General features: G+C 42.7%; 1 long non-coding RNA gene and 1 pseudogene across 1 annotated transcript; one reads left to right on the top strand and one right to left on the bottom strand.

Moving 5' to 3' along the window:
* Positions 1–4,202: 4,202 nt before the first annotated feature.
* Positions 4,203–5,102, bottom strand: LOC100657925 (V-type proton ATPase subunit G 3-like; annotated as a pseudogene).
* A 22,937-nt stretch (positions 5,103–28,039) lies between these two features.
* Positions 28,040–68,872, top strand: LOC135231265 (uncharacterized). The gene is made up of 3 exons (XR_010321946.1): positions 28,040–41,232; positions 66,345–66,732; positions 67,635–68,872. It is a non-coding gene; the product is annotated as an uncharacterized LOC135231265 (long non-coding RNA).
* The last annotated feature ends 3,217 nt before the right edge of the window (positions 68,873–72,089 follow it).

Raw genomic sequence — 72,089 nt, 5'->3', positions numbered from 1 at the left:
TACCAGAGCTGGGATTCAAACCTAGTTTGGCTCCAGATTTCTTGCTGTTCACCCCAACATTATACAGTCCTAGAGTTGCACAATCACATGTATACATTTTAAATACAATACTGGAGCTTGAATTCAAACAGTTGCATCAGCCAGCTTTATTTCTAAGACCTGTATACTTGAGAGGTTTCCAACCACTAAGTGACGTATAGGAAGGAGTGGTACAGATGACAAACACAAATGTATTCTGGTTGCTTCTGCTTCCTAAACTGTTGTGTCCCCTATTGGCTCCACCAGGTTTGTGAGTGGTTAGCATCCCCAAGAGAGAGCTCTGTTTCATCCAGGTTTTCCCCATAGTGTATTTCTTAGAGTTATTGGTTTCAGGCCATTATTCCAATCTATAAAGTCTTTTTTTATGAGTACCAATTCTGTCATCTGAAGTCTCTTAGCTCTTTTTTTTATCATCTGTAGATATAATCAGCATGTTTCCATTCATGTCACTGATTGACAAATAAAGGAACAGGATGGGGCAAAGACACTGTCTTCAGTTATTGCTATTTAATCAGCCACAGATCCACCCCGCTGTAGACTCTCACCAGTCCATCTCACCCAAAAGGTTGTGATAGGAAGTTCCCTGTTCATCTGGCTGCCTTCCCTCTTAGCTGAACTGCTTTTGTGTCCCCCTCTTCACCTTTCCTCCCAGATCCTATTCCCGCCCCTTACTGGAAGGGGGAGGGTCCTTGGGGACAGGTTCTGAAACCAGAGCTGTTGCCCAGCATTCCACCCATTGTCTTCAAAGCTGGAGGAGCAGAACAAACCTGCCTGAGATTCTCATTAGAGCTCTGTGTTTTGGAAGACTGGGGCCAGCTGCTGCTGTTGCCAAGGCAACCAGTGATGCAGAAAAGGGTAACAAAAGGGTTTCAAGGCTCTTGACCACCCTCAGAAGTCAGGAAGTTGAGGGGAGAGCTAGGGATTGGGCCCAGGAACCTATCGAGAGAACACTGCTATTTAGGAGAGATTGTTCTAAATGTCAGCTTCTAATCCGTCTGTGTCCTGCCAGCTCCGGAGCACAGTCCCCTGCTGTGTAGCACCCACACGTGCTTTTTGAGTGCTAGGTCTTGTCCTCAGAGGTCCACATGGCCCAGCCTCGCCCTTTCCTTTCCACGCCTTTCCCAGTCACACCTCCATGTCTTCAATCCCTTCTTTCCTTTCTCTCAACACTGCTGGGATTCCCTTCCCCTCCTTTCCTAGGTGTGTGAAAACAGCGGCATCATGAGACTTAAAAAATAAATTAATGAAAATGATCATAAGGCCTGGGGAAGGTCTGATGGCTACCACATTGGAAGATCTGCCCTGTGGCCCCAGGACATCCACCTCCCAAGGGCAAAGATCACACCTTTGGCGTGTCCCAACCATGTCTGATACAGGTTACTGCCCATGACTGTATGATGATACATCTGAGAGTTCCCGTACGATAGTTACACACTGGGTAACTTTTGCTGCCACAACCTAGGGAACCAGCAAAAGCAAAACAAAACAAAACAAAACTGAACCAGCTGCTGTTTGTCAGTTCTGATTTATGGAGACCCCAATGTCTGACAGAGTAGAACTGCCCCTCAGGGTTTTCTTGACTGTGCCCTTTTGGAAGCAGATTGCCAGGACTTTCTTCTCTGAGGTGACTCTGGGTGGGTTTGAACTGCCAACCTTTCAGTTGGTAGCCTAATGCTTAAACATTTGTGCCATCCTGGGACTCCTGGGGAACCAGAGGGGGCCTTTTTTACCTTGGGAGACTTTGGGAGACTTGGCAAGCTGCTTTCTTTTCTCCATGGTACCCCTCCGCAACCCTGTTCATGGCAGCACACTGCAAGAAGTTAGACATCATGCAGTGTACAACCACAGCTATTTTTATTTCTGTAAGAGGGAGTCCTCTGTAAGTTTCAGATACATACCTAACTCACGTGCCTGAGTACAGGCTTAAAACATTATATCACTGCATGTAGGTGATCTCTGTTTCATTCCCACCCAATCTACAAGATTTTTCTACTCTCTTGGTTTTGCAATTTTTTTTTTTTTTTGTCAACTTGGTGCTTCTCAAAATATCCTGGTCCTAAGAATGACTGGGAGCATGCATTTAGAATATAGATCCCTGAGGCCCCGTCTCAGACCTACTGAATCAAAACTCTGTGAAGGTTGTTTGGGAGTCTGTTTTGGAAAAATCGCCCTGAGTGGTGCTCATGCTTGGGCAAGCCTAGAGAACATTGGCCCATTGTTGCTGTTTTCCTTCTCAGGCTCAGCCCTTATGGCCTGAGTTCAGGGACACCCTTTCAGCTGCAGAGTATATGTGATCTTGACAGTTCTGCTAACCTGCCAGCAAACTGCTCAGATGGAGGTGTTGCTGGTGTGCAGACCCTGGCCCCCGTACCCCCCTCCAGCTGGCCCAGCTGGCTTTACTTTGCTTCTCTCTCCAGTGTGGTCACACCCAGGGTCATCTCCTAGGCTCCCTGGTCCTGCCATGCTAAGGATACTGCATCAGTGCCTATCAGCTAGCAGCAACCTTAGCCCCAGAGGGAAAGGAGGGGAGAACTTCAACCCTGTGATGCGGATGGCCTGCCAGGTATTGCACACCTCCTGGCTGCAGGCACTGGACAGGAGGGGACAGAGCTTTGACACAAGCTGCCACCTCCTTAGTCACCCACTGTGAGCAAACAAAATAGCGTCCTTCTGTTATGTTGTGGCAGCACCACATACTGGAAAGAGCATAGGGTTTGGGCTCACTAACTCTAGGCAAAAAATCCTGGCTGCCACTTGCTACTAGAGTTTTAAAGCCCTCACTTTCCTTATCTGTAAGCCATAGATAATATTTGACTTCACAGGGTTGTTGTGAAATTAAGTATGTAAAATGTTCACAGTGCTTTGTAGATAGTAGGCACTCAATCATGTCAATTCTCTTTCTGTTTACTTTCTCTCTTCCTGTTCAGCTACAGGCTAATTGATTACATCTCTGCTTCTTTCTGATCTCATTAGAACACTTATGTTGGAAACGGATATTGATAATGGTTGAACATGATGAACGTGACTAATATTACTGAATTGTACATAATGAAAATGTTGAAGTGGCAAATGCTTTGTTACATAGATAATTACCACCATAAAAAACAAAACAGAACAAATGCTTCTGAAAAGATCAATATGCAAAAATTAATTGTATTTTTATGTTAGCTGTAAACAATTAGAGATGATATTTTTTAAAAATTCCATTTGCAGTATTTTCAAAAGACATAAGACTTACAAATAAATTTAACGAAAGATGTGTAAAAACTTGACACTGAAATGCAAAACATGGCTGATAGAAATGAAAGAAAATGCAAATAAATGGAGAGATATACTATGTTTATGGGCTAGAAGACTCAGTGTTAAGGTGTCAAATCTCCACAAATTGATGTATATTTTAACACAATTCCAATCATGATTCCAATAAGCCTTTGTTTTTTGTTTTTAATTCAGTGCCCGTGTGCAAACTATGTCACATTGAAATCAGTAAGTATTCAGTAAATTTAAGATTAACATTTTAAATTTCTTAATATAAACCTGGAGCCATAAGCAACTGGGCAGTATACATATGCCATTTATTGAAGACTATGGCACGCATACCAGATTATGGATAACAACATTGTGGAGAATGGGAATTCCAGAACACTTAATTGTGCACATGAGGAATGTGTACATGGATCAAGAGGCTGTCGTTTGAACAGAACAAGGGGATACTGCATGCTTTAAAGTCAGGACAGGTGTGCATCAGGGTTGTATCCTTTCACCATACCTATTCAATCTGTATGCTGAGCAAATAATATGAGAAGCTGGACTCTATGAAGAAGAACGGGGCATCAGGATTGGGGGAAGACTCATTAACAACCCGCGTTATGCAGATGACACAACCTGGCTTGCTGAAAGTGAAGAAGACTTGAAGCACTTACTAATGACCGTCAAAGACCATAGCCTTCAGTATGGATTACTCCTCAACATAAAGAACACAAAAATCCTCACAAGTGGACCAATAAACAACATCATGACAAATGTAGAAAAGACTGAGGTTGTCAAGGACTTCATTTTACTTGGATCCACATTTCACACCCATGGAAGCAACAGTCAAGAAATCAAAGGATGCATTGCATTGGGCAAATTGGCTGGAAAAGACCTCTTTAAAGTGTTGAAAAACAAGAATGTCACCTTGATGACTAAGATGCACCTGACCCAAGCCATGGTGTTTTCAATTGCCTCATATGCATTCAAAAACTGGATGATGGATAAGGAAGACTGAAGAAGAATTGACGCCTTTGAATTGTGGTGTTGGCGAAGAATATTGAATATACCATGAACTGTCAAAAGAATGGAAAAATCTGTCTTGGAAGATGTACAACCAGAATGCTCCTTAGAAGCAAGGATGGAGAGATTTGTCTCGCATACATTGGACATGTTGTCAGGAGGGATCAGTCCCTGGAGAAGGACATCATGCTTGATAAAGTACAGGGTCAGCGAAAAAGAGGAAGAGCCTCAACGAGATGGATTGACACAGTGGTTGCAACAATGGGCTCAAACATAGCAACAATTGTGAGGATGGGGCAGGACTGGGCAGTGTTTCGTTCTGTTGTGCATAGGGTCACTATGAGTTGGAACTGACTCGACAGCATCTAACAGTAACAACAATGGCGTGCATTTTGTTGGTGGGTCTGTAGTTTACTTGGATTTCTGCTTTCATGTCACAGACCATGCTCAGAAGCTGGTTCATCACACTTCTTGTGCTTGTAGCTCCCATTCAGCTCTTGTATCTTTCCTAGTGTTTGCTCTTCTATTTCATCTGCGAGATTACTCTAAGAGCCCAATATCTTAGACTGTTACAGCCGAAACTCTTTATCTTTCTGCATTCGTTACTGGTCAGTTTCTTTCACTGCTTCTTCCTTAGCTTGTTTCAATCTATTCCCTTTTCTCTTTTTTGCTTCATCTAGCTTGTCCTTGGCCCTTTTTTCTGCTTGAAGGAGCTGGTGGATCCCCTGAAACTGGCTGGTCATGGCAGCCTGATCCAAGCCAGATGGCTTCTGTGAAATCTGGGAAGTGAAGACTCCATTTATCCTGTTAAAAATCACCACATAACTCAGCTTGTTTTGTCAACACTGAATTCTGAAGCCTTTCTGTGTGTTTTTTTAAATAGAAACTGACAAACAGATTCTAAACTTTGTTTGGAAATGTTAAGACCTAGAATAGCCCCTACTTGTCTGTCAGTTTGTCATACTGTCGGGGCTTGCATGTTGCTGTGATACTGGAAGCTATGCCACTGGTATTCAGATGCCAGCAGGGTCACCCATGGAGCACAGGTTTCGGCTGAGCTTCCAGACTAAGATAGACTAGGAAGAAGGACCCGGCAGTCTACTTCTGAAAAGCATTAGCCAGTGAAAACTTTATGAATAGCGGTGGAACATTATCTAATATAGTGCTGGAAGATGAGCCCCCTAGGTTGGAAGGCACTCAAAAGATGATGGGGGAAGAGCTGCCTCCTCAAAGTGGAGTTGACCTTAATGATGTGGGTGGAGTAAAGCTTTCGGGACCTTCATTTGCTGATGTGGCACGACTCAAAGTGAGAAGAAACAGCTGCAAATATCCATTAATAATCAGAACCTGGAATGTATGAAGTATGAATCTAGAAAAATTGGAAATTGTCAGAAATGAAATGGAACACATGAACATCGGTATCCTAGGCATTAGTGAGCTGCAATGGACTGGTACTGGCTATTTTGAATTGGACAATCCTATAGTCTACTAAGCTGGGAATGACAACTTGAAGAGGAATGGTGTTGCATTCATCGTCAAAAAGAACATTTCAAGACCTATCCTGAAGTACAACGCTGTCAGTGATAGGATAATATCCATACGCCTACAAGGAAGACCAGTTAATATGACTATTATTCAAATTTACACACCAACCACTAGGGCCAAAGATGAAGAAACAGAAGATTTTTATCAGCTGCTGCAGTCTGAAATTGATCGAATGTGCAATCAAGATGCATTGATAATTGCTGGTGATTGGAATGCGAAAGTTGGAAACAAAGAAGAAGGATCAGTAGTTCGAAAATATGGCCTTGGTGATAGAAACAATGCCAGAGATTGAATGATAGAATCTTGCAAGACCAATGACTTCTTCATTGCAAATACCTTCTTTCACCAACATAAACGGCGACTATACATGTGGACCTCGCCAGATGGAACACATAGGAATCAAATTGACTACATCTGTGGAAGGAGATGATGGAAAAGCTCGATATCATCAGTCAGAACAAGGCCAGGGGCCGACTGTGGAACAGACCATCAATTGCTCATATGCAAGTTCAGCTGAAACTGAAGAAAATCAGACCAAGACCACGAGAGCCAAAACATAACCTCGAGTATATCCCACCTGAATTCAGAGACCCTCTGAAGAATAGATTTGATGCATTGAATGCTTGTGACCGAAGACCAGATGAGTTGTGGAATGGCATCAAGGACATCGTCCATGAAGAAAGCAAGAGATCACTGAAAAGACAGGAAAGAAAGAAAAGACCAAGATGGATATCAGAGGAGACTCTGAAACTTGCTCTCGAACATCAAGCAGCTAAAGTAAAATGAAGAACTGATGAAGTCAAAGAACTGAACAGAAGATTTCAAAGGGCAGCTTGAGAACACAAAGTAAAGCAGTATAATGATATGTGCAAGAGCTTGAGATGGAAAACCAAAAGGGATGAATACGGTTGGCATTTCTCAAGCTGAAAGAACTGAAGAAAAAATTCAAGCCTCCAGTTGCAATACTGAAGGATTCTATGGGGAAAATATTAAACAATGCAGGAAGCATCAAAAGAAGATGGAAGGAATACACAAAAAGTATTAGTCAATGTTCAACCATTTCAAGAGGTAGCATATGATCAGGAACCAATGGTACTGAAGGAAGAAGTCCAAACTGCTCTGAAAGCACTGGCCAAAAACAAGGCTCCAGGAATTGATGAAATATCAATTGAGATATTTCAACAAATAGATGCAGGGCTGGAGGTGCTCACTCGTCTGTGCCAAGAAATATGGAAGACAGCTTCCTGGCCAAGTGACTGGAAGAGATCCATATTTGCACCTATTCCCAAGAAAGGTGATCCAACTGAATATGGAAATTATAGAACAATATCATTAATATCACACGCAAGCAAAATTCTGCTGAAGACCATTCAAAAATGGCTGCAGCAGTATATTGACAGGGAACTGCCAGAAATTCAGGCTGGTTTCAGAAGAGGATGCGGAACCAGGGATATCATTGCTGATGTCAGATGGATCCTGGCTGAAAGCAGAGAATACCAGAAGGATGTTTACCTGTGTTTTATTGACTATGCAAAGGCATTCGACTGTGTGGATCATAACAAATTACGGATAATATTGCAAAGAATGGGAATTCCAGAACACTTAATTGTGCTCATGAGGAACCTTTACATAGATCAAAAGGCAGCTGTTCGGACAGAACAAGGGGATACTGATTGGTTTAAAGTCAGGAAAGGTGTGTGTCAGAGTTGTATTCTTTCACCATACCTATTCAATCTGTATGCTGAGCAAATAGTATGAGAAGCTGGACTATATGAAGAAGAATGGGACATCAGGATTGGAGGAAGACTCGTTAAGAACCTGCAATTTGCAGATGACACAACCTTGCTTGCTGAAAGTGAAAAGGACTTGAAGCACTTACTGACGAAGATCAAACACCACAGCCTTCAGTATGGATTGCACCTCAACATAAAGAAAACAAAAATCCTCACAACTGGACCAATAAGCAGCATCATGATTAACAGAGAAAAGATTGAAGCTGTCAAGAACTTCATTTTACTTGGATCCACAATCAACAGCCATGGAAGCAGCAGTCAAGAAATCAAAAGACACATTGCATTGGGTAAATCTGCTGCAAAGGACCTCTTTAAAGCGTTGAAGAGCAAAGATGTCACCTTGAAGACTAAGGCCTGACCTAAGCCATGGTATTTTCAATTGCATCATATGCATGTGAAAACTGGACAGTGAATAAGGAAGACCGAAGAATTGATGCCTTCAAATTGTGGTGTTCGCGAAAAATGTTGAATATACCGTGGACTGCCAAAAGAATGAACAAATCTGTCTTAGAAGAAGTACAACCAGAATGCTCCTTAGAAGCAAGGATAACGAGACTGTGTGTTACATACTTTGGACATGTTGTCAGGAGGGATGAGTCCCTGGAGAAGGACATCATGCTTGGCAAAGTACAGGGTCAGTGGAAAAAAGGAGGACCCTCAAGGAGGTGGATTGACACAGTGGCTGCAACGATGAGCTCAAGCATAACAACGATTGTCCGGATGGCTCAGAATTGGGCAGTGTTTTGTTCTGTTGTGCATAGGGTCCCTATGAGTTGGAAGTGACTCAACGACACCTAACAACAACAACAACACAATAATTAAAACAATTTAGAGAAAGGAAAAAAAAAAGTTGGAGGTCTTACACTATCTAACATCAAGATTTACTATAAAGCTTCAATAATTAACACAGTGTGGTATTATCATAAGAATAGACAAATAGGCTAACAGAACAGAATGGAGTCCAGAAATAGACCTACACATATGTAGACTATTAATTTTTTAAAAAAGGCATCAAAACAATTCAATGGGGGAAACGTTAGTCTTTTCAACAAATGGGGCTGGAACAACAGGATAACCACTGGGAAAAAATGATCTTTAACCCCTACTTCACCATACAGGGAAATCCTGGTGGCTTAGTGGTTAAGAGCTACGGCTGCTAATCAAAAAAAAAGGGCAGCAATTTGAATCCACCTGGCACTCCCTGGAAACCATATGGGGCAGTTCTACTTTGTCCTACAAGGTCGCTATGAGTCGGAATCAACTTGATGGCAACGGGTTTTGTTTGGTCACGGTACAGTAAAATTAATTCCAAGATGGATTATAAACAAAAATATAAAAGCAAAAACTTAAAGCTTTTAGAAGAAAATGGGGGAGAAAAAAATGTATTTAATAACTTATTTTTTTTGTTGTCGAGAATAGACATAGGAAAAAGTACACCAATTCAACAGTTTCTACATGTACAATTCAGTGACATTGATTATATTCTTCGAGTTGTGCGACCATTCTCACTCTCTTTTTCTGACTTGTTCCTCCCGCATTGACATACACTCACCGCCCCCTCAGCTTCCTATCTAATTTTTTGAGTTGTTGTTGTCAATTTGAGCCCTGGCGGCGCAGTGGTTAAAACCCTCGACTGCTCACTGAAAGGTTGGTAGTTGGAACCCACCAGCTGCTCCGTGGGAGAACTATGTGGCAGTCTGCTTCTGTGAAGATTTACACCGTTGGAAACCCTATGGGGCAGCTCAACTCTTCTATAGGGTTGCTATGAGTCAGGATCAACTCGATGGCAATGAGTTTGGTTTTTTGATTTGGTTGTCAGTTTTATCCCATATAGACAGATTTTAAAGAGGATAATGCTCAAGACAGACATTCTTTACTGGTTACGCTAAATTACTGTTTGGTTTTAGAAGACTTCAGGGGATATTTTTGGTTTAAGGTTTAAAGATTAGGAGAATGTACTTTTGATCTAGGAGTAAGCAAGGATTTCTTTACTACAGTATGGCAACAATAGCCATAAGATAAATAATTGATAAATCAGACTTCACAAAAATTAAAAACTTCTGCTCATCAAAGACAACACTAAGAAAAGTAATAGGCAAGCCACAGACTAGGAGAAATATTTGTAAGATATTTACCTGATAAAAGTTTTATAGTGAGAATATATAATGTCTACAACTTAAGAAAAAGACAACTTAAAAAAAAATGGGCAAAAGACTTTAACAAGCCCTTCCTAAAGGAGTACACATACAAACCGAAACCAAACCCATTGCCATTGAGTTGATTCAACTCGTAGTGACCCTATAGGACCTGCCCCATAAGGTTTCCAGGGAATGGCTGGTGGATTCAAACTACTGGCCTTTTGGTTAGCAGCTGAACTCTTAGCAACTGCGCCACCAGGGCTCCGTATGTATGTATATATATATCAGCAGCCAATAAATACATGAAAAATTCTCAAATCATTACTCCTTAAGGCAATGAAATAAAAACCATGATGAGATACCACTATACCCACTAGAATGGATAAACTTAAAAAGACTTTGACATCAAATGCTAGAGAGGATGTGGAGCATACATTGCTGGTGGGACTGTAAAATGATGCAATCACTTTGGAAAAAGGTTTGGGATTTTCTTATAAAGTTAAACATATACCTACCCAATGTTACAGGAATTGCATTCCTACATAGTTTGTAAAGGAAAATGAAAACTTATATCTACAAAAAGATTTGATTAAGAACATTCATAGCAGTTTTATTTTTATGATTGCCTCAAACTAGAAGCAACACAAATGTCTACCAGAAAGAGAATAGATAAACAAACTTTGATATATTTGTACAACAGACTACTACATCGCAGTCAAAAGTAGCCCTGGTGGTACAATGGTTAAGCACATGGTTGCTAACCAGAAGACTGGTGGTTAGAACCCACCAGCTGCTCTGTGGGAGAAAAGACCTGGCAATCTGCTCCCATAAAGATTACCATCCAGGAAATCCTATGGGGCAGTTCTACTGTGTCATTTAGGGTCACTATGAGTCAGAATTGACTCGATAGCACACAACAAGAACAACGACATACTACAGTAAAAAGTAACAAACTACAATACATGCAGCGACATGAATAATTTGTGCAGACATCATGCCAAGTGAAAGAAGCCACATATAAAAGAGTTCATGTATGTATGTGTGATTCCATCTTTGTGAAGTTCCAATTTAGGCAAAACTAATCTGTAGCAGCAGAAATCAGATCTGCAGTTGCCTCTGGGTGAGGGCTTGATTATGAAGCAGGAATAAGGGGGGGACTTTCTGGAGTTACAGGAATGTTCTATACATTTTGGTAGGGATGTAGGTTATATCAGTGTATGCATTTGTCAAAACTCATTGATTTGTTCATTTCATTGTGTATAAATTTTACTTTGAAAAATGATAAATGGGTATTGAACTTTAGTTAGTAGATTTACTTTTCTCAGTGGTATGGATTAACAATTCTGAAGCTACTTTTTAAATTTATTTATTGTGCTTTAAGTGAAAGTTTACAAATCAAGTCAGTCTCTCACACAAAAAGTTATACACGCCTTGCTATGTACTCCTAGCTGCTCTCCTCCTAATGAGACAGCACATTCCTTCTCTCTGCACTGTATTCCCCGTGTCCATTCAACCAGCTCCTGTCCGCCTCTTCCTTCTCATGTTGCCTCCAGACAAGAGGTGCCCACATAGTCTTATGTGTTTACTTCAGCCAAGAAGCTCACTCCTCACCGGTATCATTATCTATCTTATAGTCCAGTCCAATCCCTGTCTGAAGAATTGGCTTTGGAAATGGTTTCAGTCTTGGGCTAAGAAAGGGTCCAGGGACCAGGACCTCCAGGGTCCCTCTAATCTCAGCCAGACCATTAAGTCTGGTCTTTTTACGAGAATTTGAGCTCTGCATCCCACTGGTCTCCTGCTCCATCAGGGATTCTCTGTTGTTTTCTCTGTTAGGGCAGTGTTTGCTGGTAGCTGGGCACTGTCTAGTTCTTCTGGTCTCAGGCTGATGTAGTATCTGATTTGTGTGGCCGTTTCTGTCTCTTGGCCTCATCCTTACCATATGTCTTTGGTATTCTTCATTCTTTGCTCCAGGTAGGTTGAGACCAATTGATGCATCTTAGATGGCCGTGAAGCTACTTTTTGTTTACTCTAGGCTCAAGCAAATAAGTAAATGTATTAGTGATAACTGGGAGCCAGGTTTCCCACTGTTGCAGAAAGGAATTAAAAATACGAAAAGAGGAAAAACTAGAATGTAACTTGTGGTGTTGGATTGGAATAGGAGGTGTCAGTATAAACTCATGGTTTTTAATGTCTTTATCTTTATATATACGGAGCCCTCGCAGTGCAGTGTTTAAACACTATGGATGCTAACCAAAAGGTCTGCAGTTCTAATCCACCAGCAGCTTCTTGGAAACCCTATGGGGCAGTTCTACTCTGTCACATAGGATCATTATGGGTCAGAATTAACTCGATGGCAATAGGTTTCGTTTTTTTGTATCTTTATATACATATAAAGATGTGGATATAATTATATATAATTATAGACCTAGAAATAAATATAAATATAGGTGCATGTGTATGTGTATTCCTAGTTCCATCCACTGAGAGGTCCTAGAAGCAATGAACATTGGGAAGAATGTACATACCAGCCCCCAAATTTTGGTTCTAAATACCATTCTCTTCTAAAAGGAATCAAGGGTCCTTGGAGAAAGGCCATTTCCAGGACAGGGTAGAAAAAGCATAAGATGAGCCTAGAACATTTTGATTTAGAAAGTTGAATTGAGGCAGAAAGTAAAGGAGACCTCAAAAAGATGGAGTCATAGCAAACGAACATGGGAGCCACTGTTCAGATCTGGGATAAAATGAGTGTCAAAACAAATAATGATATTAATAGATCGTAACTTACTGAATAAAATTAAAATCAGTGAATCTTTAATTATACAAATAAATAAATGAATAAACAAGTAAATGGAGGAAAGGGGAAAGGCTTTCCTCATAGGAAAATGCAAACTAATAAATATAGAGGTAGTGATGAAATTAGAGAATCATCAATGAATGCTAAAACTACTGGGTAAAAGTTTGATGAGTAAGAGGATATTTACATAATCTCAAAGTATTAATTACTTATTAATTATGAAGGGAAAATAGTAACTTTAAGGTAGAGAAAGCTGGTGACCATCACCTTAACCAAGTGATCAAAGAGAATATCACCAACATTGGGATAAACCTACACTCATGTGCCTCCTGATATGACTCACTGAGAAGGACACAACATCACATCTGAGGTAGTCTTGTACCTGTTACTTCTCTAATAAACCTCACCATCATGACAATGGTCTGTGAGTTCTGTGTGGCCATTCCAATGAATTACTGAACCCAGTAAAGAGTGCTGTGGGAGGTACAGTTGGTGTCAGAATTGGTAAAGATGGCAGAGAGAGGAGGTGTGACTGACCACTGCCTCACAGGAATCAGCCTAGGAATCATATCTTGATTCTTTTTCCCCTTGTGAAGTTAGAGAAGGTCAGACACTGCCCCTGTGCCGTTTTTATATAACATGAATCTAATCATGAGGAAACATGATATGAAACCAAACTGAGGGACATTTACAAAATAACTGGCCTGTATTCTTCAAAAGTGCCATTGTCAACAAAGACAAAGAAAGGCTGAAGAACCGTTGCAGGTGAAGGTGACTATTATAGTTTTCTATTGCTGTTCAACCAAATCCCAAATTTAGTGGTGTAAAAACATTTCCTTGTGCTCTTAGCTTCTGTAAGTCAGAAGTGGTGTGTTTCTGTTCTATAACCCAGGACCTCAGCCAGGAAGACTCAAGTGGCTGGAGGTTACTCGAATGGTTGAGGACTGGAATCACATAGAGGCTTCTTCACTTGCATGCCCAATGCCTAGACTGGGATGACTCAAAAACTGGGCTCAGCTGGGACTCTCGACGAGAGTGCTTATATGTGGCCTTTCTGTGAGGCTTGGGGTTTCAAAAATCATGGAAGCCTCAGGGTAGCTCAGGACTTCCAAGAGCAAGTATTCCAGTAAGCCAGGCAGAAGCTGCATGGCCTTTTATCACTTAACCTTGGAAATCACACAGTGCTCTACTGGCCAAAGCATGGGGGGACATAGGCCCACCTCTCAACTGAAGGAGTGTAATAATTCTGCCACAGAGACTAAAGAGACATGACAACTAAATGTAATGCATGAAGCTGAGTTGACTCCTGGACCAAGAAATAAAATTGCTATAAAGGATATTACTGGGATTATTAAATTGGAATATAGGCTATGGATTAAGTAATATTATTGTATCAATGTTGAGTTTCCTGATTTTGATAGTTGTACTGTGGCTATGAAGTAGAAAATAATATACCAATACCTATATCTATATTTTTTCCTACATGCACACAGACGATATATAGAGAGAATGACAAGGCAAATGGGCCAAAATGTAAACAATTAGTGAATCGGGGTAAAGGGTACATGGGAGTTTCTTAAACTACTCCTGCAAAGTTTCTGTAAATTCGAAATTAATCAAAATTAAGCTATCAAAAGAAACAAACAAACAAAAAGGCAAAGAAAGCCACCTTAAATTCCTTGAAGTTGGTTGGAGCCAAGTTAATGTACCAAATGTTCTGGTCTGCTCTTCTCACTACCCTAATTGGAGTTGGGAATCCTTTGGGCATGCACTGGGTAGGCCTCCTCATTGGGTGTACCAGCCTGTTATGGTCACTGCGTGGACATTGTAAAATGTGAAGTCTTCTCCAGTTGTCATCTTTTGTTTCTGCCTATCCAGTGTCCATTCTCCCTCCCTAGGACAACTGTTCATTAACTTTGCTTCGAAAATTCCTCCCTTCCTTAGGCACTAATTTTTTTTTTTTACTGAGTATAATCTTGGTGACCATAAATCAAGATGACCTGAGCTAGGCCATGATCATAAGCTTTTGTCCTGAGATTTGAATCAGAGCGATACAGGACTGAAAAAATAGATGCAGCTCATTCCTCTTGATGTCCTAGAGAACCTCGATTATATCTTTGGCATTTTTCTAGTTCCTATTCTATCCAAGGAATTGGAATAGAAACCTATTCCTATTCTATCCAGGGGAGCCCTGGTGGTGTAGTGATTAAGAGCTACAAAGAGCTATGGCTGCTAACCAAAAGGTCAGCAGTTCGAATCCACCAGCAGCTCCTTGGAAACCCTATGGACCAGTTCTACTCTGTCCTATAGGGTTGCTCTGAGTTGGAATCGACTCGACAGCAATGGGTAATGGGTAATTCTATCCAAAGGAAGGAGCCCTGGTGGTACAGTGGCTAAGCACACAGATGCTAACTGAGAGGTCTGTGGTTCAAACACACCAGCTGCTCTGTGGGAGAAAAGACCCAGCTGTCTGCCCCCATAAAGATTTCAGCCTATGCAGGAAGATCGGAACACTTATGCACTGTTGGCAGGAATGCAAAATGATACAACCATTTTGGAAAATGATATGGTGCTTCCTTAGAAAGCTAGAAATAGAAATGCCATATGATCCAGCAATCCCACTCCTAGGAATATATCCTAGAGAAATAAGAGTTGTCACATGAATAGACATCTGCACACCCATGTTCATTGAAGCATTGTTCACAGTAGCAAAAAGATGAAAACAACCTAGATGCCCGTCAACAGACGAATGGATAAACAAACTATGGTACAAACACACAATGGAATATTGCACAATGATAAAGAACAATGATGAACCTGTGAAGCATCTCATAACATGGATAAATCTGGAGGGCATTGTGCTGAGTGAAATACGTCAATCACAAAAGGACAAATATTATATGAGACCACTACTGTAAAAACTCATGAAAACGTTACGAGGGAGGGGAGGGGTGGGGATGGAAAAACACTAAATAGACAGTAGATAGATAAGTGGTAACTTTGGTGAAGGGTAAGAGAGTACACAACACTGGGGAAGCCAGCACAACTTGTATAAGGCAAGGTCATAGAAGCTCCATAGACACATTCAAACTCCCTGAGGGGCCAAATTGCTGGGCTGAGGGCTGTGGGGACCATGGTCTTGGAGAATATCTAGCTCAACAGGCATAACATAGTGTATAAAGAAAATGTTCTGCATTCTACTTTGGTGAGTAGTGTCTGGAGTCTTAAAAGCCTGTGAGTGGACATCTAAGATACTCCATTGGTCTCGCCCTTTCAGGAGCAAGGGAGAATGAAGAAAACTAAAGATACAGGGGAAAGATTAGTCCAAAGGACTAATGGACCATATCTACCACGGCCTCCAACAGACTGAGTCCAGTACAGCTAGATGGTGCCCGGCTACCACCACTGACTGCTCTGAGAAGGATCACAATAGGGGGTCCTGGACAGAGCTGGAGAAAAATGTAGAACAAAATTCTAACTCACAAAAAAAGGCTAGACTTACTGGCCTGACAGAGACTGGAGAAATCCGAGAGTATGGCCCCCAAACGCCCTTATAGCTCAGTAATGAAGTGACTCCTGAGGTTCACCCTTCATCCAAAGATTAGACAGGCCCATAAAACAAATGAGACTAAAGGGGCACAACAACCCAGGAGCAAGGACTAGAAGGCAGAAGATGTAAATCTTCATCTAAAGAACAATTAAAAAAAAAAAAGAGACATTTCAGCCTAGGAAACCCTGTAGGGCAGTTTGACTTTGTCCAACAGGGTCGCTATGAGTCGGAATCAACGCGACAGCACACGATAACAGTTCTATCCAAAGTGTACTTCTTAAGTTTTCTCTGACTCTGTGAGCTCCCCCATGGCCTTCCAATAACCTTTCATGGTTTCTGTTTCTTGTGACCCAGGAATCATCACGGACACATTAAACTAACATTTAGCTACTCTTCCCTTACCTGAAGGTAGCTTCAATTCCAGAAACCAAGGAAAAAAAAGGTCTCTTATTTCTCCCTTTCAGAGCCCTAGGAGGACTTTGGAGAGCTGTTGTCTCTGTCTATATCTCTGGCCCACAAAGCTGGGCAGGGTGAAAGGAACGTACTTCATTTCCCTTTTTCTTTCTCTGATCTTCCAACAGCAGCAGTAGTGGGTCTTAGGGTCTGCTTTTAGTTAGAGACTTCTAACCTGGAGGGGGTAATTTTTCCTATGACCCTCATAATGGGGTAGGTGATGCCCCAGATTGGGAGTGGGATGGAATAATATCTGAGGGTTTGGGGAAGGGAAAGGCCTATGTGCTGGGAAGACGACAGTACATGTCTGACTTATTGGCTGGCCTACTGGTTCCAGTAATGGCCCTGGGGTCTGGCTCTTGTGCCCAGCCCGTTAAGGCAGCACTTCTGCCCTTCAGTGTCTCATCTGAGTACGACTGGATGTCCTGGGGAAGGCGTGAAGTGAGGTTCTCACGTGTGTTCATGAATAAATCCATCCCAGTTTTGTAGTCTTTGAAACTGAGGGGCTCTGATTTGTGATTAAGGGGGCTGAGGGGCTGGTGGAAGGACAAAGAATAACGGAGGACACTTAATGCCTCAGATCACAATTGTTATTTAGGAATTTATAATTTGGTTTCCTGTTATTTGCATAAAATCGGATATTTTATTACATGTATTTTGTATTTATTTAGCTTGGTTTGCTTGGTTCATATACACGCCCTTTACTTCCGTGGAAATACTGAGGAACAAAGTTTGTGTGTGTGTGTGTGTGTGTGTGTGTGAGAGAGAGAGAAAGAGATGCAGAGACCAAGAGACAAACAGAGGAAAAAAAGACAAAATAAGAGACATTAAGGGACAGAGAGAGAGAGTGACCGTGATGGAGGCAGAGGGACAGATTGTGTCAGACAGGAGAGGAAGGGGGTGATATGCACATGGGTAGGAGACTTCTGTTTGGGCATGAAGAGGGTATGTAGGTTTTTGGTGTGTCCCCATCTGTGAGTGGGACCCTGTGCCTCAGAGGCGTGAGCACATAAAGAGGCCTCTCCATGTATAGGTGTGTGCACAACTGGGGAGGGATATATGGGGGAGAGTAGTAGTTGAGGGCCTGCGGTCTTGCCTCTGTGGGGGTGTGAGTGTGTGCACACTACTGTGCAAGCATTGTATGAGTGCTTGGGGTGTGCACGTGTATATGAGGGTGTGTGAGGGTACACTTGTATGTATGAGTGCTTGTGAGTGTGTATGTGTGCACATGTGTGTATGAGTGTGTGCATGCTGCTGTGCAAGCGTGTATATGTGTGTGAGTGTGCATGTGTGTATGTGGATGTGAGGGTGCACCTGTGTAAATGTGTGTGAGCATGTGTATGTGTGCTTGTAAGTGTGTGTGTGCACACATGTGTATGAGTGTGTATGTGTCCTCCTGTGCAAGCATGTGTATGAATGCTGGTGTGTGTGAGTGTGCATGCATGAGGGTGCACTTGTGTAAATGTGTGTGAGTGTGTGCAGGAGTGCTTGTGAGTGTGAGAATATGTGAGCATATGCACACATGCATGGATGTATGAGTGTGTGTGCATAGATATGTGTGCAAGTGTGTATGTGAGTGCTTGTGAATACATGAGAGTGTATACATATATGAGTGCTTGTGAATGTGAGTCTGAGAATGTGTGTATGTGTGAGAGTGTATGTGAGTGCTTGTGAGTGTGTGTGCATGTGAGAACGTACAGAAGGTACAGGCTTAGGCTGTTTTTTGTTCACCTGAGTTCAAGATCCCGATACGGCAGGCTCACTCCTGGCTGAGAACAGCCAGGATTAAAAGGCAACAGCAGGAGAAACCGGGACAGGCTTTCTGAAAAGGCCGAAGTAAACCCCCACTGGCAATGTTCATGTTTCAAAGAAAACACTGCGGAGGGGTCTGCTGCTCTGTAGCTCTCTCTCTCCTTAGCTCCCTGTCCGCCCCTCTCCCCTCCCCACTCTCTTCTTGGAGGGGAAATGGAAACAAATGTCTGGAGAGAGGCCAAGAGCAAAGTAAGCTGTCTGGAGGATATTGTGGCCTCTTTGCAGGAAAGGTTTTAAAGGAGAAAAAACAGGGAAGGAGGGAGAGGGAGCAAAGCAAGTTGAGGGGGTTAAAGAGTAGGCCTGGGGGACCTGGCGGGGCGGCAGGCTGTGCAGCAGGCAGCAAAGTCCACTGAGAGGGGTGTGCCTAGTTTATGCTCTGAACTGCCTGCCCTTGTACCTGCTCTCTGAGAAGGTTTTTCCTGCAGATAAGGAGGGAGAGACCACCTTCTCTGCCCTGGTCCCCACCCTCTCACCCCTTCCCCCAGCTCATTTTTGAGTTGATAGGGTGGAGAAAACATTCTGCAAAGCAAGGGCTTGGCTTGGAGACAACTGGTGAAACCAGGAGGAGCCTCTCCTCTAACCCTGGCTACAACCCCTCCTGACAAAGGCTGGCAGGGAGGCCATCACTTCCCTCAAGCTAGGCAGCCAGCCTCAGGGACCTGAGCCAGGAGCTCAGTTGGAGGGTGTCAGATGTCCAAAGGTGCATTGTGAAGAAATGTTAGGATAATCCTGCCTCTCATTAGTGAGACACATTTACCTTTTCCAAGCTACTTAACTCTCCATATCTCTTCGATCTTCACCACTACCTTGCAAGGTAGGGTCTGATTTTCAGGCCCAGAGGTATCTCCTGTGACTCCACAGATGCCATCTCTCTACACTCTTCTCTGCTTTGGGGGTCACCATAATGCACTCACCCAGGTCAGGGAGCTGGCTTCTGTTAATTTAACAAAGTAGTTTGATCAACTATGAGAAAACCAGGGTGGTTTCCCCTTTAAGGAATTATGTGCAAAAGACAGCATATGAATCATCTGCCCCCATAAATTTACAAGGGAGGTGAGTAAAAACAACCTTGGAAGGTTAAACCTACACCAGAGGAAAATAAAAAAATCCTTTCTCTTGAGCTTTGGAATGCATTAAGTGGTTGCGCTTTCCCACTATTTTAGGAGTGCAGCCATCTTGTGGGATAATGTAACCAAGCAGGAACGTTGTCTATTTTGGGTTATTTATGTTTTCCTCCCTCAGTTGGAAACTCCAGTGGTGTAGTGGTTAAGAGTTAAGGCTGCTAACCAAAAGGTCAGCAGTTTGAATCCACCAGGCACTCCTTGAAAACCCTGTGTGGCAGTTCTACTCTGTCTTATACAGTTGCTGTGAGTAGGAATCGACTCTATGGCAGTGGGTTTGGTTTGGTTTTGGTTTTCACTCAGTGCAAATATTCAAGAATGATCTGCCTACTAAAAGGGAAGTCACTTACTGAGTACCAGTCTGTCGCTGGGCCCTAGGGCTACAATAAGACCCAGTCCTTGCCCTCAAGGAGTTCACCGTGGTGAAGCAGAGACCACTGCTGTGTCAGGGTAAGTCTGGGTGCCAGGGACTCAGGAATAGTGAGAGCCACATTTGCATTGGGTTTACTACCTGCTTCATGCACACCCACTCATCTAATCTTATTGTCATCTCATTTTACAAATGAGGAAACTGAGGCACAGAGAATTTAAGTACCTCTCGCAAAGTCATATAGCTAGTAATCTTGATTTGAGCCAAGTCATGCTCCTAACCACTGCCCAATATGGTCTTTTGAAATGGGAGGGGGGAGTCAGAGAAGGCTTTTCAAAGAAAGTAACATCCAAAAAAACATCCAAGCGAGGTCTAAAATCAGAAATACTGGGGAGAAGGAAGGCATGGAGAAAAGGGCCACCAGACTTGCAACCTTGGGAGGTAGTGGGCACCTGCACCCCGGCGCTGTAGGGTATGTGAGACAAGCTTGGACACACAAGGAAGTGCCTGCACTTCCACCGAGGTTGGCTGTGTGTCTATGGACATGCCTCCGAGAGTCTAATAAGCCATGTCCTTTATGGCCACAGGACGTTTATGACTGTCCATAAAACAGCAAGTGCACGGTGAACCAGCAGGACGGGCACACCCCTGTGCACTTTGGATCCTGAAAAATGCCCTGAATCATTAGCCACTCCTCTCCGGGCACCATGGAGGGTAAAGCTTTGCAGGAGCAAGTGGGATTCAAAGGTCCATCTAGATGGTGTGACCTCGGGCAAGTCACTTTATCTGTGCCTCAGTTTCCTCATCGGTGACATAGAGATAACAGTTTTTACCTTACAGCGTTGCTGAGAGGATTAAATGCATTAATATGGGAGCAGGGCTTGTCGTGTGGTATGTTTCCTCTAAATGTTGGGTATTATTGTCATGACTGTGGTTGTAACAAGGGTCAGAACCCAGGGATCCAGTCTTGGTTCTGACTCTTATCTAGCTGTGTGTTACCTCTCATAACCTCTCTGCACCTCAGTTCTTTCATAGGCCCTCTCCCGACCCTAATGCTGAAACAGTGATGGCCCCGGAGAAATATGCATTTGCTGGCCCTAGAGTGAGGCCAAGGAGGTGGGTAAGTGTGTTGCCCAATCGACTAAACTCCTGAGGTTTCATAACCTTATTCTTCTTCCTAGGCTGGATTTGCAGCAAGCGTGGGCAGCCCTGGAGCTCTTCCTCATCAGATAATTAAATTCCTTGTGTATTTATCAGGCACAAGAACACCCTTTGCCGCCTACACCAAAAGGAGTAGCTATATTTGTCCTCAGCCTTCTACAGGTCATTTACCCTAGAGCTGGATCAAGGCACATTTATCTTCAGGTGAATGGCACAGGTTGGGCATGAGTGCTGCAGTAAGTCCCAGGGGTGCTCGCAGGCAGGATGTTGCACAAAGTCAGCATCTTATGCCAGTGATGGGAGTCTCTGAGGTACCAGAAAGGCCGGGTTTGCTGATGTGAGCAATTTAATGGACCTCAGAGGCATGAACCAAGCCTAGCCCCCAGAAGTTGCTGGGTCCTCAAATAACAATACCCACTTCATAGAGCTATAGTGAAACTTGCATGAGCTAATGCACATAAAACTCTTAGCACACATCCCAGCACACAGTAAAAAAACACAGTAAGCACCCAATAAACTGTATTATGCACCGACCTCCTTTATGGGATGAACCATGAACACCCTTATCAGTTTTCTCTTCTTTCCAACCAGAAAGACTTGACTATACCAACAAATAGCTATATATTCCTCTGGCCTATAGATCCTTTCCCACTCTGCTTGCTAGGAATCGACTCGATGGCACTGGGTTTCTGGGTTTAGAAAACACCAGTAACACAGTGAATACATCTCAGTGGTATAAAAGATCCCTAATTCAAAAGAGGACTGGGTCAGAGTTACTAGTCTCATTTTACTCTTTGGCTAAACTATTCACTTGCTTGTTGTCTGGTTTCTTTTTCCTTTTGTCTAGTTTCTGCCAGGGGCCTGACCTCAGGTTCTGTGCTGGTTTAAATAAGTTTTGTAAGGGAGGCTGAATTACTTAGTGGACAAAGTTGTTGTGATTGTCCTCGACAATGTATTTAATCTCTCTGAATTTTAGATTCTTCGTGTTGTAATGCAGGCACAAAAAAACTAATCAGCTCCAGACTTTGTGGGCATAAAAAAACCATGAGTGCTCCATAAGCACATACCAGGAGGAGGCATAAGGAAACGTTTTAGTGCTTGCCCGGAGGAGGGATGGATGGAACTGGGGAGCATGTGCTCCGGCCTCCAGGAACCAATCCCAACAGAGAAGCAAAGAGTGACCCTTTCTAGTGTCAGGGGATGGGTCGTAAAGAGTTTTGTAGCTTTGAGATACTGATCTGTTTAAGAATCAGGCTAACCCAGAGAGTCTGTGGTTATTCGTTCAGAGGTCTGCAAAGACACTTGTACCTCTACACAAGAGATGACCGAGAGAGAGTTGGTGAAGAAGTTAGGGACCCTCCAAGGATTCCATACATACTCCCAGAGTGTCCTGCCACATGGCCAAGGTGAAGACAGCCCACACTGCTCTGCAATGATTGTAAGTCTCAGACCAGGGGATTCAGCAGGCCATGAATGATGTCGGTCCATTGTGGACCCTAGATTGTTGCCATGTAGGAAGGCCACTACTGTCAGTCCCTCTTCTCCAAGGATATTCCCAGGAGAAGGAGCTGGCACAGATCCTGGTGAGCTGATTGCATGCTAAGGACCTTCTTCTAGTGCTAAAATCGCATTTCAGGAAAAATAAAGTAGCTCCTTAGAGCAGAAGCTTGGGAATCCTTGACCTGGATCAATGAAAATGTCCAAACTCTTAAGGTTGCACAAGTGACCCCACGTGTTACAGAGTAGAACTGCTCCATAGGATTTTCTTGGTGATAATCTTTACAGAAGCAGATTGCCAGGCCTTTCTTCTGTGGTGCCACTGGGTAGGTTCAAACCCCCAACCTTTAAGTTAGTAGATGATCAGTATTTATTAAATAGCTCTGTTCAGGGCGTGCACTAATGAATTTCCCAATTTGAATGGGGAACAAAAAGAGACACCTGATGGAACCACTTTCAAGACCCATGGTTATCTCTGCTCCCCTCACCCCCATCGGTCCCCAGAATCTACTGAGGAAGCTGCATTTAACTATCTGCATGACTTTTTAAAGAGAACGAGCTGCCAACTGATATCTTCGGGCTGTGGGCCCTGGGCCCAAAGTGTGGAGCCACATGCTAGGAGATGTGCCCACCTTCAGTGGTGTGCAGGCAGGAACCACTCTCTCCTTTACTTCTGGACCCTCTGGGGCTTGCGAGAACTTGGGCCCCAATCATGGTCAGAACTAGGTTTCCTGAAAATCAATAAATTTGGCACCACTACCTTGTCCCCATCCCCCTAATGAAAAGTAGTTTGGTACCTGGCACAATCACCTCATATGCATGAGAAAGCTAGACAATGATTAAGGAAGATTAAAGAATAATTGATGCCTTTAAATTATGATGTTGGTGAAGAATATTGACATGGACTACCAGAAGAACAAACAAATCTGTCTTGGAAGAAGTACAGCCAGAATTCTCCCTAGAAGTGAGGATGCAAGTCTTTGTCTCACGTACTTTGAACATGTTATGAGAAGGGACCGGTCCCTGGAGAAGGACATCATGCTTGGTAAAGTAGAGGGTCAGCGAAAAAAAGGAAGACCCTCAATGAGATGGATGACACAGTGGCTGCGACAATGGGCTCAAGCATAGCAACGACTGTGAGGATGACACAGGATCAGGCAATGTTGTTGTATGTAGTGTCGCTATGAGTTGGAGCTGACTCAATGGCACCTAACAACAACACATCTGGCACATAGTAGGTGTTCAACCAATATCTGTAGAATGAATTCTGCCCCAAGAATCCCCCCTCGTCCAGCTCTACCACCAGAGAAGTAGTAGCTGCCAGGAACCTGCATCTCCTGTGGTTCTGAGAGAAAAGGCTGTGCCTCGGGAGCCCCCAAGGACAAGGACCAAGGGCTTTTGTACTGGAGAGACCTGGCACTGGGCCTGGCCAGCACTTTGTTCAAGTGTCCAAGCCCTCAGTGTGTGCATTCCCACCCAGCAAACACATCATTCACTTTAACAGATGAGGCATAAAATACACATTTGTGTAAATGGATGAACAGAAAGCAGCAATGTTTAATCCATGTCTTTATTAATAAATGGAACTTTACAGTGATGGGCTTTATAAACAGCCCTCAGACCTGCAGAGCCTCTGAGCCCTGTGCCTGCAGCTCAGCTCCTCCCTTCTGCCCACCGCTGTGAGCAGGTTAAAGGCTGTGCGATTCTGAGGGTGGACAGCCTCAGGATCCAGACTCCAGTTCTGCGCTGTTCGAGGATTGATAGTATCATAATGGTAGCTTCTTTATATCACCCACCTCCTCTGTTCTGGGTGCTTTCTGTACATATGTACATGAATCCTTATTATTAGGTGGATATTGTAGTTCCATTTAACAGTTGAGATAACTGGCACTCTGAGAGATTGAGCAATTTGTCCAAAATCACACAGCTGGTAGAACTGAGATGCTTCATTGCCTCTCTCCTGGTCAGATGCAGACAAGAATAATCCAAAATATTCTTACTTGTTTAAACTTAGAGCAGAGGTGGCAGAAGGGGAATGAGAAGGGTCATAATAGGGTGTCCAGCAGTGATGATGGTGATTATGCCCACCGGATATACAGTATCCAGATCAACCCCCAAACTAAAGAGAAGAGAGTTTTGCAGATGTTCATTTAAACTCAACAAGCCAAGCAAACAGTGAACACTTCTTCTGTGTAAGGTGTTGGCTGAGCCATGGTCCTTTTTCAGGTGGACACTCAAAAGATGTTAATCTGTGATGAGAAAGATGGAGGAACTTGAGCACTTTTAATAAGGGGAATTCAATCCAATTTAACAAATATTCGTCACATACTTATCGTGGGCCCAGCTGGATGCCAGGCATTGGACATCCAAAAAAAGTAAGGCAGGGACTGTGCCCTGGAGTGGTTACCAAGCCAGTGAGGGAAACTGATGAAAGTTAAGGTGAAGAATTAGAACTCAGAGCCTTGCATCTTTTTGGCTTCCTCATGATGTGGCCCCACAGGCGTCCTTGTGCGGTTGACTGATACGAGTTCTGTGACCCAGCTAGGAGCATACACTTGAAAGGCCCTTGTCTTAGTTGTCTAGTGTTGCTATAACAGAAATACCAGAAGCTTTAACAAACGGTAATTTATTCTCTCACAGTTTAGGAGGCTAGAAGTCTGTTTTCAGGAGCTCCATCCAGCTCCGTCCTCCCTCATCCCATCTATGTGTGATGGAAACAGATCAGGGAGCCTGACTCTTGGCCTCCTGCCCAGCATCCTGCCCTCACATTCATCAGTGGTTGGAGGAAGTGTGCCTGTCTGGCTTCAAAGAAATTGGCCTGCCCTCTTCCCCTAAGGTTAGCCTGAACGTGTTGTGCTGCCAGGTAGTGTTGGCCTGGTGGACACGAAATCAGTGCTTGGATATAAAACAACACACCCTCTTCTTCCCCTCATCTCCCTGCTATAGTGGCAGAGAGTGGCCCCTTCTCAAATCATGCTGCCTGTGGTCTGTACCTGAGAAGGCAAGGCCAGCCCTTGGAAAAAACGTTAACTTGGCAAAGCTTGACCTGTAATATTCGGCATCCTTCATTTCAGTATTTCCTCCTCAGTCTGGGTTCCAAAAAACTCACCCTACCGCCTCCATGGCTTCTTGCCTCTCAGGGCCTTCAAACAGTATCCCAAGCCCTAGGGCTAATCTTCTCAAACCTGGCTCATCTTCACATACACCCGGAGGACTTCGTAAAACAACCTGTTCCAGGTTCCACTTCTAAAGAATGTTTCAGAAGGTTTAGGGTGAGGCCTGGGAATCTGTGGGGGTTTTTAGTTTTTATTGTGCTTTAAGTGAAAGCTTACAAATCAAGTCAGTCTCTCACACAAAAACTTATGTACACCTTGCTACATACTCCTAGTTGCTCTCCCCCTAATGAGACAGCCCACTCCCTCCTTCTACTCTCTTTTCGTGTCCATTTCGCCAGCTTCTAACCCGCTCCACCCTCTCATCTCCCCTCCAGGCAGGAGATGCCAACATAGTCTCAAGTGTCCACCTGATACAAGTAGCTCACTCCTCACCAACATCCCTCTCCAACCCATAGTCCAATCCAATCCCTGTCTGAAGAGTTGGCTTTGGGAATGGTTCCTGTCCTGGGCCAACAGAAGGTTTGGGGGCCATGACCACTGGGGTCCTTCTAGTTTCAGTCAGACCATTAAGTCTGGTCTTTTTACGAGAAATTGGGTCTGCATCCCACTGCTCTCCTGCTCCCTCAGGGGTTCTCTGTTGTGTTCCCCGTGAGGGCAGTCATTGGTTGGAGCCAGGCACCATCTAGTTCTTCTGGTCTCAGGCTGATGTAGTCTCTGGCTTATGTGGCCCTTTCTGTCTCTTGGGCTCATAATTCCCTTGTGTCCTTGGTGTTCTTCGTTCTCCTTTGCTCCAGGTGGGTTGAGACCAATTGATATATCTTAGGTGGCTGCTGCTAGTGTTTAAGACCCCAGAAGCCACTCTCCAAAGTGGGATGCAGCATGTTTTCTTAATAGATTTTATTATGTCAATTGACTTAGATGTCCCCTAAAACCATGATCCGCAAACCCCACCCCTGCTACGCTGGCCTTCGAAGCATTCAGTTTATTCAGGAAACTTTTTTACTTTTGGTTTAGTCCAGTTGTGCTGACCTCATCTGTATTGTGTGTTGTCTCTCCCATCACCTAAAGTAGTTCTTATCTACTATCTAATTAGCTGGAAACCCTGGTGGTGTAGCGGTTAAGTGCTACGGCTGCTAGGCAAAGGGCTGGCAGTTTGAATCGGCCAGGCACTCCTTGGAAACTCTGTGGGACAGTTCTCCGTCCTATGGGGTAGCTGCGAGTCGGAATTGACTCGATGGCACTGGGTTTTATCTAATTAGTGAATACCTCCTCCCACTCCCCCTCCCTCCCTGCCTCGTAACCATCAAAGAATATTTTCTTCTCTGTTTAAACTATTTCTTGAGTTCTTATAATAGTGGTCTTATACAATATTTGTCCTTTCGCAAATGGCTAATTTCACTCAGCATAATGCCTTACAGATTGCTCCATTGTTATGAAATGTTTTGCAGATTCATCACTGTTCTTTATCAATGCGTAGTATTCCACTGTGTGAATATACCATAATTTATTTATCCCTTCATCTGTTAATGGGCACCTTGGTTGCTTCCATCTTTTTGCTACTGTAAACAGTGCTGTAGTGAACGTGGGTGAGCATATATCTGTTGGGGTAAAGGCTCTTATTTCTCTAGGATATATTCCGAGGAGTGGAATTGCTGGATCGTACAGTAGTTCTATTTCTAGCTTTTTAAGGAAGCACCAAATAGATTTCCAAAGTGGTTGTACCATTATACATTCCCACCAGCAGTGTATAAGTGTTCCAATCTCTCCACAGCCTCTCCAACGTTTATTATTTTGTGTTTTTTGGATTAATGCCAGCCTTGTTGGAGTGAGATGGAATCTCATTGTAGTTTTGATTTGCATTTCCTAATGGCTAATGATCCTGAGCATTTCTTCACGTACCTGTTAGCTACCTGAATGTCTCCATTAGTGAAGTGCCTGTTCATATCTTTTGCCCATTTTTTAATTGGGTTATTTGTCTTTTTGCAGTTGAGTTTTTGCAGTATCATGTAGATTTTAGAGATCAGGCACTGATTGGAAATGTCATAGCTAAAACTTTTTCCCAGTCCGCAGGTAATCTTTTCACTCTTTTGGTGAAGTCTTTGGATGAACATAGGTGTTTGATTTTTAATAGCTCCCAGTTATCTAGTTTTTCTTCTGCATTGTTAGTAATGTTTTCTATACTGTTTATGCCATGTATTAGGGCTCCTAACATTGTCCCTGTTTTTTCTTCCATGATCTTTATCATTTTAGATTTTATATTTAGGTCTTTGATCCGTTTTGAGCTCGTTTAGTGCTTGGAGTGAGGTATGGGTCTTGTTTCTTTTTTTTTTTTTTTGCAGATGGATATCCAGTTATGCCAGCACCATTTGTTAAAAAGACTGCCTTTTTCCCATTTAACCCAAATCAGGGCCTTTGTCAAATATCAACTGCTCACATGTGGATGGATTTATGTCTGGATTCTCAATTCTGTTCCATTGGTCTATGAATCTGTTGTACCAGTACCAGGCTGTTTTGACTACTGTGGCAGTATAACAGGTTCTAAAATCAGATAGAGTAAGGCCTCCCACTTTGTTCTTCTTTCTCAGTAAAGCTTTACTTATCCGGGGCCTCTTTCCCTTCCACGTGAAGTTGGTGATTTGTTTCTCCATCTCATTAAAACATGTCATTGGAATTTGGAATGGAATTGCATTAAATCTATAGATGGCTTTTGGTAGAATAGACATTTTTATAATGTTAAGTCTTCCTATCCATGAGCAAGGTATGTTTTCCCACTTATGTAGGTCTCTTTTGGTTTCTTGCAGAAGCGTTTTGTAGTTTTCGTTGTATAAGTCTTTTACATTTCTGGCAAGATTTATTCCTGAGTATGTTATCTTCTTGGGGGCAACTGTAAATGGTATTGATTTGGTGGTTTCCTCTTTGATGTTCTTTCTGTTGGTGTGGAGGAATCAAACTGATTTTTGTATGTTTATCTTATATCCCAATACTCTGCTGAACTCTTTTATTAGTTTCAGTAGTTTTCTTGAGAATTCCTTAGGGTTTTCTGTGCATAAGATCATGTCATCTGCAAATAGAGACACTTTTACTTCTTCCTTGCCAGTCTGGATGCCCTTTATTTCTTTATCTAGCCTAATTGCTCTGGCTAGGACCTCCAGCACAATGTTGAATAAGAGTGGTGATAAAGGGCATCCTTGCCTGGTTCCCGATCACAAGAGGAATGCTTTCAGGCTTTCTCCATTTAGAATGATGTTGGCTATTGGCTTTGTATAAATGCCCTTATTATGTTGAGGAATTTTCCTTCTATTCCTGTTTTGCTGAGAGTTTTTATCATGAATGCATGTTGTACTTTGTCAAATGCCTTTTCTGCATCAATTTATAAAATCATGTGATTCTTGCTTTTGTTTTATTTATATGATGGATTATATTAATTGTTTTTCTAATGTTGAACCATCCCTGCATACCTGGTATGAATCCCACTTGGTCATGGTGAATTAGTTTTTCGATATGTTATTGAATTCCATTGGCTAGAATTTTGTTGAGGATTTTTGCATCTAAGTTCATGAGGGATATAAGTCTGTAATTTTCTTTTTTTGTGATGTCTTTACTTGGTTTTGGTATCACAGATATGCTGGCTTCATAGAATGAGTTTGAGGGAGTATTCCATCCTTTTCCATGCTCTGAAATACCTTTAGTAGTAGTGTTAATTCTTCTCTGAAAGTTTGGTAGAATTCCGCAGTGGAGCCGTCAGGGCCAGGGCTTTTTTTGTTGGGAGTTTTTTGATTACTTTTTCAGTCTCTTCTTTTGTTATGGGTCTACCCCTGTTTGTGTTAATTTAGTTAGGTGGTGTGTTTCTAGGAATTCATCCATTTCTTTTAGGTTTTCAAATTTGTTAGAGTACAATTTTTCATAGTAATCTGATATGATTCTTTTAATTTCAGTTGGGTCTGTTGTAATATCGCCCATCTCATTTCTTATTCATGTCATTTGCTTCCTCTCCTGTTTTTCTTTTGTCAGTTTGGCCACTGGTTTATCAGTTTTGTTAATTTTTTCAAAGAACCAGCTTTTGGTCTTGTTAATTCTTTCAATTGCTTTTCTGTTTTCTATTTCATTTAGTTATGCTATAATTTTTATTATTTGTTTTCTTCTGGTGCCTGAGGGTTTCTTTTGTTGCTCTCTTTCTATTTGTTCAAGTTGTAGGGATAATTCTTTTATTTGGGCCCTTTCTTCTTTTTTTGTGTGTGCATTTATTCATATAAATTGACCTTTGAGCACTGCTTTTGCTGTGTCCCAAAGGTTCTGATGGTGTTTGTATTCTCATTGGATTCTGTGAATTTCTTTATTCCATCTTTAATGTCCTCTATAATCCAGTCTTTTTTGAGCAGGGTATTGTTCAGTTTCCAAGTGTTTGATTTCTTTTCCCTGCTTTTTCTGTTATTGATTTCCACTTTTACGGCCTTGTGGGCAGAGAAGATGCTTTGTAATATTTAAATGTTTCGGATTCTGCTAAGGCTTGCTTTATGACCTAATATGTGGTCTATTCTAGAGAATGTTCCATGTGCACTAGAAAACAAAGTATACTTTGTTGCTGTTGGGTAGAGCGTTCTGTATATGTCTGTGAGGTCCAGTTGGTTGGTTGTGGCATTTAGATCTTCCGTGTCTTTATTGAGCTTCTTTCTGGATGTCTTGTCCTTCACTGAAAGTGGTGTGTTGAAGTCTCCTAGTATTATTGTGGAGCTGTCTATCTTACTTTCCAATATTGTTAAAGTTTGTTTTATGTATCTTGCAGCCCTGTCATTGGATGCATAAATATTTAATATGGTTATATCTTCTTGGTATATTGTCCCTTTAATCATTATATAGTGCCCTTTCTTATGCTTTCTGATGGATTTAACTTTCACGTCTATTTTGTCAGAAATTAATATTGCCACTCCTGTTCTTTTTTGATTGTTGTTTGCTTGATATACTTTTTTCCATCCTTTGAGTTTTAGTTTTTGTCTCTAAGTCAAAGGTGTGTCTCTCGTAGGCAGCATATACACGGATCTTGTTTTTTAATCCATTCTGCCACTCTGTGCCTCCCTACTGGTGCACTTAGTCCATTTACATTCAGCATAGTTATGGATAGGTATGAATTTAGTGCTGTCATTTTGATGTCTTTTTTTGTGTGTTGTTGACAGTTTCTTTTTCCCACTTAATTTTATGTGCTGAGTAGATTATATATTGCCCTTTCCTCATATTCGTTGTTGTTGATTTTGTTTCTTCTGGGTCTTTATTTTTTTCTTGTATTTTATTTTGATGTGCAGAGCAGTTTGTCTCCTTTGTGGTTACCTTATTATTTACCCCTATTTTTCTAAATTTAAACCTAACTTTTATTTCTTTGTATCATCTTATCTTCCTCCCCATATGGAAGATCTATGACTACATTTCTAGTCCCTCTTTATTGTTTTAATGTTGTCTTCTTTTACATAATAACATTGCTGTTCCCCTGTTTTGAATGTGTTTTTATCTTGATTTATTTTTGTGATTTCCCTGTCTGTGTTGACTTCTGATTGCTCTGCCCAGTGTTGTAGTCTTGGGTTGATAACTGATTTTATTGATTTTCTAACCAATGAACTCCCTTTAGTATTTCTCGTAGTTTTGGTTTGGTTTTTATGAATTCCTTAAACTTCTGTTTATCTGGAAATGTCCTAATTTCACCTTCGTATTTGAGAGACAGTTTTGCTGGATATAAGATTCTTGGCTGGCAATTTTTTTCTTTCAATTTTTTAAATAAGTAATCACATTGCCTTCTTGCGTGCATGGTTTCTGCTGAATAGTCCAAGCTTATTCTTATTGACTGTCCTTTGTAGGTGACTTTTTGTTTATCCCTAGTTGCTCTTAAAATTCTCTATCTTTGGTTTTGGCAAGTTTGATTGTAATATGTCTTGGTGACTTTCTTTTCAAATCTACCTTATGTGGAGTTCGATGAGCATCTTGGATAGATATCTTCTCATCTTTCACGATATCAGGGAAGTTTACTGCCAACAAATCTTCAACAGTTCTCTCTGTATTTTCTGTTATCCCTCCATGTTCTGGTACTCCAGTCACTCGTAGGTTATTTCTCTTGATAGAGTCCCACATGATTCTTAAGGTTTCTTCATTTTTTAAAATTCTTTTATCTGATTTTTCTTCAAATATATTGGTGCCAAGTGCTTTATCTTCAAATTCAGAAATTCTGCCTTCCACTTCCTCAATTCTGCTCCTCTGACTTTCTATTGAGTTGTCTACTTTTGTAATTTTATTGTTAATCTTCTGAATTTCTGATTGCTGTATGTCTATGGATTTTTCCAGCTTATTAAATTTTTCGTTATGTTCCTGAATACCCTTTTTAATTTCTTCAGTTGCTTTATCTGTGTGTTCCTTGGCTTGTTCTGTGTATTGCCTGATTTCCTTCCTGATGTCTTGAACAGTTCCATATACTAATCGTTTGTATTCTGCCTCTGGTAGTTCCAGAAAGCACTTTCATCTAGAAGATCCCTTGATTCTTTGTTTTGAGAGCTTGTTGAGGTAATCATGGTTTGTTTCTTTATATGACTTGATATTGACTGTTGTTTCCGAGCCATGTATAAGTTACTATATTAGTTTATTTTATGTTTGCTTAGTGTATCATAGCTTCTTGGTTTGTTTTGTTTTGATATGCCCAAATGGGTTGCTTGAGTGAACTAATTTGATTATTTTCACCTTTGGAGCTCTGACGTCCTGTTCCCAGATGGCTAGAGCTGTTATCAGGTATATTGGTCTAGAAGTCCATTCATTTTCTTGTGTGGATTCAGCTCAGGTGTCCAGGTAGCTGTTCATCAAGTATGTCCTACAGTCTTAGAGGGGCAGGGTTGATTGGTGTAGGTACTGGTATCTGGTTGCACCAGGGGGTCACACTCTGAACAAGGCAGGGGGCTGCGAATCATCCCCCACATGTCTCTGAGGAAAGCATGTCCCTCTTCCCTAGAGTGTGCAGGTGGGTGCGTTCTGCAGATGGACCATGGGCACCCAATGATTTTGGTTGTAAGGATTGGGAGGTACCATTTATCCTTTGACCCCTGTCACGGGTGGCTGGGTGACCTGAGTGGAGTCATTTGTCCTCAGGCCCCTGACGTGGGTAGGTGAAAAAAAAAACCCTGTTTAATAGGCAAAGCAATGTCAAACATCAAACACCCACCTCTCTGCCGCACTGCTGAAATGGTTGGAGCCTGCCTACAAGGGTCTCTTCTCCTGACGTAGGCCCACACAGGTCCATGTAGAGGGGAAAGGTACTCAAAGTCTATGTACCATTTATGCCGGGACAGAAGCTGCTTCTGTCCTGAGGTCCCACGCTTAGTGGAGCTGGCAAATTATCTTTTCCCCAGTTGCAAATTTATTCCTTCTCCAAGGCCGGGAGGATGGCTCTAGGCGATCAACAGGGCCTATCTCAAAAAACAAAAACAAAAACAAATCAAACCCACTGCCGTCAAGTCAATTCTGACTCATAGTGACCCTATAGGACAGAGTAGAACTGCACCGTAGAGTTTCCAAGGAGTGCCTGGTGGATTCAAACTGCCAGCCTCTTGGCTAGCAGCCATAGCACTTAGCCAGTATGCCACCAGGGTTTCCTATCTCAGGCCCAGGGAAATCTGCAGCTGAAGCCAGCTTGGGGTGGGGTGGGGTATAATATAAGCAAGTACTTAGCTGTTGCCGAGAGCACTGTTCGTCTCTGGTTCTGAAGGTGTGAGTAGGCTGTGTGGCTGGCTGCTTTTCCCTGAGGAAACTGCAGCTGAACACTAGCACTAGCCTGTCGCTGCTGCTCCTGGGAATGGTGCCTGAGGGCTCCCCGCAATTCAGGTCCGGTAACTCCTCTCCGCTTCTGAACTATCTCTTCCTCCCCATGCCCCTCAGTTCATTTTCTAAGCTTGCCTTTGATGTTCAGGGTCTTTGTTGTTAAGAGGGCTCGCTGGAAGTGTCTATTCTGCCATCTTGGCTCCACCTCCAGAAATCTGTGTTTTTAAAGAGCTTCTGAGGTGATCCTGGAAGTCGATGAAGTTTGAAACCCATCACTGTAGAACGCACTGTGCTCCCCAATTGTACATTTTGCTGGGCTACAATTCCCTGGTGAAATATTTTAGGGAAACTTTGCCTACAAGAATCTCGTTTTGGGGATATTTGTGATCATGATAACCTGTTAAAGGGACTGATGAACCTCTTTGACAGATTAAAAAACTAGTTGCCATCAAGTTAACTCCAACTCATGGTGACTCAATGGGTGTCAGAGTAGAGCTGTGCTCTACAGGGTTTTCAATGGCTGATTCTTTGGAAATATATCACCAGGCCTTTCTTCTGAGATACCCCTAGGTGGACTTGAACCTCCAAACTTTCCGTTAGCAGCCAAGTGCATTAACAGTTTGTACTACCCAGGGACTCCTACAACAGATTATCTTTGTTTAAACGATGAATCAACAAACCCATTTGAGGCAAAGGCGAATTTTTCCTATCCACACAACAGCTTTTCTATAACAAGTATGAGAAGATCTGCTCTGGACATTTTCTTACTTTTCCCTTTTTCGCATCAAAACATAACCACCTTGTGCCCCATTCTTTGCATAGATGCCATGAGGTAATAAGGGAAGAATGATTAGAGGAATGAATATTGGTAACGTGTTAGCTTGTTAATGAATTCCTACTTCCCAAGTAAAATAATTCGGTAATCAGCTGAAATATTTAATTTTCCATCAAGCTTGTAACTGGTGATCTTAATAGTAGAAATGTCAGACTTTGTGACCTCCTGGTAGAGAAGGAATTTAGAGGAAGGGGGGCTTTTTTTCTTTTGAAAGCACACAATGTATTAATTCAACTAATCAACCAACCAATCAACAACCCAACATCTATTGAGTGTCTACTATGCGTACAGAAATCTGCAAGGCACTGCTGAAAATCACATCTCTTCCAGTGAGACCACAGAATGGGACTGGATTAGAAGTCAGAGCTATTGTTCAGGTAGGAAATTCAAAGGAAAGGGGAAAATCAGTACTCAAGCACAGTTTAAAAGCTGGTTTGGATTGGCTGAGATCTCTCTTTGAAGGTTCCATTTTAAGTCACTTATGGATTGAATTGTGTCCCCCCAAAATATGTAATGGAATCCTAACCCCTATAGCTGTGAATGTAATAAAATGAAATGTAACATAATCACTTGCCATAATACAATCTAATGTAGTATAATCAATTAGTCAGTTGAGGTCATACCAGTGTAGGGTGGATCCTAAACCTAATCATCTCTGAGTTGTTAAAAGGGCAGGTTAGACACAGAGATGTACACACTCACTGGGGAGGACAGATGCCATGTGAGAATCACCAAGGAACCAAGGAATGCCTGGGGCTACTGACAAGGAAGGATTCCGCACAGGCTAAGTGCCTGATTTGGACTTTTAGCCTCCAGAACGGCACGAACATAAATTTCTGTTCTTTAAAGCTACCCACTTATGGTATTTGTGTTACAGGAGCACTCAGTAACCAAGATCAAAACCAAAAACCAAACCTACTGCTGTTGAATTGATTCCAACTCATAGCGACCCTGTAGAACAGTAGAACTGCACCATAGGGTTTCCAAGGCTGTAAATCTTTACAGAAGCAGACTGCCACATCTGTCTCCCGTGGAGCAGCTGGTGGGTTTAAACTGCTGTCCTTTTGGTTAGCAACTGATCGCTTTAACCACTGTGCCAATTGGTTTGTAACTAAGACAATCACCTTAAATAGGCCTATTTTAAAAAGGAGCAACCAATAACGTAATTGTTGTAGCTTCTGGAGTCATATTGCTACATTTGAATCCAAGGTCCACTTTTGCACAGAAAGTTATTAGCATTTTGTGTCTCAGTTTCCTTATTTCTAAATAGGATTGTTATATGGAATAAACAAGATAATAAGTATAACATGCTTAGGTAAGACCTACTACATAATAAAGAATCAATAAAAGCTGTTATTATTGGTGCCCTGGTGTTGAAGTGGTTAAGAGCTTAGCTGCTAACCAAAAAATCAGCAGTTTGAATCCGCCTGCTGCTCCCTGGAAACTCTATGGGGCAGCTCTAACCTGTCTTATAGGGTTGCTATGAATCGGAATCAACTGGACGGTAACGGGTTTTTTGGTTTTATTCTTAGTTTGTTGCCAAATCAGTGTCAAATTTATGAGGATTTGGGCTCATTCCTGCTGGTGGTCAGGCTGCAAACACACACCCAGATGACAGGACTCTGTGAAGAAAAGCACAATGTTTCTTGGAGTCACAAACCGTGGGTTTGAGGCCAAGCTCTGCTATTTCCTCGATGTGTGGCCTTGAATGAATCACTTAGCCTCTCAGGGCTTCCGGTTCCTGTCTATAGAACAAAGATTAAAAGGCGTATCTTGTTTGCTTCACACTTGGTTGCAAGAGTAAAGTGAAGTAACTTAGGTGAAAGCCTCCTGAACCCTGAATCACTATACAACTATAAATTATTATTTTTATCCTGCTCTTTTTTTTTTTCTTCAGGAGGAAAACCTAAGGAGCCTGAAGTAGGGCTTGGAACCAGTTCATTCTGGTTCAAACCCCTGCTGAGAATTTGCATTTCTAACAAGTTCTCAGGCGATGCTAATGCTGCTGGTTAGACATCAATTCTGAGAACCACTAGTAGAGCAGTGGTTCTCAACATTTATTATACCTAAGAATCACCTGGGAATCTTGTTAAAATATAGATTCCGATTCAGTATATCTGGGGTGGAAATGCAAACTTTCAGCAGGGATTCGAACAGGAATGAACTTGTTCAAAGCCCTGGCATGGAGTGACTTGCCCAGGAACAGAAAGTGAGTCAGCATGGGTGGGTGGTGAGGCAGGGAGGCTGAGGGACATGTACTCACTCCCCTGCTTTGCAGTACTAGCTCTAAGCTTCCAGCTGTCAGGTGTTGCTGTTGATTCAACTGAAGAAATAACAAGAAAGGTTAGGAGGGAGATGCAGCAATAGTGAAGACTGCTTTTCTCTTGGTTCCTCTTTCCCTTTCTCTCTTCCTCCCTCTTTTTTTTTTTAAATAAAAATTGTGGTAAAAGATACATAACAAAACATTTTCCAATTCAATGATTTTTACACGTACAAGTGAGTGGCATTGGTTACGCTCATCATGTTTTGCCATCATTGCCACTATCTGTTTGGAAGTTATTCCATTACCATTAACAGAAACTCAGTGCCCTCTAAGTAATGACACCCCCTTCCTCCCTCCCTTCCACCCCTGGTGACCACTAATAAGCTTTGGTCTCTATGTTGTTGTTATTGTTGTTAGGTGTCGTGGAGTCAGCTCTGACTCATAGCAACTTTATGCGTAACAGAACGAAATGTTGCCTGGTCCTGCACCATCCTCATAATAGTAGGTATGTTTGAGCCCATCGTTGCAGCCACTGTGTCAATCCATCTCCTTAAGGGTCTACCTCTTTTTTTGCTGATCCTCTACTTTACCAAGCATGATATCCTTCTCCAGGAATTGGTCCCTCCTGATAACATGTCCAAAGTAAGCGAGACAAAGTCTCGCCGTCGTCGCTTCTAGGGAGCATTCTGGCTGTACTTCCTCCAAAACAGATTTGTTTGTTCTTCTGACAGTCCGTGATATATTCAGTATTTTTCACCAACACCACAGTTCAAACGTCTCAATTCTTCTTTGGTCTTTGTACAATGAAAAAGGGAAACCGAAGAAGAATTTGTCTCTATACATTTGCCTATTTTAAATAAGTGGGATCATACAATAGTTGTCCTTTTGTGACTGACTTATTTCATTCAGCATAATGTTTTCAAGGTTCGTCTGTGTCATAGCATGTATTAGGATTTTATTTCTCTTTATGGCTGAATAGTGCTTCACTGTATGTATTATACTGCGTTTTGTTTATCCATTCATCTGTTGATGGACATTTCAATTGTTTCCACTTTTGGCCACTGTGAATAGTGCTGCAATGAACATTGGTGTACAGGCCTCCCTTCCTTTCTTTCTCATTCTTTCTCTTTCCCTTCCTCCCTCTCTCTCTTTTTTCAGTAATTTTTTCCCTTGACTATAAAGGTAAATTATTTCAGCTACCTGGGCTACATTTCTCCTCCTGTGTCCTGCCCCAGCCACTTCTGCTACACCTTGTAGTTCTTGATTTCTCTCCCAGGGCTCCTCTGGTTTTACTGCGGTAGGGTATGAGGGGCAGGGGACCTGCAGAAACCGCTTGAGCACACTCCAATGGACAACCTGGGATGGGGGAGTTCACACCCTGTAGGCAACTTGTTATCAAGGACTTGGGGGTTGATGAATAAACACTCTCCCCTTGTAAACCTTGAGGGGACAATTCTGAAGAGCACTGCTTGTGGCTCCTCAGAAGGTTCCAGAGGGCTTGAGACCTTGTTGCTCACAGCGGTGACCAACTTGCTAACTCATCATTGTATTGTCTTCCCTTCCTGTTCCATCTCCTCAGCCGCCCACTCTGACCCTAGAATCACTTATCAAAATGAACTACCTGCTCTTATGTGTTAGGCTGTCCTTTCTGGAGTGAATCCTGACGAGGAAGGCAATATATACTCATTGTGGAAAATTTCGAAAATAAGAAAAGCATGACAGAGGAAATAGACATCACCAATCATTTCAGCATCCAGGAATATGTTGAAATATTTCTACTATACATATGTACACATGATAACATAATTACAGATACATGGTTTGGCATCTTACTTTTTAAAAAGAAGCATTTAGTTGTAAGCATTTGCCCATTTCATTAAAAATTGCTTCTGGCTCTGTTTTTTATTGGCTTTATCTCCTACAATTTATCTAACCATTATCCCATTGTTGAAAATTTAGGTTATTTCAAAATTTGATGAATATAAATATCACTGAGATGAATATCATTATAGATAACTTTATCCCTATTTCTGATAATTTCCTAAGGGTAGTCTCTTAGAAGTGTTATTACTAGATCAAAGGTAATGAACATTTTTAAGTCTCATGTTGTTGTGTGCCATCAAGTCAATTTTTGACACATAGCGACCCTATGTGACTGAGTAGAACTCCCCCATAGGGTTTTCTAGGGTATAATCTTTATGGGAGCAGATTGCCAGGTCTTTCTCCCACAGAGCTGTTGGGTAGGTTCAAACTGCTAACCTTTCTGTTAGCAGCTGAGCACTTAACAATTGAGCTACAAGTGCTCCTTAAAGGCTCATGGTACATACTGGCAGTTTGCTTTCAAGAAAAGCTGTGCCAATTTACACTCCTGCCCAGGTGAGGGTAGGGTGAGACAGACATCTTCATGTACTGCTTGCAAGAGTGTATACACATGCACGCACATACATGTGTGTCATGGAGCCCTGCTGACCTAATGGTTAAAGAGCTCGGCTGCTAACCAAAAGGTTGGCAGTTGGAATCCACTAGCCACTCCTTGGAAACCTTATGGGGCAGTTCTACTCTGACCTATAGGGTCGCTATGAGTCAGAATCGATTCAAAGGCAAGGGGTTATTAAAAAAGAGAGATTTTACATACAGCCCTGCTTCCCAAAGCACAAGGTGTCTTTCACCTTGTTTGGATTCTTTCTTTTGTCCTACAGAGGCACAACTGATTTGTTTCCACCTAGGTGGACCCACAGGCAGCATCTTTTGCTTGGGTTGAGGCATATGACAGGATTGAGAAGTGGGGGATTGCCGTTTCCTAAATATGAAGCCAGCAGATTGCTGCTGTGGAATTTTGATCACGTCCATAAACATCACTTAGGTTAGCAAGCCCACACATGCACATTGCTCAAATGATATCCTTGGGTAACTCCCCTCTCCCTGACCTTCCCTTTCAGATGCATGGTTGGAATTCAGTAATCACAGTGCAACTATAGCAATTATACTGCCTTATAGGCTGTGCTCTGTGATGGCTTGTCTCCTAGTGCTGGTAGTCACCAGCCCAGGATATTATTTAGGACAATACTTGTTGAAATACTCCTTGAATCTTTGAAATAGTTGCCCTGGTTTGAGACATGCACAGTGCTGTTTTGAGAATTCTCTTCTGTGGGGACTCTTTTGACAAGAACCATGTGGAGTGAGTTCTTTGAGTTTAATTATAGCCTTACTTTCTCCGGGATGTCATTTTATGGCCATTGCAGCCCAAGGGTTTATTTCCCAGGAGTGGGAGTCAGCAACAGGGAAAGTCTGAACTAGCTGTGAGTTTGGTGACCACGTTTCACTTTCTGTGTTGGCTGTGGGGCTGAGCATAGACAGAATGGGCTAAAAGAAGGACTCTGGACTGTGTTGGATAGGGGGCCTGAGTCATTGAACCCCTGCCTCCTTACAACTCTCATTTTGCAACTGTGAGCAAGTCACTGCCTCTTTCCTCTCTGGTTGCTTTTGTCTTCTAGAAAGAAAATCCACATTTCTCCCCGTGACAGCAAGACTGAAACTTTAGTGGTGAGGTGAGGGAGAAGATTTTTGACCTGTGGCTCAGTCCAGATACTTTGGATTTTGTGACAGGAGGCCTGGTCCTACCACTGTCCCCGTGTCTTAGAACCTTCTCCTGGGCCTGGTTCCCCCACTGTCCCATTGTCTTAAAACCTTCTCCTGGGCCTGGTTCCCCTACTGTCCTGTGTCTTAGAACATTCCTCTGGGCCTGTTTCCCCCACTGTCCCAGTGTCTTAGAACCTTCCTCTGGGCCTGATTCCCCCACTGTCCCTGTGTCTTAGAACCATCTCCTAGACCATGGATTTTGGAGAAAATCCATGCAAAGAAACCTGTTTTTTCTTTGATATGGAGGCAAGAAAATTCTTTCCTCACTCTTTCTTTAATTACTCCAGATTTCTAACCATTCCCAGATCCCTATGCCATTTTCTTGGGGTGGGAGGGGGTTGAGGAGTGGAGATGAACATGTCCACTAATAACACCCTCTTTTTAGTTGAATCTTTGCTGAGATCCAGGCACATCTGGGCATCACAGGTGAACTGGAACTGTGGGTGCTGTAGACATTTATTTGCATAAGGGACCGAGGAGCCTCTGAACGGGAGAAGAAACTGATCATAAAAAATTATAACAAATCCTTGGTGTGATGGTTAAGACTGTGTGTCAACTTGGCTGGGCCATGATTCTTAGTGTTTATATGTGATCACTCCCATGATGGGATCTGCTGTGAGTAGCCAACCAGTTGAAAGGGAGTTTCTTTGGGCATGTGGCCTGTATCCAAATATAAGTGGACATTCTGGTTTTTGCCCGTTCTGGATCCTGCAGCTGCCTCCTGTTTATCTGACTTCCAGTTCTTAGGACTTGAGCTAGCAGCTTATCTGCCGATCTTGGGATTCACTGATCTTCACAGTCTGTGAGCAAGAGCCCTATTGTTCAACCTGCTGATCTTGGGTTCACCAGCCCCTGCAGCTGCATGAATCAGGAGAAGCCTTGCAGTCTTGCCTGCCAATCTTGAGATTCGTCCACCTTCACAGCCTGTGAACAAGAGCCCTGCTTTCTGACCCACTGATCTTGGGTCCATCAGCCCCTGTGGCTACACGAATTGGGAGAAGCCGCTATCCTGATCCACGGACTTGGAATGTTCCAGCCTCTACGATCGCGTAAGCTGTTTCCTTGAAATAAATCTCTATATATGTTTATAAGCTTTACTGGTTTTGCTTCTCTAGAGAACCCAGCCTAAGATACATGGTTAGCTGGGGAGGAGAAGGGACCGGAGGAAGAATCATTCAGAACACAGAATAGTAACAGCTCCTAGAATCTATTTCCCATGCAGCCCAAAAGACTTATTCCTGAATCTAGGGAGAGAGAGGGCTTTAAGTAGGAACAAGAGAGTTGTTTCATGTCTATAACATATCAGGGAAAAATGCTTTGGGACCCCTTTAATAGAGGGTAATACAAAGGCTGTGACAGGGTGGGGGTTACCACTATCTTGCCCCACCTGAGCTTAGATGTGAGGGTCTTTCCATACTATCCTGTCCTTCTGGGTAGTAAGGGCCTGACGTTCTGTTTTGGAACTTACATGTATTCTAGGCTCTTCAAAAAGGAACACAGGGAGCATTTTTGATGGATTTCAAAAAAGTTCAGCAGCAGGTGATGTCACTTCTGCAGGGGAATTCAGGGTAGTGAAGCACGCAGTCAATGGGCAGTCCTTACAGTAGAGCTGGGAAGGACAGTGAATGTGGTCCTCGGTGAGGGAGGAGCAGGCTCACCTGCATGGCCACAGGCAGTGGCTTGTGGACATCGCCGCAGCTCCTGTGTGGCTTTCTGGCTCAGACCTTCGACAATATCCAGGCATCTTTCTCTCTCTCCCTCCCTTTTTAATTGTGTTAAGTATATTTATACAGAACATTTGCCATTTCAACATTTTTCACACGTATAATTCAGTGACATTAATTACGGTCATCATACTGTATAACCATCACCCCCTAGGCTTCTCTTGAAACAGACGTGATTCAACAGATTTCAGGCTCCTCTGATTTTCCCACCTTGCTCTTTTTCCCTCTCCCCATTCCAGCCCATGTGACTATTATCTAGTCTTCCCAGGGATCTGGGTAGTCCAGGTTTTTATCTATAGTTTTTCCAACCTGTTGTTAAGGGATAAATTCTATGCTCACTGCCTTCAGAACCTTTTCTTTTCTGAAGGTGATCCACCTCTTGGAATCAAAAGTTTTGGCTTTCAAAACTGTTGTTTCTGAGTTGGGCATCACGAGACTTATTGGACAGTTAGAAAACAGAGCACTGGCAGTTCGTTTTACATTTTTATATAAGAATCCTAATTCTCTTTGAGGCAAAGTGGATCATCTGATTGACTAGAGTAAGAATCTTGTACAAGACAGGGGAGAAAGCACAGAGAAAGACATTTCAGGATAATGTCTCCCTATACAGTGGAGGGAGACACATACAGGCATTCTCTCCATAAAGAAATTGCTCAGTTTTGGCAACCCATCAGTTTTAACACTTTGGCAGCAATGCCCAGCTGTCTTGGTGAGAGCCAACTTGTTTATGAATTCATCTCAGTGTTTCCCGCTAGACCCTCAGAAATTCTCAGCAGTGGTAGGGTGGAGTGCATTTTGCAGGGGCTGAGGTCCTTCTTGAGCAGTTGGAGGCAGAACAAATCAACTTGACCTTTTACCCCGTCATCCCACTTCAACCTGTAGATTGATGAGACATGTCAAAGTTAACATGTACAGAATCAAACTCTGATTTACCCTCTGCAGATCTGCTCTTCCTCCAGTATTCTCAGTCTCAGTCTTCCAGTTGCTCTGGCTAGAAACCTTAGTCTTTGACTCCTCTCTCTCCCTCTCCCTCAGATCTAATTCTTCACCAAATTCTGTCAGCTCTACCAAATGAGAACTAAGGAGAACAAATGAAGAGAATCTAAAAAGCAAATTTAAAAACCAGTTTTTAAAGTCTGAGATGAACTAACATTTATTGACAATTTACTTAGATATGTATCTCCAAGCTCTTAAATGCTGGCAAAATTTCACAGATGTGTTGCCTGGGTTTGTATTTTCCTCCCTTCTAGCTTCTCTCCACAATTCAGGAGAAATTTTGATGCCTCTATGGTCAAAACCAAGGTCCCTGGGTGGTGCAAATTGTTTGTGCTTGACTATTAACCTAAAGGTTGGCTGTTCAAACCCACCCAACAGCACTGCAGAAGCTAGGCCTGGAAATCTGCCTCCATAAAGACTACAGCTAAGAAAACCCTATAAAGCAGTTTTATTCTGTAACCCATGGAATCACCATAAGTTGAAATCAGCTTGATGGCAACGAGTTTGGTGTTTGTTTTTGGTTATGGTCGAAACCAAGAGACATAAAGATCCTCTCTGAAGTTCACTTTCAGCACTCTCTCTGATTGTTTTATTCTATTAAAATTTTTTTTTTTATTGGGACAGGACCTAACACAGTAAAGCACAAATCTGTGCAGTTCAGTGGATTTTTGCATATGTATACATCCATGAAACCACTGCCCAGATGAAGATGTTGAGTATCACTCAACCATTTTAGATCTGAGAGACCCACCTCATTGTACCTGGTGAGTGACACTAGGAATGATCTCACCCTTTGAGGAGATTTCACCTTCTGCATCGACAGGGGTGTGATTTTTCTATTTAGGCACATTACCATGACCGTATGCTAATAAAATACATATGATAACACTCACATAATAAAACAAAACAAAATATATATACATATAGGAAGAAGAGGATTATTCCCTTATACCATGATTAAAAAAAATTAGTATTACTTAATTAGCTGATTTTTTAAAAACTATTTAAAGGTCATTTTGATCCAAGATTCTATAGAAGAATCCTGATCAAAAGGGAGAAAATACAGGATAGAATTTCAAATTCTCATGGAATCCAGACTTTCTGGAGGCATGGAGGCTGAATGAACCCCAAAAACTATTGCCATGAGATAACCTTTAAACTTTATACCAAAAATATCCCCTGAAGTCTTCTTAAAACTAAAAAAATAGGTTAGCTTCACTAGTAAGGAATGTCTGCCTTGAGTATTGTACTCTTTTAAGATCTATATTTATATGTGGGATCAAATTGACAGCAGCAACTCATAAGATTAGATAGGAACCTTAGTGGGCAGTGAGTTTATGTTAATGGGGTAGGGGAACAACTCAGAAAAGGAGGATGAGAAAGGCTGCACAACTCGAAGAATGTAATCGAGGTCATGGAATTGTACATGTAGAAACTTGAATTGGTGTATGTTTTTGCTGTGTATATTCTCAACAACAAAAATAGAAAATAAATTGTATGTATATATATAAAGTAAGGGATACTAGTTTTGAACACAGAGCCCTGGTAGCCCTGTGGTTAACAGCTTGGCTGCTAACCAGAAGGTTGGCAGTTTGAATCCACCATCCACTCCTTGGAAATCCTATTTGGCAGTTCTATTCTGTCCTATTGGGTCGCTATGTGTTGGAACCTACTCGATGGCACATAACACACACACATACAGGCACACAGAGTTTTAAGCACAAGACTGTTCCACTTTATCCCTGGGTGAATATTTATGGATTGTTGCTTAATTTTAACTCTAAAAATGTTTATTTAAATCAATATTTTCTGAATTTTTTTGGCTCACAAATATTTAACATCCTGGGGAGTCAAATGTGTAAAGTATGTTTGTTTCCCACAAGATGTCACAAAGTTTTTTAGATGACTTTTATCATCCTTGTCTTTTGTGGGTTTATGACTAGCTTTAATTTTGGGCATGAGAGTGAGAAAAATCATCAAAGCAATTTTTTGTTGTAGTAAGTTTATCTGCCTGTCTTAGTTATCTAGTGCTGCTATAACAGAAATACCAAAAGTGGATGGGTTTAACAAAGAGAAATGTATTTTCTCATAGTCTAGGATGCTAGAAGCCTGAATTCAGGGTGTCAGCTCCAGGGGAAGGCTTTCTCTCTCTGTTGGCTCTGGAGGAAAGTCCTTGGGGTCAGTCTTCCCGGTTGAGGAGCTTCTCAGTGCTAGGACCCCGCATCCAAAGGACACGTTGTTCTCCTGGCTCTTGTTTCTTGGTGGTATGAGGTCCCCCTGTCTCTCTGTTTGCTTTTCTCTTTTATATCTCGAATGAAATTGGCTTAAGACACAACCTACTCTTGTAGATGAGTCCTGCCCCATTAACATAATTGCTGCTAATCCAACCTTATTAACATCATAGAAATAGGATTTACAACACCCAGGAAAACCGCATCTGATAGCAAAATGGTGGACAATCACACAATATTGGGAATCATGGCCTAGCCAAGTTGACAGATATTTTGGGAGAACACAATTCAATCCATGACACTGCCTTAAAAAAAAAAAAAGATATAGGATTTGTGATCTCAAGTTATAGGTTTTTAGCTATGTAGAGACCTAGGGCAGTCCCATTTTATTAACTTGGAAATCTGTCTCTGAAGCAAGTCATCTATTTCCTGTTCCCAGAGAAGGGCTTTCTTGCCCTGCTCAAAACTAATCACTAATCACAGAGTTGTCCTAGCCACAAAGAAACAAATTGAAGAAGTACTCATCATGGATCTTGAAGGGAAGTTGAGCTCACCACCACTTTGACTCACACAGGATGACAGGTACAAGCCCTTGCCTGTGGACCCATTCCTAAGAGGAGGCATCAAATGGGGTGAGTTGCCATGGTGATGGCCAGTCAACATAACGAAGGAAAAAAAGAGAAATTTGGCATAAAATAAAATTTGAGTCTAAAGAGAGATGGCTGGTATAGGAGAAAGGAGAAAAGAAACATAGTGTATTTGAAGGCCTGAAGAATAGGGCTTACAGATCTGAAAATTTGGCCTTTTAAATGGCTGGCAATGGGCCAGAAACCACAACCAGTTGCTGTGATCGTCAAAGTGAGATGGGGTCCTGAAACTAGATGAGAAATCTGTTGGCACGTCCTCAACTTCTTAATTAGAGTTCTTGACAATTTTCTTCAGGTTGGATTTGAACATATGTGTGCGTATATGTGTGCGTTTCCATTCTGTGATTATTCTGGAGATGTGTAAAAGCATAGACCACTCATGGGAAATTAGTTCTCTTTATACCTGGGTTCTCAAGATCAGAGAGTTCATGTCCTGCCTTATTTCTTAGGCTGAAGGTGGTCTGAACCTACCTACCTTCTAAATCTTAAGAGATGAAGTGAAAAGAGTCATCCTGAGGAAGAGTAGATTCTCATGACATTGATTCCCTGCTCTTCTACTTCCCCCTAAGGGATTAGAGAAGCAGATGTGGGAAGAGGGCATCTGAGGGATCTGGAGACCCCATGAGAGTAGGCCACAAAAAGTCTAGGGATTAGTAGTGCATAGTCATGGAACTGCAGTGAGCATGGGGACGGGGGGAGGCGGTCGACTGCTTGAGAGTTCTGTCACCACTTAACATCTGTTATGTGGTGCTACCTTAGCAATTAGTACTACTGGCAACAGGATCTCCCAAATTATGGTGAGAGGGTACTAAGGCTTGGATGTAAATATAACAGCAAGTAACCCACGAATCTCTCAGAAAGGTCCATCAGCCTTAAGGAAAAAAATCTCAGAATGACTCTGAAGACTGGACAGTGGTAGGGATGGGGGTCCCCTCAAAATAATCCACATTGCACCACCACTTATTTTTGTGCTGCATGTTTGTCTGAACATGTCGAACCCAATTTGTTCTTTGGAGGCTAAGTCTGAATCCCAGTAAGCTCACTCATCCTCATCCTTAAAATCCTCTCTAGCACCTTTCCCTCCCCACAGGAGCATCAGCCAACATTTCCCTTTCCCCCTTTGTCCCCTCCACCATTTTATCAAAAACTTCAGGTAAGTGCAGGAAGAGGGTATGGAGAGATGATGGGAAGAGAGTCTGAGCTTCCGCCACCCCCTCTTCCCCAGGTTTCTCACCCAAACTGCCTCAAGAAGCCTAGCTGAACAGCTGTCTCAGTGCTGAGTCACATATTCTTAGCCAGAGAAACTCCACCCATGGCTTAGCCCCATAGCACTGAGTCCACAGACAGACTCCTTAAAGGTATTTCATTTGCCACAAGGAAATTCAGGAATTCAGTTGTCCTCCACCTTTGTGGAGCAGGACAGAATGAATGTTTGTAGGTGGATAGGTGTGGATGAGGTAGAAGAAACACATTGGTCAATGATGCTTAGTACAGAGCTTTCCAAATATTCTGGCAAATCAGCTACCATGAGCCTCTCGTGGGTGACTAGTGGCTCAAAAAACTTCGTCAGTAGGTGCTTAAAAAAAATAAATAAAAATCCTGAGTTTCATTTACATAACAGAGATCATTCCACAAACTTTCTAGCCCCAACCATCACCAAAGGGAAAGGAAGGATGGAAACTATCATTATTTTATCATACACCATGGACCAGGAACATACCAAGTGCTTTGAGTGTTGTCTCATTGTCGTTGTTATTAGCTGCCAAGAGTAGGCCCCTATTCATGGTGACCTCGTTCACAACAGAACAAAATGCTGCCCTGTCCTGTGGTGTTCCCATGATCCACTGGAGTTTGGAACGGTGTGCTCCATAGGGCTTTCGCTGGTTAATTTTCTGAAGTAGATTGCTAGACCTTTCTTCTTAGTCCACCTTCATCTTAAAGCTGTGCTGAAACCTGTTCAGAATCACAGCAACTTGTAAGCCTCCACTGACAGATGAGTGGTGCCTGTGCATGAGGTGCACTAGCCAGAAATCGAACCTGGGTCTCCCATACAGAAGGTGAGAAATCTACCACTGAACCACCATTGTCCCTGTTATCTCATTACATACTCATAATAACTCTATAAGGTAGGTATGGCAGAGGCAATCCTATGTGTTCTCCAAAACATTTAATTTCCCTCTTGGACACACAGGAAGACTTTATTTCCTACCTCACCTCCTGTTGTTTCTTGATGGGAGCCTCTGGATGTAGGCTGAAGTGATGTACACCCCTTCTAGGCCGGCCTCTAATACCTCCTGAGCAATTCTTACACCTCCTGTCTTCACCTGTTGTCCAGCTTAATACAGAAGATCCAGTTGAGGACCACTAGGCTATGTTGTTGTTGTTGTTAGGTGCCGTTGAGTCGATTCTGACTCATATCGACTCTGTGCACAACAGAAGGGTCCTGGGCCATCCTCACAATGGTTGCTATGCTTGAATTCATTGTTGCAGCCACTATGTCAGTCCATCTTGTTGAGGCTCTTTCTTTTTTTTGCTGACCCTCTACTTTACCAAGCATGATGTCCTTCTCCAGGGACTGATTCCTCCTGATAACATGTCCAAACTACGTGAGACATAGTCTCACCATTCTTGCTTCTAAGGAGCACTCTGATTGTGCTTCTTCCAAGACAGATTTGTTTGTTCTTTTGCCAGTCCATGGTGTATTCAATATTCTTCACCAACACCACAATTCAAAGGCATCAGCTCTCCTCCTGCCGTCTTTATTCATTGTCCAGCTTTCACATGCATATGAGGCAATTGAAAACACCATGGCTTGGGTCAGGTGCACCTTAGTCTTCAGGGTGCTATCTTTGCTTTTCAATACTTTAAAGAGGTCTTTTGCAGCCCATTTGCCCAATGCAATGTCTTGATTTCTCGACTGCTACTTCCATGGGTGTTGATTGTGGATCCAAGTAAAATGAAATCCTTGACAACCTCGATCTTTTCTCTGTTCATTATGATGTTGTCTATTGGTCCAGTTGTGAGGATTTTTGTTTTCTTTGTGTTGAGGTGTAATCCATACTGAAGGCTGTAGTCTTTGATCTTCATCAATAAGTGCTTCAAGTCCTCTTCACAAGCAAGGTTGTGTCATCTGCATAATGCAGGCTGTTAATGAGTCTTCCTCCAATCCTGATGACCTGTTCTTCATATAGCCCAGCTTCTTGAATTATTTGCTCAGCATATAGATTGAATAAGTATGATGAAAGAATACAACCCTGATGCACACCTTTGCATGACTTTAAACCATGCAGTATTCACTTGTTCTGTTCAAACAACTGCCTCTTGATCCATATACAGGTACCTTGATTCCCATTTTCCACAATGTTATTCATAATTTGTTAATCCACATAGTCAAATGCCAGCATTGTCAATAAAACACAGGTAAACATCTTTCTGGTATTCTCTGCTTTCAGTGAGGATCCATCTGACATCAGCAATGATATCCCTGGTTTCATGTCCTCTTCTAAATCCAGCTTGGATTTCTGGCAGTTCCCTGTCGATATACAGCTGCAGCTTCTTTTGAATGATCTTCAACAAAATTTTGCTTTCATGTGATATTAGTAATATTGTTTGATAATCTCTGCATTTGGTTGGATCACGTTTCTTGGGCATAGGCATAAATATGGATCTCTTCCAGTCAGTTGGCCAGGGAGCTGTCTTCCAAATTTCTTGGCATAGATGAGAGAGCACTTCCAAAACTGCATCTGTTTGTTGAAACATCTCAATTGATATTCCATCAATTCCTGGAGCCTTGTTTTTCACCAATGCCTTCAGTGCAGCTTGGACTTCTTCCTTTGGTACCATTGGTTCCTGATAATATGTTACCTCCTGAAATGGTCGAATGTTGACCGGTTCTTTTTGGTATAGTGACTCTGTATTCTTTCTGTCTTTTTTTGATGTTTCCTGCACCCTTTAATATTTTTCTGTAGAATCCTTCAGTATTGCAACTCGAGGCTTAAATTTTTTTTTCAGTTCTTTCAGCTTCAGAAATGGTGAGCATGTTCTTCCCTTTTGATTTTCTACCTCCAGGTCTTTGCACATGTCATCGTAATACTTTACTTTGTCTTCTTGAGCTGCCTTTTGAAATCTTCGGTTCAACTCTTTTTCTTCATCAACTTTTCCTTTTGCTTTAGCCACTCAACATTCAAAGATAAGTTTCAGAGTCTCTTCTGACATCCATTTAGGTCTTTTCTTTCTCTCTTGTCTTTTTAATGACATGCTTTCTTCATGTATGATGTCCTTGATGTCATTCCACAGCTCATCTGGTCTTTGGTCATTAGTGTTCAACACATCAAATGTATTCTTGAGATGGTCTCTAAATTCAAGTGGGATATACTCAAGGTCATTGTACTTTGGCTCTCGTGGACTTGTTCTAATTTTCTGCAGTTTCAACTTAACTTGCATATGAGCAATTGATGGTCTGTTCTACTGTCAGCCCCTGGCCTTGTTCTGACTGATGATATTGAGCTTTTCCATCATCTTTTTCCACAGATGTAGTTGATTTGATTCCTGTGTATTCCATCTGGCAAGGTCCACGTGTAGAGTTCCGGTATATATTGGTGAATAAAGGTATTTGCAATAAAGAAGTCTTTGGTCTTGCAAAATTCAATCATGCAATCTCTGGCATCTTTTCTATCACCAAGGCCATATTTTCCAACTACTGATCCTTCTTCTTCGTTTCCAACTTTCACATTCCAATCATGAGTAATTATCAGTGCATCCTGATTGCATGTTCGATCAAGTTCAGACTGCAGAAGTTGGTAAAAATCTTCAATTTCTTCATCTTTGGCCTTAGTGGTTGGTGAGTACATTTGAATAATAGTCGTATTTACTGGTCTTCCTTGTAGGCATATAGATATTATCCTATCACTTACGGTGTTGTACTTCAGGATAGATCTTGAAATGTTCTTTTTGACGATGAATGCAACACCATTCCTCTTCAAGCTATCATTCCTGGCATAGTAGACCATATGATTGCCCGATTCAAAATGACCAGTACTAGTCCATTTCAGTTCACTAATGCCTAGGATATCGATGTTTATGCATTCCATTTAATTTCTGGCAATTGCCAATTTTCGTAGATTCATACTTCATACTTCCAGGTTCCAATTATTAATGGATGTTTGCAGCTATTTCTTCTCATTTTGGGTCATGCCACATCAGCAAATGAAGTCCTGAAAGCTTGACTCCATCCACGTCATTAAGGTCGACTCTACTTTGAGGAGGCAGCTCTTCCCCAGTGGCATTTTGAGTGCCTTCCAACCTGAGGGGCTCATCTCCCGGCAATTTATCAGACGATGTTTCGCTGCTATTCATAAGGTTTTCATTGGCTAATTCTTTCCAGAAGTAAACTGCTGGGCCCTTCTTCCTAATGTGTCTTAGTCTGGAAGCTCAGCTGAAGCCTGTCCACCATGGATGACCCTGCTAGTATTTGAATACCGGTGGCATAACTTCCAGCATTATAGCAACACACAAGCCCCCATAGTATGGCAAACTGACAGAAGTGTGGGAGATAGCAAAGCCACAACATGGAAGAAGCTTGGATCCCTGAGGTTGGAGAAACACTACCCAAGAGAACTGCATGACTAGAAACAAACACATTAGGCTTTGTGTGAGTGAGAAATAATTGTTGTATGGTATTAAGTTACTGACTTTGGGAGTAGTTTGTCATTGCAGCTAGTACTTTGACTAACACCGTAGGTATTATGCACATTTTACTATGAAGAAAGTGGTGCAAAAAGAATGAGTGATAAAAGCAGGGCTTAAACTCAAATCCATTCAACGTCAAAGCCATACCCCCTAGGCTACTATTTTTAATGTTCATTGCAGCCAGACTTCATCTGTATGAGTACATTGGGAACAGACAGTCCTGGGCAGCACTGTGAGACTTTAGGAGTGGAGACAGACTCTGACTCAGTGAGACATTGCACCACAGAGCTGTGATTCTGAGGACTGCAGAATCTTTCACAAGATGGAGAAAAGTGTAGGGTGAGGGGATGGGGAAAAAGATTTCCAAATAGACCCGCTCCCCTAAAGGGAACCTATATGGGAGCACTTTATTTTCAGAGTTAAATAACTTTTATTCAACCCCGAGGTTGCCTCAAGGCCAGCAGCATATTTCTTGAACACCATCCCTGCCAGATTCATGAAAAATGGGCCAGGCCTGGACCATAGAAAGCTGCAGAATTAAATTGCCTTGTATCCTCTGAGGAGTCTGAAATTCCTTCAAAACTAAGCCTTGAGACTTCCATTTGTACTACTCTGTCTGAAGGTGGATGCTTTAAAGGGCCAAAAAAGAGTCCTTATGAGACCATTTTTTCAACTTCCCATTTCAACACCCTATAGCAGTCTGTTATTTTTGGCACCCCCACTTGGCAGGCCACCTCCAGGATGCGGCTCTTTAGAGATGTGTTGCAGACCTCACTGCTGACGTCAGCATTTCGCTGACTCAGAAGCAGCTGGAGCAATGACTCTCCATCCTTATGTCTAGGCTCAGAGCAGCCACTTTGAACAAGGGAGCTGCTAAAGCTAGGTCTGTGGGGCAGCCCTGACTAGGCAGCTCTGGCTGGCTCACTGGGTTGCAATCAACCTCATAGACTTCTGTTCCAGTTTTCTGAACTGTCTAGTTTTCTGAACTAGGAAAATCAGACAGCCAAGTCTCACTTATCCTTGGTTAACATGGTAAAAGAGATTATATGGAGAAATGAAATAAAAAGCAAAATCCAAAAACTGTGCCATTGCCATGAGTTTGAACCTCTTGATCCACCAGAGCTTCTTTGATTTGTCTTTTACTTTTCGTTGGAAAATTTTACATATATTCAAAAGTAAACAGAATATTGTTATAAACCTCTGTATAGCTTTCAACGATTATCAATTCATAACCAATTTCATTTCCTCTATGTCTCCTTCATATTTCTCATGCTATTTTTAAGCAAACCTAGATAATGTATTATTTTAGCCACAAAAGTTTTTATTAGAAAAGGGCATTCAAATTGGTAAGGAAGAAGTAAAAATATTCCTATTTTCAGATGATATGATCTTATATACAGAAAACCCCAAAGAATCCACAAGAAAACTACTGGAACTAATAGAAGATTTCAGCAAAGTATCAGGTTACAAGATAAACATACGAAATCAGTTGCATTCCCCTACACCTACAAAAAGAACTTTGAAAAGGAAATTACCAAATCAATGCCATTTACAATAGCCCTCAAGAAGATAAAATACTTAGGAATAAATCTAACCAGAGACGTAAAAGACCTATACAAAGAAAACTACAAGACACTACTGCAAGAAACCAAGAGAGACCTACATAAGTAGAAAAACATAACTTGCACATGGATAGGAAGACATAACATTGTGAAAATGTCAATGCTACCCAAAGCCATCTACAGATACAATGCAATCCCGATCCAAATTCCAACGACATTTTTTAACAAGTTGGTGAAACAAATCACCAACTTCCTATGGAAAGGGAAGAGGCCACAGATAAATAAAGCATTAGTGAAGAACAACAAAGTGGGAGGCCTCACATTACCTGATTTTAGAACCTATTATACCACCATGGTACTCAACCATGGTAGTCAGAACAGACTGGTAACTCTTCAGACATGAATTGGACTGGGCGATGGGTTGGAGAGGGATGCTGGCGAGGAGTGAGCTTCTTGGATCAGGTGGACACTTGAGACTATGCTGGCATCTCCTGCCTGGAGGGGAGATAAGAGGGTAGAGGAGGTTAGAAGCTGACGAAGTGGACACGAAAAGACAGAGTGAAGGGGGGGGAGCGGGCTGTCTCATTAGGGGGAGAGTAATTGGGAGTATGTAGCAAGGTGTATATAAGTTTTTGTGTGAGAGAGTGACTTGATTTATAAACTTTCACTTAAAGCACAATAAAAATTATATATATATATATATATATAAAAAAGCCTGGTACTGGTACAAAAACAGATACACAGACCAATAGAACAGAATTGAGAATCCAGATGTAAATTCATCCAACCACGAGCAGCTGATATTTGACAAAGGTCCAAAGTCCGTTAAATGAGGAAAGACAGTCTCTTTAATAAACGGTGCTTGCATAACTAGATATATATCTGCAAAAAAATGAAATAAGGCCCATACCTCACACCATGTACAAAAACTGACTCAAAATGGATCAAAGACCTAAATAGAAAATTGAAAACGATAAAGATTATGGAAGAAAAAATAGGGACAACACTAGGCGCCCTAAAACATGGCATAAACACAATACAAACTATAACTGACAATGTACAAACACCAGAACAGAAACTAGATAACTGGGAGCTCCTAAAAATCAAACACTTATGCTCTTCAAAAGGCTTCACCAAAAGAGTAAAAAGACAACCTGCAGACTGGGAAAAAATTTTTGGCCATGACATATCTGGTCAGGGTCTAATCTCTAAAATCTACAAGACACTGCAAAACCTCAACAACAAAAAGACAAATAACCCAATTAAAAAACGGGCAAAAGATAAGAACAGACACTTCACCAAAGAAGACAGGCAGCTAACAGATACATGAGGAAATGCTCATGATCATTAGCCATTAGCGAAATTCAAATTAGAACTACAAAGAGATACCATCTCACCCCAACAAGGCTAGCGATAACCAAAAAAACCCACAAAATAATAAATGTTCGGGAGGTTGTGGAGAGACTGGAACACTTATCCACTGCTGGTGGGAATGTAAAATGATATAGGCACGTTGGAAATCAATTTGGCACTTCCTTAAAAAGCTAGAAATAGAAGTACCATACAATCCAGCAATCCCGTTCCTTGGAATATATCCTAGAGAAACGAGAGCTGTCACACGAATAGATATATGCACGCTCATGTTGTCTACAGCACTGCTCACAATATCACAAAGATGGAAGCAACCTAGGTGCCCATCAACAGATGAATGGATAAACAAATTATATATTTACACAATGGAATACTGTGCAACGATAAAGAACAATGATGAATTTGAGAAATATAACATGGATGAATCTGGAAGACATTAAGCTGGCCAAAATTAGTCAGTTGCAAAAGGACAAATATTATGTGAGACCACTATTATAAGAACTCAAGAAAAGGTTTAAACACGGAAGAAAACATTCTTTGATAGTTATGAGGGTGGGGAGGGAAGAAAAGGAGAATTCACTAACTAGAGAGCAGACAAGAATTATCGCAGGTGAAGGGAAGAACAACACAAAATACAGGAGTAGTCAGCACAACTGTACTAGACTAAAAGCTAAGAAGCTTCCTGAACTCAACTAAACACTCCGAGGGACAGAGTAGCAGGGGCTGTGGTCTGGGGACCATGGTTTCCGGGGACATCTAGGTCAATTGCAATGACAAAGTTTATTAAGAAGATGTTCTGCATCCCACTTTGGTGAGTGGCATCTGGGGTCTTAAAAGCTAGCAAGATGCATCAACTGGTCCCAACCCACTTAGAGCAAAGGAGAATGAAAAACGCCAAAGACACAAGGAAAATACTAGCCCAAGAGACAAAAGGGCCACGTAAACCAGAGACTCCATCCCCCCGAGATCAGAAGAACTAGGTGGTGCCTGGTTATCATCAATGACTGCGACAGGGAACACAACAGAGAGTTCCTGATGGAGCAGGAGAAAAGTGTGGTGTAGAACTTAATTTCACATAAAAAGACCAGACTTAATGGTCTGACTGACACTGGAGGAACCCTCAAAGACATGGCCCCGGACACTCTGTTAACCCAGAACTAAAACCGTTCCGGAAGCCCACTCTTCAGACAAAGATTAGACTGGACTATGAAAGATAAGATAATACTCATGAAGAGTGTGCTTCTTAGCTCAAGCAGATTCATGAGACTAAATGGGCAGCTCCTATCTGGAGGTAGGTTAAGAAGGCAGAAACGGACAAGAGCTGTTTGGATGGACACTGGCAACCTGAGGAGGAAAGGGGGAGTATGCTGTCACATAAAGGGATTGCAATGAGTGTTATATAACAATATGTGTATAAACTTTCGAATGAGAAATTAACTTGAACTGTAAACTTCCACCTAAAGCACACACACACACATACACACACAAAATGATTAGAATTGCTAGGTAGGAAGGAAATTAAGTGATTTCAGTCAGTTTCTCACTATGTCTATTAAAGTTTGAAAAGAAGACAAAGAGGAGAAATAGATGGCATAGAGAATTCATCTGAAAGATTTGCATATAAATTAGGATTCTCAGTGATAGTATGATATCCCCTAAACCAAAAAACCAAACTCATTGCCATCAAGTCGATTTCGACTCATAGCTACCCTATAAGACACAGGACAACTGCCTTAAGGAGTTGTTTCCAAGGAGATGCTGGTGGATTTGAACTGCCGACCTTTGGAGTAGCAGCTGAGCTTTTAACCACTGTGCCACCAGAGCTCCAAATTGAGACTAGTACCTCAAATATCCTCACCCACTCCTTTCTGGCTATTTATGAGGAATTTGCATTTGGGTGGGAGAGGGGGAAAGTAGGGAAAAAGTTTTGTACAGATCCCTAGAGCAGAAATGGAGGGTAGCATGCAGTCAGTCCTCCAGATGGTCCCATAAATTGTTTTTTGAGCCCCATGTAAGAAAAGTTTATAGATAGAAGCTCAAGAACCTGTTTTGCAAATGACCTGTGAGACACTGAGGGTGGGGGAGAAAGGTGTTATGTATGCCAAAGTGCACCCCACAGGATTGGACCCATTGGGATACAGCAGCCCATGGTCTTTAGTTGCCCTCATAGTGGACACCAGGAGTTCTCAAAAGGGTTTGTGAGGAGGGGACAACAAAGGAGTTTGGGAACAAGCAGACAAGGATATGGCTAGAACTGTGTGCTTATGGGAGCTGATGGACTAATTAAAGAGTGCACATAAGACATCCTGAAGAGACTGTAGAGGGATAAAGGTCCTGCAGGAGCAATGGGGGCAAGAGCTCTGAAATCAGTGCACACTGTTAATGTGACCCCATTTGTGTCCAGTCTACTTTGCTTAAAGATATTGCTTTTGTGGTGTGACTTAAGGAAACCAGAAAGACCTTTTGCCCCCAAATTTCTCCTCTATTAATCTGCCTTGGAACATGAACTTTCATCTGCAGAGATTCATTCCTTTAAGTTATGCCTTCACACTTCTAGGAATATGCTGAAGAAGATAAAACATTACATCTTTTTGAGGCATATTTCCCTTAGTAGGGGTGTGGTGATCAGACTGCTTTCCAGCCCTGAGAGCTGGCTGTGGTGAAAATGGACCCATTGTAGAGATAAAATCAGGTAGAGAATTAGGACCAGAGCAAGGGGTGGTGGTCATGATTAGATGTGAGGAGGGGCAGAATGAGGTGGCTATGAATTTGGGAGGGAAATATCAGGAGAATCAGAAAAGCCCTGCAGGCTCTGGAGCCACACTGTCTGGGTTGGAATCCTCACTCTACCACTTTGAGCTATTTGGCTTGGTGAAATTACTTAACCTTTCTGGGCCTCAGTTTCCTCATCTGTAGAACAGAAGTATCTATTCAGAGTATTCATGAGGGTTAAATGAATTAATTTGCATAAACTGCTTAAAGCTTAACTGCCTGTTACATGTGAAGTACTTGTACTCGATAAATGCTAGATGTTATTTTTATTATTGTCATCATTGTTGTTATGATGATGTGAGTAAGAGGTGAGTGGAAACATTGTCCATGGATTAAAGTCCAACATCAGACGCACACTGTTCGAGATCCTCCACAACATATCCTAACTCACCTTTCCTACCATGTCATTGCTTCCCTCCACTTACCGCCTGCTCAAACAAAGCTTGACTACATGTTTCCCATACATGTTTGGGCCGTATTTTAGGCCTTTCCCTTTGCCTAGGTGTTTCTTCTTTCTGCCTAGTGAAGTTCTAGTCCTTCTTTTCAGGGCTTTCTCAGAAGTTACCTCCTCTATAGAGCTACCCAGAATGCACGAACTCAGCAATCTCAATCCTATCTGAACTCCCACAACTCTTTGATTTGATCGTTGATGTGACACTCATCACTCAATACCATGCCTTTGAGAACCTGTGTTAACCATGGTGTAGGATTGAAAGTCCTAAAGACATGGACTCTGTTTCATTAACTCAACAAACACTATGTGCCTGCTATATGCCAGGCCCTTGGCTAGGTGTTGGAAATTCAAAATGAGTAAGACACAGCCCTGCCCTTCAAGATCTGAGTGTCCAGTTGAAGAAACTGATATATAAACAAATACAATGCAAGGTAATTGGACTATAATAAGAGACGAGCAAAGTGCTCTAGAAACTCAGAGGAGCAAACTCTTAATTCTTTTTCACATCCTCAATGCACAATGCCATGTATCAGCTGATGCTCAGCAAACACAGCTGGATAAAATAGAAAATTAACCCAACGTAGGCTTTAACTGACTCTCATCAGACTACTGGGTACCATGATTCTTGGCTAATCTCTCATTCAGGATTTATATAACAGCTGGAGCTCTAAGAAGGATCTACTTGCCTTCATCCAGGTCTGGGCCCAGGACAGCCAAATAGTGGGAATGGATGTGTTGAATTCTAACTGTATTTTCCCACTGCTGACTTCTACCTTTCTGGGAATATCTTGACTGGTAGGAAAGAAAGATTGTAGTTGTCTGGCTGGGTGGGTGCTTTCCTGTAAAGTGTCTTATCTTTAAAAAAAAAAAAAAAACCAAACCTATTGCCTTCGAGTCGATTCCGACTCATAGCGACCGTATAGGACAGAGTAGAACTGCCCCATAGAGTTCCCAAGGAGCGCCTGGCGGATTCAAACTGCTGACCTCTTGGTTAGCAGCAGTAGCACTTAACCACTATGCCACCAGGGTTTCCTGTCTTATCTTAGGCCACTGAAAATATTCTGCAGCCTAACCCTGTGTCTTAGGCTGGGTTCTCTTGAGAAGCAAAACCAGTGAAGCATATTAAATATATATAAAGAAAATAGAGAGGGATTTATATCAAGGTAATGGCTCACGTGGTTGTAGATGCTGGAAAGTTCCAAGTCCATGAGTCAGGCTGGAGGCTTCTCCTGACTCATGTAGCTAGAGAAACTGGTGAACCCAAGATTGGCAGGGCAGACAGTAGGCCTCTGGTTCACAGGCTGTGGAGGCCAACGAATTTTAAGACGGGCAGGTAAGAGGGCAGGCCCTTGGCTCACAGGCTGTGGAGGCTGATGAATCCCAAGATTGGCAGATAAGCTGCTAGCTCAAGTCCCGAGAACTGGAGGTCAGATGAACAGGAGCCAGGTGAGTAAGCAAAAGCCCATGAACTTTGGATGCAGGCCACAAGTCCAAGGAAACTCTTTTTGAACTGATTGGCAGCTCATAACAGATCTCATCATGGAGTTGATTATATTATATCAGACCTCATTTTGGAGCTGACCACATTATTACAGAGCTACCAAACTACATCATAACTGCCAAACCAATGAGAAGCATGCCCTAGCTGAGTTGACACACAACCTCAACCATCATACCCTGGGAGGCTGTGATGTGGGTGTCTAGGATGAAAAGACAGGCCAGCAGGATGGAAACAAACAGCTATGTCCTAAGTCCCACCCTTTACAAGAAAGCAGTCCTGCCTGGCCAAGATGGAATAGACCATGACTGGGAAAGAGCAACAGTCATTGTTAGGATGCTCAGTAACCAGGCTCTCAAGCAGAACTTTTAAAACTGTAGTTACTGCCAACCGTTTGCATTTATGAACATCTATAATCTTTACATCATCCTGATCCCGGCCAATAGGACTTTCTCCATCCCCTGAATTTACATGAATTTAATGACCGTGCCACTTATTTGTCATATCACATGTTGTCTTGGTATGTTCATTTTTTAGGTAGTAGTAATACCACCAGTACCAGTTGCTGTCAATTCCAACTCATGACGACCCCACGTGTATCAGAGTAGAACTGTGCTCCACAGGGTTTTCAATGGGCTGATTTTTCAGAAGTAGATTGCCAGGCCTTTCTTCTAAGGTACCTCTGGGTGGACACGAACCTCTAACCTTTAAGTTAACACCTGAGCATATTAACTGTTTGCACCACCTGGGGCTCCAGATAATAGTAATGGCTTACATTTATGGAAAAAAAAATTTTTTTTTAATTTATTGTGTTTTAGGTGAAAGTTTACAGATCAAGTCAGCCTCTCGTACAAAAAGTTATACACACCTTGCTGTGTACTCCTAGCAGCTCTCCTCCTAATGAAACAGCACACTCCTCCTCTCTACCCTGTGTTTCCCGTGTCCATTCAACCAGCTCCTGCCCCCCTCTGCCTTCTCATTTCGCCTCCAGACAGGAGTTGCCCACATAGTCTCATGTATCTACTGGAGCCAAGAAGCTCGCTTACGGAAAAATTTTTTATGTGCCAGGTATTTTATGTACCATCTCATTTAATCTTTACGAGGAAGCTCTGAGGAAATAATATTGTTATCCCCATTTTACAGATGAGGAAACCAAAGTTTTGGGAGCTTAAATGACTTGCCCAAAGTTATAAGCTGGGAGTAAGTGGTGGAGCTGAATCTTGAACCCCAATCAGTCTTCATCTATGAAACTTTGGTGCCTTGACTCTGGCAACTGTACTGTAAGCTTTTTTGTGAGCCAACATTATGTTTTAGTTTTTCTGCTATTCCCAATAATCATTGATTGATTGCTTGATCTGGGAGACAGTTTTTAATAAAATAGAGCATGTTGCTTTTAAGAAGTCCAAATGCTTATAAGATCATTTCCAAACTGTTTCCAAAGAATGCCTGAACAATAACAAACTATTATTTCCTGATCTTGCAGTCATATCTCCCTCCCCCACTCCGCAACCCACTCACACTCTGGCCTTTTCCCGTCACACTGTCTGGAGATGGAGCCAAGAGTGCAAGAGAAAGAGGCAAAGACTCAAATCTATTTCAGACAAAAACCTGAAATAACTGAATTAAAGTTCTGGGAACAACACAGAATTTCATTTTAGAAACAACACGGATGAAAAACACTGCTAACCCCTTTAAGACCTGCCTGTGAGCTTTGGTTATGTGTCATTGTTTAATTTTTTGTTTTGTTTTGCATTTTTCCTCCAAAGACTGCAGCTAAATTAGAAACCAGCTTAAAGGAGAAGTTATTTCTGTGGACGTGTGCCTACTGATTATGCATAGTTGCCTGTGACTGTTTTGAGCCACGGTGGAAGGTGTGCTTTATATAGAGCAAGAATGTATGTCTGAAATGTTCTTTGAATAATGATTGCAAGGTGCTCAGAGAAGACTTGACTTTATTTAGACATTGGATTTCTTCACAGCTTCCTCCCTGAGAGGACTCTTGGCTTTTTCTCCAGACAGTATGTGTGTGGTAGGAAAAAGGCAGCTTGTGGGGGTCTGGGAAGGGAGATCAGGAAATGGTAGATTTTAATTATGAGGGAGGTTGCATCATTCATACTTGAAATTCCTATGTGATACAGTTTGATTAAATATTTCTATGGCCCAGGTTACTCTCAGCTACCCGGATATTTGACTTTCCCAGAGGTACTATGGATCCTGGGGAAGAGTAAAAGAATTTCCAGGCCACTTGATCAAAGTAAAAGGTTCAGGGACACCAACCATCCGTGAATCCCTGCACGGAGGGTCAATGCTCTAAAATACTAGCTCTCAGGTTTCTCTCAATTTATGGTGCAATAAACTGAGGCATTTTCTGTGGAAGAGAAGATCTATAAAAAAGTTTTGCACTTAAGAAAAAAATACGTTATCTACATAAAGCTGAGTTACGGCTGCTAGGACAAATCCTCCCCTATAAGGAATACTTGGAAGAGAACCAAAGATTGTATGATCGGTGATTTATCTGGGCCCGAATACACTGAAACAAGCAATAATCTTGAGTTAAAACAAGCTGTATCCTCCAAGGTCTCTTCTACCTCCAAGATAGGAATTTCAGATAGGATACCCATATCATGTGTAAATTGCAACACAAATGGACAGGTTGAGTCTATGTTGATGAAAATGCTAGAGCTATCCCCAGGTAAGGAGCCCTGGTGGTGCAATGGCTAAGTGCTTGGCTGCTAACTGAAAGGTCAGTGTTTTGAACCTGCCCAGCGCCTCCATGTGAGAAAAGATCCGGAATTTCTGCTCCTGTAGAGATTACAGACTAGGGCAGTTCAGTTCTACTCTGTCCTATAGGGCCGTTATGAGTCGGAATCAATTCAATCACACACAACAACAACATCCCCAGGTAGAGGGCTCCTTGTTTTAAACTCAGTTCAGTGAATGTCTTGAAGCACTTTCCGTGTGGCAGATATTGTCTTTATCCAGGGCAACTGGGGATTCAAAGATAAGCAAGACATAGTACACAACTGAGTCTGTTGAGTGTCTCAGGAGAAGCTCAGTCTGCTATGAGAGAACATCTGTGATGAAGGTGGTAGGAACTCTTTACAGAAAGGTGGCAGGAACTCTTCACAGAAAGGTGGCAGGAACTCTTCACAGAAAGTTGACATTTGAGAGGGACCTTAAAGGACCGGTGGTAGGTGCTCTTCCTGTGCTGTGAAAGCCTGAGGATTTGAAGGCAGGGAGAGTCTCCTTCCTAGGTCCTGGTCTTGAGAGAGTAGCCTTGGCCTTCATTTCTGGCCAGCACCCTACTTCCAAAGTAGGAAGGCTGAGTGCAAAGTCTTCTGTGCCATCTTGGAAGGAGTCTTGGGGCATGAGCCACGGACGGAGGATGTGTGGAGGGCAAATGTTCCAGATTGCAGTGTAGGAACAGCATCTAGCTCTGTTCAACCTTCCTTTTTGCTTCAGCCCGAGGTTCCTCTAGGGTCAGAACAAAACGGAGGGATGCAAAGAACAGTTTGTGCTGTCGGTTCAGGACTGCCAACTGCCCATTCACATCAGGCACTCATTGCTGGCTTTCTCTAGGGGGTGTATTTGTACATCAGTGAGTTCTTGGGAGGAGCCTTCCTACCCTACACGCACGTGCCTGTGCACACACACACGCATGCACACATACACACTCATACACACGGAGTCCTCAGCATAACAGTCCTTGTGTGTGATGCACTCTCCAGCCTCCCACATTGCACATGCCTGTGCTCCTGCACACCCCTGTAGCCCTCCTGAACCATATCCTTTCTAGAGAAGACTGGCTCCCTTCCGCAGCATCTACTTAGTTCATGGGAAGACTCGTACAATCCTGACATGCCAAAGAGCTGGAATGTAGTTTGATCAATGCTAGCCCGTTCTCCTGGCTCTGCCATCCCAGGCACCTGGCAGCTTCCAGCTAGCAGACTCCTCCAGGCAGATACTGATTTCAGTCTTCTTCACCTAAAGACCCAGACTTCCAGGGATACATGTCCCAAAGTCTCTTATGCTTCACTGCAGGGGCAGCACAGGGAGGGTCTCTGAGATCCTGCAGTTCAGCTGGCCTCCAGCTAGGGGTGACTCCTGTCCGTCAGACCACTCTATGAAAAGTTCTCTATGATCCCCTCACTTAGCTTGTGACCAGAATGTGGGGGTGAGGGAGCAACACCTGCCTGCCTTAGGGGGAAAGGAAGAGAAATGCTGTTCACTCCCAGAATCTCTCTCAGTAGAAATGGTGACACAAAATAGCATATAATTTAATACCTGGTGTAGGTATAGGCTGTGAATTAAGTGACTTCAGAGTTCAGGGAGAGAGAGCCCTTCAAGCTGGGATTTCCTTCTAAACTGTCAGGTTGAATTTTTTCTAAGTTGTAGCAAAATAGTTTCTACTTTTAAAAGAAATTGCCTTTGATGTATTGTTTGGCTGTAGTTGACAACTCTAAGATCAGATGTACCCACAACTTCCCTTGGTCCAAAAACAGGACAGGCTGAGATGAAACACTTGGCCTGGCTGAGCTCGGAGGGGAGGCTTAGCCTCAGAGGAGAAAACACCCAGCCTGAAAGACACTGCGTACCTCATAACACAGGACATGTCTTTGATGTCATATGGGGATTTTTCATTTGGTGAAATGTCAGTACATGAACAGGGAATCCCTGGGATGCCACCGAATGCTTCCATACTTTGACAGGCCAGCAGAAGCTCCCCGGGGTATGTATACCAGGGAAGGAAAGTCTGGGGTTCATATGAGGAAGGACGTCCTAATTATCAGGGCCTTCTCCCAACACCCTGGGTGGTGCAGTTAGTGTGCTTGGCTGCTAACTGAAGGCTGGTGGTTCAAGTCCACTCAGAGGTACCTCAGAAGAAAGGCCTGGCGATGTACTTCCAAAATATTAGACAGCAAAAACCCTATGGAGCACAGTTCTGCTCTAACACTCATGGACATTGAAAGCTGCTTGAAGGATTTGTTTTTATTTCCTCAGCCTCTAGAAGCATGTTGTGTGACTAACTGACACCCACAGCCAAGAGACCTCGGATCTCGTTGTTTGGAAGCTCCGATTATTATTCAGCCCCAGATAACTGGTCTTAATTTAGCTTGATCGTTTTTTAATCAGGGACTTCTAATCATTTTATAATTTTATTACCCCCGTGAGGTCAGCTGTGAATTAACCACTAGATCAGGAAGGTAGTGGGAGGCTGAGAGGAGTGCTATGACTTGTTCCGGGTTCCACATGGAACTAGGGTTTCATCTACATGCTCTTCATTTCTTGACCCAGGGGAATGGCTTTCCCGCAAGCCATCAGCACAAGCCAGAGATGTGGGGGGAAGGCAGCCACCAACACGGGGTTTGAAGTTGCCCGACCACTGCCCAGCACTCCAATATTACTCCAGACAAGGCTGCCTCGATGTTGTCGTTAAAGTATCACCTCGTCTCTGGGGCTGGGGTTTTGAGAGGGAAGAAAAAAGGAATTTTTGCTTTCTTTGTTATGTATTTCTTTAGTATAGGAATTTCCTCTAAAAATCATACATTACTTTTGAAATTAAGAAAAAAAGCATGGAATGTATATTTTAACATTTCTCATTTGGAGTAAGGTAATCCTCATTACATATGCAACCCCCTTAGAGGTAGAACTGGCTCATTAACATAACACTGTATTTTTCGAAAATAATGCACCCACACATATAACGACCAAATACCAGGCTTACAAAAATAGCATGGGGGGTGGTTTACAAGGTTGGCAAAAAAATGTATAATGCACGCATTATTTGTGTAAAAATATGGCAATACTCTCTGAACCCTTAAGCATGGCTACTTTGTCAGATTACCCAATGCAGAATGATCTGGAAGGAAGGAATGAATAACTAGTCAATGAGAGTGTTTGTTTTGTGTGTGATAGATGGTGGGATGGCAGGGAGGGGAAAGTTTTAGACCCTGTGTCCCCAAGAAATTCCCACGGTTATAACATGCCTGAGCAGGGTGCTCCAGGAATCTGCTGGGCCAGTATTTTCCAGCTGTGTTCCCAGAGACTAGGGGTCAGTGGGAGTCTTTGCCCAGCCCCTCTTCAATCAGGACACCTCTGCTTTGCTCTGCTTTATAGATCTGTCTAGCTCATAAAATTCCATTTGAAGGCTCTTGTCTGCATAGAATGTGAAGCTGCTGATCTAGTCCATGCGCCCCATTTTACAGATGAGAAGCCTGAGGCTCGAGGTCGTGGTGGTGTACATGGTCATTGGTTTGTGAGCACAGGCTTGAAACTGGGGCCTGGGGGTCCTTAGTGTAGCCAGAGCTGGTAGATACTAGTGTAGCTGCTAATGTTGCACAACAAGAAAAGACAGTGAAATGTTGAGCCTTTGCTGAGAAAGCCCAGGGGTCCCTAGTTTAAATGGGCAGCTCTGGCTTGGGGGTGGGGGGTGGTGGGCAGTGTGTGTCAGTGGGAGGCTCCGGGGTGCTGAGTGCTTCCAGTGAAGGGTCTTTGGGAGTGGTGAAAGAGGACAAGCTTTGTGTACTTGACCATTTTGCTTAAGGTTCAGAGGCTGGTAATACTTCCTTACTTCTCCCGGACTGGGGTTCTAAACCCAGAATCAATAGTCCTCTCTTGCCAGGCTCCACAAAGTCTACAAACTCACTAAACTTGTACCAATACATTGTGTGTATGGACATTTCTTGGGAACGAGGACGCTGGGAGACAGGAAGTTTGTGATAAAGACATTCTCAAAGGAGTTCAGAACCACTGCTAACCTTTGCCATGTGGCGCTCTTATGCCCATATTTCCTAGTTCTTTCCTCCAAGTAACTTCTTTAGCTTGTCCCTTTATTTCCTTCAGAGTAGAAACAACTACACTTAAGTATCCAAATTTGGAATCATCACTGGGCTGCTAGATTGCTTATTCCCCCGTGTGTGTGTGCATGTGTGTATGTGTGTGTGCTTGTGTGCGTGTATGTGTATATGTGTGTGTGGGTGTAGCGTGGATTTAGGTAGGGAAGGAGAAAGACTATACACTCCATAAGTAAGTTTGTGTGTGACAATGAGCAGGAATTTCCAAGTACAAGGGCTGTGACTGTCAGAGTTGGGGGTGCCTATCTTTTCTTCCCTCTTCCTTCTTTTTGTCTGGACTCAGAACTCCTCTACTTTGAAGCCCTGCCTTTACTGTTGCTTCAAAAACTCCATTTTTTCTCCTCTGATCTATGTTGCCTTTCAGGGCATGGCCCTGGTGGTGTGCCAGCAACTTGAGGCCAACGGCAACAGCAGAAACCGAGACAGCTCTGGAAAAATATTTGTTTAATTAGCAGAAATGATCTGTGTGAGCCTCCAAGTGATCAGATCCGTTTTTAACTGGCTGGCCTGGAGCTACGCCTGATGAATTTTCCTTCAGGACCGTTTTTGGTTTTGAACCGAGTAACTGATGTTCAGCTCCGACCTGATTCCTAGCCCAGAAAATGCGGATACACGGCTCTGTGTTTTTTCTGGAAAGGCAGTGCCAAGCACACTGGAAGGAGTCTTGAGGAAAATATGAGGTGCTCTGGTGAATGTCAACCCTGATGAAATGCCATGAGGACTCGACTGTGCCACAAGGGTTTCCTTCTTCGGTGAGGCGCGTTGCTCTGTGAACGTGTAATGCTAGCTTGAAAGGAAAGTGGTCTTGGAGGAGAACCTGTGGGAAGCTGAACCCCATAAATTATGGGTCCTGTACTACTTACAGCTATGGACGTGTTATAGAAAAGGAGACTCAGAGAGGAGTCTCAAGGGTCCTGAGAAAGAAATTCTACTGCTGTGGCAGAGCAGGTTGGACTGAGGCGAGCGGTTGGTCTCACTGGAGCTCAGATTTGGCTTTAAATTCAAGTCGCCTATGGGACTCCTAAAGGAGCCCTGGTGACACAGTGGTTAAAATGCTCGGCTGCTACCTGAAAGGTTGGCAGCTCAAACCCACCAGCTGCTCTGAGGGAGAAAGATGTGGCAGTCTGCTTCCATAAAGATTACAGCCTTGGAATCCCTATGGGGCAGTTCTACTCTGTCCTATAGGCTCACTATGAGTTGGAATTGACTAGCCCAAATTACTCTCAGACCCTTAGAACAGCCCTGGTCACTCTAGAATTCCTTTTAGGACTCTTGGAGGGAGAAGTGTAGATGTGTGTCAGTGTCCATTCAGGCCTTTTGAAGTAAGAACACTTAGGGTCACCTTGGAGATACAGTTGCCATTATCCAAGAGACATCTTTTAAAGAAAGGTAGATTTTGTCCAGGAAGAACTGGGTACTGGCATGAAGATACTTCCCTGTTCTGAGATTAGAAATATAGGCCATTAGAGTTTTATTCTTTTCACTGAAATCTCACCCCTGTGTTAAAATGCAGCTATCCCTGAGAAGGGCAGCACTTTAAGTTGTATCAGGCATGTGCCGGTTTTTACTGTCCCTTAGTTCCAAACCAACCCTCTATACTCCACGCTGGGATGCTGGGGTTGAAATGCTACAAACCATATTTCTGTTTTGCCAGCTGCTCTCGGTTCAGTTCTGCAAACTGGAGGCATTCGAGGGAGCTTGCAAGGAAGCTTGAAGAAGAAGAAGGGACCTGTTCTCTCCTGTTTGTTTACCAGAAGCTTTCTATTCCTATGGCTCCAACCCAGCCACACTTCTTCACCCTGGCAGCAGTGGTTTCCTCCTGTAGGGATACTTTAGAGCTCCCTTTTTACCTTTTCGGTTACTGAGTCAACAACTTTGTACTTACACAATCATTTGTATTAAATCCTCTCTACTCAAACAATTTTACCACGTGTCTGTCAGTTTCTCCTACTGTGGTGGCTTGCGTGTTGCCGTGATGCTGGAAGCTACGCCACCGGTATTCCAAATATCAGAGGAGTTTCCAGGCTTAGACAGACTAGGCAGAAAGGCCTGGTGTTCTACTTCTGAAAATTAACCAATGAAAACCCTATGGATCATAACAGAACATTGTCTGACTTGCTTGCTTTGGACAACGTCATCAGAAGGGATCACTTGAAGAGGTCATCAAGCTTGGTGAAGCAGTGGGCCAGCAAGGGCGTGGGAGACTCTTTGAGGTGGATTGGCACAGTAGTCAAAACAAAAGACTCGAACATGCTAGTGATCATGAGGATGACACAGGACCAGGTGACATTTTGTTCTGTTGTATGTAAGGTTGTCATGAGTAGGAGTTGTCTCAATGGCAGTAACAACCGCAATCACATAATTGGTGTGGTCTCTATCTTCTCACTGGACCCTGATCCCTGCATTTACAGTGTTTCTGGAATAAGTTTATCCTGTCTCATCCTCAGAAGAGGTTTTCATGGAGGGGAGAAAAGAGGTATCATGGGGGTATAGTGTACCTGCCATTCTGTGGGAACTTCGATCAGTGTGGTGGAGGCATATATGCATGCGAGGTGGCAGAGAAGGGCCAGGGAACTCTAGAGGCAGCTCGGAGTCACTTCCTCACCTTTAGAATTTTGTCTGGGTCCAAGTGCATACCAGGCAGCCCCCAGGTGGCGTTGGGAGAAGGAGGAATAAGGAGCTTGGCTGCTAATCAAAATGTTTGCAGTTCAAATCCACCAGCTGCTCCTTGCAAACCCTATGGGGCAGTTCTACTGTGCCCTATAAGCCTCTTGCTAGAGCCATGAGGACATTTTGGAGCACTGGGTGGCACAGTGGTTAAGAACTTGGCTGCTAACCAAAAGGTCAGCAGTTCAAATTCACCAGCCGCACTTGGGAAACCCTATGGGGCAGTTCTACCCTGTCCGTTTTTTTTTTTTTTTCCTCCTCTCTTAGGCATGTAGAGTCCTAGGCGCACAGGTGGATGATTGCTAATGTTGGTACGTATTCCACCTTTCACTGGCTCTCCGTCTCCCTTGCTAATGTCCCTGCAAAGAGCCACCTAGCCCGCATTTATGGAGCCCTTGGGGATTAGTTACATAAGTCGGCAAGCTGCCAAAATATGGTGGTCCAGCAGCCTGCCACTTCTGCTGTTAAGCAGGACCACTTGTCTCCTTGCTAGGATTAAGCCATGAAGCTGAGGGGCTCTGCCTGCAAGATAAATTGAAGTGAATTACCCCACGTTCACTGAGAATCACTCAGTGACTGAGACGTAGTTATTGGGTCGGTCTGAAACTGCATGCTTCCTTCTGCCCTTAGGATGAGCCCTCTCTCAGGAGTACCCACAGTCCGTTTGCACATAAGCTTCTGACTGGCCTGCCCCAACCAGTTACCTGGGCAAGTGCAAACTGGTTCCACCTGGCAGTTTCTGCCTAGGCTCCAGCTGGGCCCTGAGGAGGCCTGGTGGTTTTGACTGCTGGGATGAGCTACTGCTGCCAGGAGAGTGAGGGCCTGGTGGGAAAGAGGCAGGCATAGAGTAGAGGGTCTCCAGTCTGTCCTCCAGATCTGAATCTTCCGCTGTTCCGGCTTACTCCCTCTATTAGTTTCCTATGCTGCAACAGATTATCACAAATTTAGTGGCTTAAAACAACACAAATCTATTCTCTTGCAGTTCTGGAATCCGAAGGCTAAAATCAAGGTGTCGACAGAGCTGTGCTCCTTCTGGAGGTTTCAGGGGAGAATCCACTCCCTTGCCTTTTTCAACTTAGAGAGACTGCCTGCATTCCTTAGCTTGTGGCCCTTTCATCCCATCACTGCCACCTCTACTGACTCCCACTCCTGACTCTGATATTTCTGCCTCCCTCCTAAAAGCACCCTTGTGATTACATTGGGTCCACTAGGTAATCCAGAAAAAATCTCCCCATTTCAAGGTCCTTAACTTAATCACATCTGCAAAGACCCTTTTGCCACATCAGGCAGCGTAGTCACGGGTTCCGGGGATCGGGACAAAGACACTTTTGGGGGTGCCATTATTCAGCCGACCATACCCTCTTCTCCACTCCTGACTCCGACAGTTCACCACCTGTTTTCTTGGAAGCTGCCTGGGAGATCAGAAGTCAGCTAGGGAACAAAAGATAACAGGGCCTCCCATGCTTCCACTTTGGCCACTACTTCCCTTCACCTCCAGCAGACCCAAGGGTGCGGCATCAGCTAGAAGTGGCGGAGAACAGCGGAGGAAAAGGAAGGGGGGGCGGTGGTGGAGTAAACTGCCATACTGATGGCCTGCGGGTCTAATGCCTCTAGAATTCCATCCACTGTGGCATTAGAAATGCTGAAAAATTGAGAACAGTTTTTTAAAAACAGGGATTGGGCTAAGAGCATTGTCCCCTGAGTATCAGCAGTTCAATTAGTCTAGGTTTTTCAGAGGCATTATACTGGAGTGATGAAGAACTTGAGCTGTACAAGTGAAGACTGTAGAAATGGCAGATGTTCTGCTACCTAGATACTTACCATGATTTAAAGAAAGAAAGAGCTTGAGCTGTCCAGTCAGATGCAGCTGGCTTTGGTCCTGGTTCCTCTGCCACTTACTATTGTGGAAACTTGGAGGACTCACCCCACTTCAATTGCACCATCTGAAAAATGGGAATATTGGTACTTACCTCTTTGGGTTGTGAGAATTAATTGGAAATTTCTTTTTTGTATGGAATGAGCTTAACGCATCACCTGGCACACAATGTGCATTCAATAAAAAAAAAAATTTGGGGGGGGGGTTTGGGTACTTACCTCGTTGGGTTGTGAAAATTAATTGGAAATTTCTTTTTTTGTATGGAATGAGCTTAACGCATTGCCTGGCACACAATATGCATTCAATGAATGTTGGTTATTATAATATTATTTTATATCCCCAGTTTTTTGTCTGTTCAGCACTACAGTGTTCGGGGGAGCCAAAAAGGTAGTGATATTCCTCCTACTGCTGCATGTGTGTGTGTGTGTTTGTGTGTGTGTCTATGCTTGCACAGAGGGTGGGCTTGGAATGGGCAGGCCCAGGATAGAGTTGTGGGGTTGGCTGCCTATCAGTGCAGTCCTGCTGCTAAAGATTCTTACCTAAGGGGAAAGACACAAATCATGGGCTCAAATGTGGACTTTTTAAAGACCTTCCTTCTCTTCTCCTCATTTCTGGGTAATCCAGTGATAGGAAATGGCATTAGGCAGACACTGTCCCGCCCCAGGATGTCCTCATTGACTCTCAGAGCTCACACCCGTCATTAGTCACTCTGAGTGAACTGGTGTTTACAAGGCTGAGACATCACTCTGATGGGTAACCTTGTCTTTCCTGGAAGGTGCCTGTGTGCTATCTCCCTGTGACATGCTTCAAGGCTGTGTGTGTGGCATTGAACCAGCTCCAGTTGGAACCCCTGCTGGAAATGTGCATTTCCACCCCAGATATACTGAATCAGAATCTACATTTTAACAAGATCCCCAGGTGATTCTTATGTACATGTATCCCCTGCTTTTTTGAAAGTTCGCTTTCCTCCCCTTCACTTTTACAAAAGACCTACATTAGCACCGGAAACCCTGGTGGCATGGTGGTTAAGTGCTACAGCTGCTTAACCAAAGGGTTGGCAGTTCAAATCCACCAGGCGCTCCTTGGGAACTCTATGGGGTAATTCTACTCTGTCCTATAGGGTCACTATGAGTCGGGATCAACTCAACGGCACTGAGTTTGGTTGGTTTTTGGTACATTAGTACCTGTTTTCGCTAACCAAAAGAAATCTGAAGAGGATTTTTGCTTTTACGAAAAAAGGTGAAAATGGAAATAGCATTCAGAGTTTGTTTTGCAGCTAGTAGTTTTTTTTTTTTTTTTAGTTAAAGAGGCAGCTCACACCCTGAGCAATGAGAGCGACGTTCGCCAACCTCCTTTTATCATTATCATTCCTGGTTTTACTATATGTTAGTGTTATTTTACTTTTTATGTGTTATTTGTATGATTTGGTAGGTTATTTTCTGGTTCTGGGAATGCTAAAAAAAAAATTCCCGTATAAATTAATGGTATTTGCTTCTTTGCTTTACGCCATTTCAGCTTACGAAAGGTTTCATGGGAATACTCTACTTTCAGATAGCAGGGAAAACC

Source organism: Loxodonta africana, chromosome 4 (assembly GCF_030014295.1).
Source record: "Loxodonta africana isolate mLoxAfr1 chromosome 4, mLoxAfr1.hap2, whole genome shotgun sequence".
Lineage (NCBI taxonomy): Eukaryota > Metazoa > Chordata > Mammalia > Proboscidea > Elephantidae > Loxodonta > Loxodonta africana.
The sequence above is the reverse complement of the archived record's forward strand: the minus strand, read 5'-3'. Positions and strand labels throughout refer to the sequence as shown.